General features: G+C 49.9%; 2 protein-coding genes and 1 pseudogene across 2 annotated transcripts; 2 read left to right on the forward strand and 1 right to left on the reverse strand.

Moving 5' to 3' along the window:
- Window positions 1-2,620: 2,620 nt before the first annotated feature.
- PLEKHO2 (pleckstrin homology domain containing O2) lies at window positions 2,621-26,572 on the reverse strand. The gene is given in 8 exon segments (XM_030317937.1): window positions 2,621-4,771; window positions 4,773-4,936; window positions 4,938-5,570; window positions 7,870-7,968; window positions 9,515-9,619; window positions 15,785-15,901; window positions 20,125-20,274; window positions 26,448-26,572. Coding segments are annotated over 8 exon segments (1,485 nt in total). The 5' UTR covers window positions 26,460-26,572; the 3' UTR covers window positions 2,621-4,566.
- A 3,519-nt stretch (window positions 26,573-30,091) lies between these two features.
- Window positions 30,092-44,601, forward strand: PIF1 (PIF1 5'-to-3' DNA helicase). The gene is made up of 13 exons (XM_032593619.1): window positions 30,092-31,769; window positions 37,263-37,839; window positions 38,784-38,916; window positions 39,002-39,127; window positions 39,254-39,407; window positions 39,499-39,613; window positions 39,690-39,796; window positions 41,151-41,290; window positions 41,643-41,749; window positions 42,429-42,516; window positions 42,653-42,798; window positions 43,473-43,664; window positions 43,876-44,601. Exons 2-13 carry the CDS (start codon window positions 37,282-37,284, stop codon window positions 43,933-43,935), a joined length of 1,926 nt encoding a protein of 641 aa, XP_032449510.1. The 5' UTR covers window positions 30,092-31,769; window positions 37,263-37,281; the 3' UTR covers window positions 43,936-44,601.
- A 7,913-nt stretch (window positions 44,602-52,514) lies between these two features.
- Window positions 52,515-58,686, forward strand: LOC115515973 (annotated as a pseudogene).
- Window positions 58,687-70,658: the final 11,972 nt, after the last annotated feature.

Genomic DNA, 70,658 nt, shown 5'->3' on the forward strand with positions numbered 1-70,658 from the left:
GCAGGAAGCCCATGGTGGCCCCAGGCCAGGGCCCCAGGGAATCAGATCCAGATCCTGGCACTAACTTGTTGTCTCCTAGGCAAGTTGTTTAAGCTTGAATTACTAACCTGTAAATGGAGTGAACATAAATACATCTTCCTCATGAGGCCACTGTGGTGACAATGGGAGGTGAGTATAGGCCTGCTAAATAGGATGTGTCCTGTGAGGCCAGGCCACCAGGGTTTGTTAAACATTTTTTATGAGGCAGGCCACAGGCTAAGTGTTTCACAGCAACTCTGTGAAAAAGGGAGAATTAGCCCATTTTATAGACAGGAAAAACTGAGGCAGTTTGCCTAAGGTCACTCATTCTAGATGTGTCTACCTCCAAATCTAAAGTCATGGTTTTCTACCTGCTGCTTCCTCCAGGATCTTTGTTCCTTTAATAAAATTATGACAACAGGGAGGAATGTTCACCATCATCTCTCTACCCCCATGTTCCCCCCCAGAGGCTCCTCATAACGACATAGAAACCTCCACCTGAGTGTGTGTGTGGCCTTTTCTGACAGCTATGTCTCATATGTCTCTGACATGTCTTGTGTCAGGGACATGAGAATAAAGGTCAGGAGGCAGGAAACAGGATATGGAGGAGGGACAAAACACAGTGGTACCAGAAAGACACAGGGAGCTTCCAGGGCCCAGGCTCAGGCAGGGCAGAGGTAGGGGCAATCCAATGCCACCCCCCCCAACATTCCCTTCCCCTCTGTCTGAATATGGCCACCTTGTGGTTTGCAAAACCCTGCATTGTAACTACCCACAGGACTTCAAGCCACTGAGATATTGCAGCCACTATTCAAATGAAAGGCCTCCCCTTTTCCACATAGGCCTTCAGCCTCCAGAACCAGAGGGAAAGTTCTCACCACATCCTTCCTCAGCCCTATAGCTGGCCACTAAGTCCTTCCCAGCAGCTGCTGTCTCCAAGGTGACCTTTCAGAGGGAACCTCATTCCTGGGCAAGGGGCAAGTGACACCCCTACCAATAAAGGGGTTCTTCTCCCTTACCTTGATTCCTCCTCAGAGATAAGGGACCTGTGAAGGTGAAATGATTCACCTAGGGTCTGCAGGCCACTCTCCAGCATGGCTATGACACATAGGCCAGTGGCAGGGGAATTCAGGCAGGACTCAAGGGTCATTGCCAGTCAATAGACCCTGAGTCAGGTGCTTCCTGTTATGTTGGCCACTGGACTTGTCTGGCAGCCCTCACAGAGGAGGAAGGGAGCCAGCCTTTGGGAAGCACAGCAGTGCTTTTTCACATCAGGGAGTAGGGACATTGTAAATCTTCCTTTCATAAGTGAAGAAACTGAGGCTCTTGAGGCTGAGGAGTCACCAAGGTCTCTGGGTGGGACTTGAACCTTGGCAGTTTGACCTGGAGCTCAGTACACTGGCCCAGGGGCTTCCAAAAGCACTCAGTGAAGCCCTGGGATCCTGCTGAGATGCATTAGGGGTTCCATGGGCACATGGCAAGGCCCAGGCTAACCCCTAATCAGAACCAGGCTCTGAGGTTAAAATAACAGCTGGAATCATTTTGAATCATTATAGGGAACACCTGTTCAGGCAAGACTCCTCAATGAACACTAAATCTAGGGGGAAATTGATGAGGTGTAACATACTTGTGCAGTCTTAAAATATCTCCCAGATTGTTAGTTACAAGAGAAAAAAAAATCGTAACTATACAATAGAAAAATCAGACACCTTGACCAGAAGATCAAAACTGACATCACCAATGAAGGATGAATGAAGGTCATATGTCTCCAGATGTGATGCCCTGAGAAGGACCTAGTATCCCCTATACAGTTTTCTGGCTAAGAATCCATAACCTCAATCTAATTCAGAGGAAACCTCACGATGAAAAATCCCAAGTGAGGAATGATCTATTAAAAACAGTGGGGAGGAAGAACTATATTCTTCAAACATGTCCACATCATGAAAGATAAAGGCTGTGGAAACACTTCAGATTAAAGGAGACTAGAGAGACATGTATACAATATTTGAGCCTCCACTGGAGGAAAAATATGAGATTATTGGGTCAAATGACAAAACTGAAATAAGAGCGATAATAAGTATGCCAGTGTTAAACTTACTGAAGTTGATAACTGTATTATGGTTACATGAGAGAATATACTTAAGAAATACTCACTGAAGTATCTATGGATAAGGGACCATGAAAACTAATTCCCCAATGATTCAGAAAAAATTATATATGTTAAAAGACACAAAGCACTCAAAGATAAACCAATGGGTCAATCTGATAAAGAATACGTGGGTGTTCTTTGTTCTGGTCTTATTATTGCAACTTTTCTATTCGAAATCATTTCCAAATTAAGTTTCTAAAAATTGAAAAGCATTGTGCCTTATGACACTTAGCTCCCAGCCTATAGAAACATGTAGGTAGGGGTGGGGAGGGGTAAAATTGGAGGGCCTGGCTGAGTTTAGCAAAGATGCAGCCAAGCCTATGGGAAGGAAGCACTAGAAGGAAGCTTAAAGGACCAGTGATGCCACTAACCAACCACTGCTTACCCTCTGCTTCCTTGAGGCCAGCCCTAGAGCTGGTCCCCACACCAACAAACAGGCTTGCAGCAGAGAAGTTCCATAAAAAGGGATTTATTGCCAAACTTCAAGAAAGGCGCTTCATAAACAGAAGACATGGAATGCTATCCTCCTCAAGGAGGCAGGCCAGGCAGACCCTGCATATTCCCAATTCTTCTACCCCTCCCCTTGGGGCCCAGGTCACCAAGGCACAGGAATCCCATAAGAACCCCCATAATGGCATTAGGTCACTGAGATGGTCCCAGAGCTACTTGCTCAATCTGGTCATTTATCCGAGGAGGAAACTGAGGCTCTAGTCCCTGGAAACAGGTGACTTGGCTAAAGCCCCAGCTGGTCCAGGCTGCTGGTGGGGGAAAGCTGTTCCCCAAAAGAAGAGTGCAGGGGGCCATGTGACTAGGCACCTGATGCCATTCTTGCTTTCATACTGAAGGCAGATGGAGGGACAGGCAGACCGTGGCATGGGAGCCTCGTTTGTCCAAAGAGTGTAGTTTGAGAAGGCCCGTGGGGGCTCATGGGTCAGGACATTGCTGTTCACCTCCACCTCTGCCCAGTATAGGCTGCAGAGTGGATATCTGCCCCTCTTGATCCCTGGCCACTACCCTCAAGAACAAAGTAGAAGTACAGTAAAGAAGGCATTGACCTGTACTGGCAGGTCTCAGTGGGCACGACTGGTGGTGGAGCAGTGGGCAGAAAGGCCAGGACATGCAGCTGTGACCCTCCCTGTCCTCTTCCAGTAAATAAAAGTGCACATGCTAAAAACCCCCTGAGCAGGCCTTTCAGAAGCTGCTCCTACTCCTATAGGTCCCAGGGAGTGGCTGTGCCTTCAGGGCCTCTGCACCTAGATGGAGATTGGGTGTGTTCCCAGAGTCAGGGACAAGTGCAGGGAGAATTGGGGTGGAGGGGAGGCGACAGATAGGGAGAGGCCCAGGCTGTGGGCTTGGACCAGGAAAGGGACAAAAGGAAATGCCCCTTCCACTAGGAAGTTCAGGAAGAGCAGTCCATCTACGGCCTGAGCCAGAGGGGAAGAGGGGAAAGGGAAGTGATTTCAGGCCCCAACATACCCCCATCAGCATCCAAAGAAATGATTGGGATGTTGGGCCTGTTTGGGTTCAGGAGGAAGCATAGAGAGCCAGATATAAATCCCATCTGGGGAGGCACAGAAGTTGAGGTGGCTTCTCCTCTGAAGGTTCATTTATAATGAAGTAGGTACAGGATTTTCTGATGTTGACCTCAGAGCCATTCTCGGGTTCACCTCTACAGGAAATGTGCAGGGCTGGACACAAGCTGGTCCAGGGGGAGAGACTAGACTAGGAGACCCTTCAAGTTCTTCCTCTACCCTGGAGTCCTCCAATCACAGTTCACCAGAGAGGAAGGCCTGCAGAATAGGAATCCCACACAGATGCCTTCCACCTGCCTTCACAGGCCCTGGCTGGATTCCAGGTCTCAGCTGACAGAAAAACCTATAACTTGGACCCAAGGCCTTGGCAGCTATTGCGAGTAGGTGGGTAGGGAGGGCTAGTTACGGCTCAAAGCTGCCTCTGCCATGACGCTCTCTGCCCGGGAACATCTGGATGTGGGAGCTGTGGCGGGGTGGGGAGGAGGGGGGGCTCAGCTGTGCTCTATTCAGAAGTCAGGAATGTAAACTACTGGGGGTGGGAAGCAGAGATGATGCCACCCCCAGAAACCCCAAGTGCCATGCTAAAGCCCTGGGGCAGTTCAGAACAACCATGCAAGCAACCAAGTGTGTGCTCCCTGCCCAAGCCCAGAAACTGGGCCAGATAGTCAGATAGTGGTCCTGGGTGGCTCCTGGCACCATTGGCCAGGGCAGGGCAGGAAGGATACCAGGAATCTCCATAGTTCCTGGCCATACCCCCAACATGCCTGATGGCCTTTCTACGGCCTGAGCAGAAGCATGTTTTTTGGCAGGGCTGGGCTTTGATGGACTGGGTTGGCTAGGAGGGACCACGCCCTGGCCTGGCAGGCCCTAGGGTGCACTTCTCCGGTAGAGGGTCACCAGCTCTTTCCGCTTTTCCTGTAGCCCAGGTGCTTCCTGGCTCATCTCTCCCAGATCTCTGATTTCCTGCAGGGCTTGGGTGGCCTGCCTCAGCTGCTCCACAGCCTGGCTGAGCAATGTCTCAGCGCTCACAGGGGCCGGCTCACTGCCCAGCACCTGGTTCAACAGTTTCTCCTCTGTTTGAGGCCACCTTCACCTCCAGCTGGGCCCGATACAGCCGTTCTCCAGGCTGCCGTGGACGCCGGGGGCCTTCCCCAAGCAGGTTCCCCAGGGAGGAACAGCGGGGATGGAAATGAGATGGCAGGTCCCAGCAGGGCAGTGCTGTGGACATCGTTGCATCCCTTTGGGGTTGTTTCTGGGATGCCCGAGGCCTGGGGTGGATTGACGGGCTCCAGACTGTCATCCACGCCATTCACTGACATCTGTGCTGGATCTGGGGCCGAGGTTTCAGAGGCCTCAGGACTCTGGGCTGGCCCAGAAGCCGCCATCCCACTCATGGAAGCTCTCAGTTTCTCTGATAAGATCTTGGGTGGGGGTGTAGGAGGCTTCCCACCCTCCTTGGGCACAGCCTCAGAAGCCTCAGAGCAGGGCACCTGGAGTTCTGTACTCTCAAAGTCAGGGGCGTCCTCGGGGCTGGGGTTCTCCCAGCTCACCTTCAGTTTGTCAGGCAGGACCATGCTGGGGGTCTGCTCAGGGCCACTGTCCTCCTGTACTGGAGTCTCTGAGTTTGCTTGGTGGGACTCAGAGCTTGCTGAGACAGGGGATGGGGCTCTCTCCCCGGCAGGAGTCTCCACTCTGTCACTGAGGCTGGTGGTCTCCGGCAGTGGGGAAGGCTTGGTAGGAGGCATAGGGGGCCTGAGTGTCTCTTGGGGCTGGGCTGCACTGACATCATTGCTGGGGCCAAACACTGGCGGCCCACTATCTGGCACGTCGAGGTCCAGGCGCGAAAGCCCATCAGAAGCTGCATTGGCTACCTGGTAAGGGACAGTATACAGGTGTCATCTTGGATGACTGGCATTTGGATCTGTGCCCACCCATAAGGTACTCAAGTCCTCCCATCCAGGCTGCCCAGGCCCCCAGCCTCCCACTCTCCACATCCTCTGCCCTGGCTTCCAAGGTCACATGATTAGATGCTGAAGTGATTCTCTGATGCAGCCTCTCCTCTCCCTCACTCCCACAGAACTCCCTGTTTTGGAATCACAAGCCAGGTCAGAGATAGGGTGTCGTCTTGGTGCCCCAGCCTGTGAAAAAGACTGCTTTTTAGTGGCAACTGTACTGGTCTGGGCAGCAAGAGACATGGCTCCAGCCCTGTTTTTGACCCCTTTCTGGCTCTATGGCCTTGAGAGAACTCCATCTGTGCAAGCACCCATCCAGGGGGGCAATGGGACCAGGACTCAAACACGGCCTCCCAAGTTGTCTCGAGCCCACTTACTTCTGCTTCCCCTCTCTGGAGACCGCTGTATGATCTGCCAGCCTCACGCCCAGCCCTCCAGCCCACATCTCTGCAGCCTTTGCCTGCCCAGCTGCTCAGCAGCCAGTGCCTACTCTCCTCATGCCGTCAGATGTGACCCCAGACACAGACAGCCCCATACCGCAGCTGATCGCCAGAGAAGAACAGCTGCACTGAGTTGGCAGCTGCCCCGCACCTGGCCCGAGGGACCTACAGAGACACCCAGCAGCCCCACGGTCATGGAGACCCTCCCAAGGAGCCTCAGAGGCCCTGGAGCAGGGCTGGGCAGGAGGCCTCTCTCAAGGTCCCTTACAGTGGGGGTCTTGGCTGAGAACCCCACTCCCATTTACCACAGGGGATCTGGCCAATACATATACTTGCTCAGTCACTGGGACAGGAGTGCCTCTCTGAATTCTTCTCAGGGGGTCCTTCTTCCCAAGACTGGCCCTTCCCCAACACGTAGCCCTCCCCCTCGGGCATTCCCTTTCTCTCTGGCTACTTCAGGCATTCCCTCTGTGGGCTTTATTCCCTCAGCTGACAGACGTGTCATTTCAAAAACAACCAAAAACATTTCAAAAACAATCTCCCCAGTGACCTCGGCCCTTCCCTTCTCCCTCTTCCCTACCACGGTCCCCTTCCCTCTGGCACCCCCAGCTCTGCACCCGTTGGGAAACCTAAGCTAAGCCCTTCTCTGATGGGGTCACTGCCTGCCGCTTTCCCTAGACCTGCCCCTGTGACTTGTGGATGCCAACCTGGCTGATAACACATCCTGTGCCTTTCTCTTTCTGGAGGTGCCATTCACCTCTCTGGCTTTCTCTTCCTTGGCTGTCTACTGCCTGCCCCACCCCCCCCACCACCAAATGTAGCATTTGCCGAGGTTCTTTCCTGGCCTCCAAAATCTTTCCCCTCACCATCCACCCGCCATCAGCAACATTGGTCAAAAAAGGGCTCTTCCCTTACCCTCACTGTGCCCATAACTTCTCCCAATTCCTGGTCCAGGGCCTCCATTCGCCCAGTCAGGCTTGGGGCACCTCTGACAACCCTCCCCTTCTGTCTGGCCCACCTCCCCTAGCCCTGTATTCAGTGGCAAGCCCAGATGTCTCTTGCTTCCCAGGGTCTCTCCCATTGGCCCCTCCTGAGCCCTGGAGGGCCCACTTCCTCCCTCTTCTTCCTGGCCCCCTGCCTCTCTCTCCCTTAACCCAACCCATGCTACCCTGGGCATCAAACTGACCTCTGGAATGTACCCTCCTATTCATCCCATCCCTAGCTCCTGCACACCCCAAAGGGATGTGTAGTCAAAAGGACTCAGCACGCCCTAAACCCTCCTGCCTCAGCTCAAGTCATTCCTGTGGCCAGAGAGCTCCCTCACATCAAGTCTGACAACTGAAGCCCTTCTTGTCCTTCATGGGTCAGCTCAAGTGCCAATGGGCCCTCTGTGGTCTCTCTTGCCTGGCTTCTGAGAGCCCTCCTCTGTATAGAAGTTAGTCATAACTCTGCTTGAAGCAGTCTGTGGACAGGTCTTTTCTCCATCTGGAAGCTGAGCTCTGAGAAGCAGGGACCAGCCTCAGGGTCTTAGTGTCCCTTAGGGACCAACTCTGAGTACGGGCAATGTGCAGACTCAATAAGCAAAGCAGGTACATGTACACCCCAAGCACATATAACACATGAGCCTCCACACACAGACACCCCATATACCACTCAGAAAGTCCCAGCTCCAAAAGTCTCCAGGAAAAAGGTGGCCCCAAGCTTGGCTACCACCCTAAGGAGCTGTGGTCCCAGGCTCACCTGACCTCCTACCTGTCTAAGCTGGGACAAAGTCTTACCTCCTTCAGGTGGACTCTTGTAGGTGGCCGGCGCCGCTGGCCCCCACGCACCCGGTCCCGTGTCACATGCTCCAGTGCACAGCTCTTGTCCACTTTTACCTGGGAAGAGGGAACAAGGTTAGTGCCCAGCAGGCCTTGGGGAGAGGAAGAAATGCCCAGACATTAACCTGACTCAGAGGCACGGTCTACACCCACATCTTCCCTTTATAGGGTCAGGGCCCTACCTCTGGCCCTCTCTTTAAGGCACCTCCCTGTGTCTGGACCTCTGCTTTGCTTCCTGTCCCTATATTGTCTTTGTCATCTCTCTGCCATCTGAGGCTCTCCCTTTCTCTGCAGCCACGCTCTCTGCCTCAGTCTTTCTGCCTGGATATGGGCTACCAGCCCTTGCCCTTCAGTATACTTGCGTATATATACAAACAGCCCTGAGGCTGTTTTTATGCTTAGCTGTGGGAGCAGAGAGAAGGCAGCCCATGATCCCCTGGTGCCTGCCTTCCAGAAAATGGACCCAGTCCTTCTCCCAGGTCCCTTGGGGATAGCCCAGGAGAGAGCAAGCCCTCTGCCCCTTTTGGGCCAGGGTGTCTAGAAGACAGAAAATCCTCTCTGATGGTAAGGAAAGACAGTCAGGAGTAGTTGGGAAGAGTAAATAAGATTTGCATGGGAAATCCAGACTCTGGACCTCGAAGTAGCTTGTCCTTGATGGGGAGTATGGCTCAGACTCTTCAGCCCTTAGGTCAGATTCAGAGTCAGGCCCACCTTGGGTGGGGATGAGGGTGAGGTTCAACTGTCTCTGTTCCTGACTGTTCCACCAAAACTGGGCTGACATCCAGCCCATGTTTCTGGGGCCTCTAATACCTACAATATGCTCTATCACCCCTCACCCATGAAACGGGGACAGTTTCTCTAGCTAGTGAAGGGCTGAGCAAGATACAGTCTCATAAAACATGACATAGAAACCACGGCTGTGAGTCAGGAGACCTGGGTGTTAAGAGGAACTTGCTTGGGAAGATTCCTCCCCTCAGGTCTTAGGCTTCTGCAATCCAAGGGGTCAGTTTAGGTGGACCCCAGGTCAATTTTAGCTCAAAGAGCTACAGATCCATGATGTCAGAGACAATCCACCCTAGGAGATCTGGCCCCATGGGATACCCTGCCTCCCTCAAACCTAATCACAGCCACTGGTGCTAGAGTCACACTACAGTAACAGGGGGCTAGGTAGTCATTGCAGACAGATGGGGAGGCCCAGGGCCAAAGCCAGCCCAGCCTGGACTTTACAGCCAAACTGAAAAGAGCTTTCAAGCTCTCAGACATCCCCCCCCAGACCCCTCTGGCCTGGGCCCACCTGCTGTTTTCAGCTGAGGCTGCGTTGGAAAGGATGGATGGCTGCCACCAGTTAAATTCTACTCTCCACCTATTCACTTTTTACTTTAAAACAAATTAATTTCCTGACATCTCAGTTTCTTCATCCTTAAAATGAGAACACTTTGAGGGGTGTTGTGATTAAATGAGGTAACAACAGTAGATATCCCAGTGTCTGTAGCATAATCTCAGGGTTGTCTGAAGTGGGGGGGGGGGTGCGGGGCAGGATCCTCTCTGAGATCACACATGGCGGGAAAGGAGACACAGAGCCATCCATAGGACTGCATCGCACCTCATCAAAAGCCTTGTTCTTGCCTCGGTTGATCCCTTCATTGAGGGCTTTGATCCAGGATTCCTTCTCCTCCCCACTGGTTGCTTGAAACTTGATGTCGCTGACCTGCAGGGGACATGGATGGGGTGGATGGCAGATGTTTAACAGAGTTCACATTTGGGGTCTTAAGGAAGTTTTCCCATCCCAGATCCCAAAGTCTGTGATGGCACAGCTGGTCAGGAGCAAACTGAAATGACCCCCCACAACAGGTCTGACAAGGGGCTTTGGGGGAGGGGAGGAGATAGATCAAGCAGAGAAGGGGCTGGCTCTCAGCATGATGCTGCCAGAGATTTGGATTCAAATCAGCCTTGCCCTGTGGAAAGAGCCAAGATCTGGTCTTATTCCATGTGACTTCCCCAGACCAGCTGCCTGTTTTTTCCATAAAGTAGGAGCTGTCCCAGTCTACATCCACACCAGGCTGAGTACAGTGACAGAGGTGACAGGTGTGAAGGGTGTCCATTGGTGAAGGCCCACTGGAACCAGGGCCACATGCAGCTCTCCAGAAGGCCCCACACTCAGCCCTGGCCAAGTGAAAAAGTCCCAGGGTATCCTTTCTGGCCTTGAATCATAGGTTGTATGAGAGAAAGGGCACTGAGGGTCAATTTCAACCCCCTCATCTTACAGATGAGGAAAACAGAGGCTCACAGATGGGATGAGACTTGCACAAGGTGACATAAAGTAATCCCATGACTCAGGACTCTACACCCCATCCCACCCCAGGCATCCCTTCTCATCTCATGCAGGAGCTCCCAGTTCTTACATTAGAATCAGAGAGGGGTACCTGGCCAGCTCAGTCGGTAGAACATGTGACTCTTGATCTTGGGGTTGTGAATTCAAGCTCTATGCTGGGTGTAGAGATTACTCAAAAATAAAAAAAGGGGCACCTGGGTGGCTCAGTCATTTAAGCATGCTGGGTGTAGAGATTACTCAAAAATAAAAAAAAAAGGGGCACCTGGGTGGCTCAGTCATTTAAGCATCCGACTTTGGCTCAGGTCATGATCTAGCAGTTTGTGAGTTTGAGCCCCACATTGGTCTCTGCTGACAGCTCAGAGCCTGGAGCCTGCTTTGGATTCTGTGTTTCCCTCTCTCTGCCCCTCCCCTGCTCACACTCTGTCTCTGTCTATCAATAATAAATAAATGTTAAAAAAGAAACTGCTTAAAAAATAAAAAAAATTGGGGGGCACATGGGTGGTGCAGTCGGTCAAGCATCCTACTCTTGATTTGAGCTCATCATGATCTCACCATTCGTGGGTTTGAGCCCTACATCGGGCTCTGTGCTGGTGGTGTGGAGCCTGCTTGGGACTCTGCTCTCTCCCTCTCTTTCTACCCTTACCCTCCTTGTGCGCTCGCTCTCTCTCTCTCTCTCTCTCTCTCTCAAAATAAATAAATAAACTTTAAAATAAAATAAGGAACACCTGGGTGGCTCAGTTGGTTAAGCATATTACTTCGGCTCAAGTCATGATTTCACAGTTTGTGAGTTGGAGCCCACGTCGGGCTCTGTGCCGGCAGCTCAGAGCCTGAAGCTTGTTTCAGATTCTGTGTCTCCCTGTCTCTCTGCCCCTCCCCTGCTTGCGCTCTCTCCGTCTCTCAAAATTAAACATTAAAAAAAATGTTTTTAATAAAATTAAATAAATAAAGTAAAATTAAATTAAATTTTAATTTTAAAGTGTTTTTGGGGTGCCTAGGTGTCTCAGTCAGTTAAGCATCCGACTTCAGCTCAGGTCATGATCTTACAGTCTGTGAGTTTGAGCCCCATGTTAGGCTCTGTGCTGACGGCTCAGAGCCTGGAGCCTGCTTTGGATTCTGTGTCTCCTCTCTCTGCCCCTCCCCCCTCATGCTCTGTCTCTGTCTCTCAAAAATGAATAAATGTTTAAAAAATTTAGGGGCGCCTGGGTGGCTCAGTCGATTAAGCGGCCGACTTCGGCTCAGGTCATGATCTCGTGGTCCATGAGTTCGAGCCCCGCGTTGGGCTCTGTGCTGACAGCTCAGAGCCTGGAGCCTGTTTCAGATTCTGTGTCTCCCTCTCTCTGACCCCCCCTTCATGCTCTGTCTCTCTCTGTCTCAAAAATAAATAAACGTTAAAAAAAAAATTTTTTTTTAATTAAAAAAAAAATGTTTTTAATCCTAAAAAAAAAAAAGAAGAAGAAGAAACAGAGAGCAGCTCAGAGAACCCCCTCCCTGCCAGGATCCAAGATCAGACAAGAAATGATAGAAGGAGCAAGACCACACAAACAGAGGGACCACTTTGCATGGCAGACACAATAGCAGTAGGGTCTCTGAGTTGGACAGAACACTGCTTACAGCTGGCTGACCTTGAGCCTTAGTTTCCTCATCTGTAAGGAACCTGTGAGGCACCACAACCTGCCTCATGGAGCTGTGAAGATCAAATATTTATCTGAAGTGTTGACTGTGGAGCTGGGCATAGAGTGAGTGCTCAGCAATAGGCATTATCACTGTTGGGGGCTCAGGTGGTTAAGTGTCCGACTCCTGATTTCAGCTCAGGTCATGATCTCACAGTCCCTGAATTCGAGCTCCGTGTCAGGCTCTGTGCTGAGAGTGCAGAGTCTGCTTGGGATTCTCTCTCTCTCCCTCTCTCTGTCTCTCTCCCGTTTGTGCACGCACTTGCTTTCTCTCTCTCAAAAGAATAAAGAAAAAAAAAGGAATTATCACTATTGCCTTCCTTCTGACAAAAGAGTCCCAGTTTCCTCATCTGGATAAAGGCATAATGCCTAACCCAAACAATGCTGAGGGAATTAAACAGGACTGATGCCAGGGTCCCCGCACACAGTAGGTATTCAGTAAATAGTTACTGAATGAATGAGCCAGTAAATGAATGAACTGGCCCAAAGTTCCTTCCCTTGCCCCGTTTTTGGGTCACTGCCCACTCTGACCTCAAGATGCCCTAGTTCTTTGTCGGGCGGGTCGCCAGCGTGCCCATCCCCCACCCTGGTGTTAGATAGCGCCTTCCCTCCGGACACCTTCTATGTTATGTAACACCACAGTCTGCCTGGCCCCCGCAGCATCCTCGTTATATAACTTCTTCCTGGCTGCTGCCGCCTCCTCCTCATACAGGGCCCTGGGTCCCACCCACCTCCCCATGCCAGGCACAGCCAAATGCTCATTTGCATGACCAGGGTAAATTCGATCCTGGCAGCAGATCTGCAGTTAAGTCAGAAACCCCAGGGCACCTTGGCAACTGCCTCTTAGCCCAGCCATCAGGGCTGCAGGGGGCTCAGGGAGGGACGGTGGCAACATCCAGGCTCTGCAAGGGCCTACCCAGCCCTGTGATGGGGACTGCCAGAAAGGCAGCCCAGGGCCAACCCCTTGGAGCCTAGCTGCTGCTCCTTCTTGCAGGCTCCGAGATGGTGGGGCCCCTGCTTAGTGGAGGATTCAGCATGCCGGAGAGCTGCAGAGGCATACCCTTGAAATCAGCCACAGATGGAGCAAGAGTAGGGCAGAGAAAGAGCACTGGCCTGGGAGTCAAGCTAAGAGTTCTAGTCCCACAAACCCACATTGCACAGGCTTATGCACTACTTGGGGCCTCAGTGGGACAAGATCAGAGGCCCAACCCAACCTGAAATCCTTCCCCAATGACCAGCCCACCTGAGGCAGGCCTGGGCATGGAAAAGGGGTCAGCCTGTGTTCTCTTATTTATTTATTTTTATTTATTTATTTATTTATTTATTTATTGAGACGAGTGGGGGAGGGGCAGAGAGAGAAGGAGATACAGAATCCGAAGCAGGCTCCAGGTTCCTGAAGCAGGCTCCAGGTTCTGTCAGCACAGAGCCTGACGTGGGCTCAAACTCACAAACTGTGAGATCATGACCTGAGCCAAAGTTGGACACTTAACCGACTGAGCCACCCAGGCGCCCCAGCCTGTGTTCTCTTCTGCTCCCTGTGAAGGAGGTGGCTTCAGGAAGACCTATTGTACTGGCCAAAGGAACCCCCTAGGAGAGGGAATGCAAGGTTAAATGGGACCCAGTCCCACTCTAAGGAACCTTGTTATCCTGGCTGAATGAGCCAGGCATCCCACAAGGGGGACCAGAATGGGGACAAGTGGAATACCAAGAAGTTGTTCCTCTGGCCCCGCCCCTGGCCCTATGTCCTAAAGAGCCACAGGCTACACAGGTCCCTCTCAAGCCCTTCCAAGAAGCCCTGGGGCACAGGCCCTGCTTGGAGTTTCAGAACCAACAGGACTGGCCACAGAATAGGCCCACATGGCCTGGGAAAGAGGGGAGGACAAAATGGCAGACAGGAAAAAAGTGGGAGGGGGAGAGAGGCAGCAGGAAAGAGGAACGGGCCAAGCTGGCCAAGACCAGCAGGGCAGCAAGGCCCAGCTAGGCCACCCTGCTTCCTGGCAGCGTCCGCCTGTGACCTCATGGCAGGGTGTGGGGATGGGAGGCAGGGGGAGAGGGGCATGCAAGACACTGGCGTCTTTGTTTATTTGATTAGAGGGGGGGAAAAGGCAGTCTCAGGACCAGACAGCCAGGGTCATGTGACCTCCTGGCCAGCGTGTGGCCTCACTGAGGATGGGGAACACCCAGGGCGATAGGAAAGGAGGGTGAGAAGACATGGGAGACCTGGTGCTCCGGGCGGTCCACCATCTGACCTCTGGGGAACCCTGCTGTCTGTATGAGTTCCTCGGGCGCCAAGAGTCAGGGAGAGCTGGAACTGGATGTGCTGTCCTCCCACCGCCCTGCAGCCCCACAACTTGCTCCACAGACTCATCTCCCTGACCTATCATCTTGTTCCCAGAGTCACCCAGAGCCAATCTGAACTCTTGGAAGGATTGGGGGGTGGAAGGCAGGGTGTTGGCCAAAGCAGCTAAGAATGCAGCTGCACAAATAGGCCTCTCTGAAGGTAAGTCCCACACTGAGCTAGGCCCCACCCACCTAAGCCCACCATCAGCTGATCGTCAGAGCTGGGGAGAGAAGAACAGCACTGGCAGAGGACAGAGAAGCATGACCCCATCTGCCTCCATCCATATAAGCTCACTCAGAGAGACAACACGAGACCCAGGCAAGACCCATGGTCAGGTGAACACTCACCTCTACATACTGTACTCTGCATGTCACTCACACACTACACAACTACAGTGCCTGCTCAGAGAGGAACAGGCAGGGGCTAACTGGCCTGAAAGACCAAAATATGGCTCTCCTCTTCTTAAGAGCCCTAAGCAGCAGATGTCAAGTGAAACCTGGGCTCAACCCCCAATTCCCAGAGCTCCACAGTTGTTTCTGTGCTCCACCCACTGCAGAGTAGGACAAAGGGTTAGTAAATAACGCACCACAGCCTCCTCCAGGGCCCCAAGCCCCGAGCCCCAGCACTCAGAGGACTTAGGCTCCTGGGCCTTAAAGCTGGGGGAGAACAGTAGCCTCCAGCAGGCCCAGACCAGATGCTCCCCAACCCCCAGCCTCTGACTCAGCCTGACTCTGTGAGGCTCCACATGATGTGCAGGGGTTGGGACGAGGCGTGGCCCAGCTGCAGATGGGCGCGAGCTGGAAAGAGGTGCTGTACATGCCTGCCTCAAATCTAAACTCTCTCCTGACATCTGTGAAACTATACCATGCATCAACACCCACCCAGACTCCCTGCCAGAGAAATGTGCAAGCAGCAAACATCATCTGCATACACAGCATGTCCCAGGGGGAGAACCTCCCAGGCAAGAGACTTTCTCCGGCTTCAGCCAAAAAGGAAAGTGCAAAGGGAAGAAAGCTGGGGGGCCACAGTCTCTGAGCACTGAGTCCAGGACAGAGGCAGGATGGGTGGCCCACCCAAGAAGGCCTGAGATGAAGTGGAGGCCATAGCCTCCCCTCTGCCCCAGACTGTATCAGTGCTGCAGGCCTGGTGGGCTGAAGGCCTCAGTCCCCAGCTTTCTTGTCTCAGCCCCTGTGCCTCATGTGTCCAGGATGTGGGAAAGGCCAAGGACCCCACCTCCAACTATAGCCTGGGAAGGAGGCCCCCAGTGCCTGGAAGGGAGAGGGGACCAGACCTCAAAGCAGTGCCCCGAATGCATCTCCTATCAACCAGACAGTGGGGAGACTCCAGGCCAAATGAGCAAAAGGTCTAACCTGTGGCAGCCTCTGGGTTTGAGCCTCAGCCACACTCCAGAGACCCTCCAGGGGCTACATCCAGGGCCTGGCCTGCATTAGAAAGCCTTCCAGGGGTGATCTTCCAAACCAACCCAGGTGGACCTGGAGGAAGGTCAGACAGCAGTGGGCATAGCCCTACCTTGTTCCCCGGGGATCGCTGCAGGATAAAGCGGTGTTTACGCTTGAGGAGGGCACGAAGGTCCTGGCACTTCTCATAGCTTCCCAGCTCCACTGTCTCCACACACTTCTGCTCATCCTGGGGAGGGAGACAGAGGGGCCATGAACTAGTGAGAGCCAGATGCACCCAGACCCTCCAACACCCAGGCCCACTGCAGACCCTGATCTCAGTCAGTGAGGGTATCAATCCATCAGAAGGCAACCTTGAGCTGCCAATTAATCACAAGATGTGGTATTCAAACCCCGGCAAGTAGACAGTGTTCAGTCCATGCTGGCTGGAGGGAGGCTCAAGGCTCAGCATCCGCATGAGAAATGGGGCAGCCAGCCTGGAGGTGGGTAGCGGGGCCGACTCAAATGTGCCTAAGGCCAAAGGAAGAAACAGGGGAAGCTAGAGAAGCCTGCCTGGCGGTCCATGTAGGCCCCGAGGCCAGGCAGAGATTTGTGGAAGAGGCAGCCTGGAAGAGGGAGTAAGATACCACAAAATGAGAGAAAAAAAAAAAAAAAAAGGCTTTCCAGGCAGAGCCACAGAGGGAAGTTTGGGGCTGCATGCCTGCCTTTACCACAATGATCCTGAAGTGACTTCCCCACTTGGCATCTTCCTCTGCTGACCCCTGGCTAGGTGAAGAGGCCACTCTCTGTGGCCTACACAATGAAGATGGCAAGGGTTCCTTCAAAAGCAATCCCCCCACTAGCCTGCCACTCTGAGGCCTCATCACTAAGAAGACCAGTGGCCAGGACAGTGGGCCAGCCTCTTCTAGGCCACCAAGGACACTGGCAGGGCTGCCTTCCTGCCCAACAGCCCTGGCACTTGAGTATTTTCTCCATTTGGGCTCCACCTACCAGGTGCCTCTCCAGCAAGCTGCCTGGACAAGCTCCCCAATGTTGGTCAGTTGCTTCCTCTTCCAGGGGAAGACCCAGATGAACAACTTCTCACTGTGCTGCATTCTCACCCTTGAGCATCCAGGGAAGAAGAAGCCAGCCCTGGGGGTGGGAGTTAGAGGGGAGAGCTGCCCTAGATGCTGGCCAACAAGTTAAGGACATGCTTGCTACTGGACATCACTCAGAGAGCCAGCAAAGCATCCCCAGGGACTGCGTTGGTGCTCTGCCATTTTGGGTGGAATATCTGGGAGGCAGTGACTCAACTGTTTGCAGAGGAAATGCCCTGATTTCCCTCCATGATCCTGATTTCCCTCCATGATAATCTGCATATTTTAAGAAACCTTGACACTTAGCAAGCACTTTTGCATCTCTGATTCTCCTGAACCTCTCAATCACCTGAAAGCCCAGAGCCCCAGAATTGACCTCACTGTATACAGAAAGAGAATGAGGCCTGGGGGCGAACTGATTTGCCCACGAAGCATGGACACAAATGCAAGGGGCAGAGCCAAACTCAGACCTATATCCTGATGCCCAGGCCGGAGCTCTTTCAAGCACACCACACTCCTCCCAGCCAGTCAGAGGCTTGGTGATCAATGCCTTAGCAACAGGTTGCTCTATAGTAGTGGTTCTCTACATGTAGTACCTGGGCCAGCGCAGTAGCACCACCTGAGAACTTGTTAGAAATACCAATTCTCAGGCCCCATCCCACTAAATCATAACCATAGGAGAATGGACCTAACAATCTGACTTTTAGCAAACACCTCAGGTGATTCTGATGTATACAAAAGTTTGAGAACCTCTGCTTTACACCGTAGAATCTCAACCTTGTTAGCACCTGGGAGCTTTAAAAACCCCAATGCCCAGGCAACATCCCAGACCAATTTCATCAGGACCTGGGCATGTGGAACCCAGGCATCAGTATTTTTCAAAGGAAAGCTAAGGGTGATAACCACTGACCTGCTCTCTGTTTGGCCCCTCAAGGGAAGGAGAACAGACAGATGGTCAGGGTGGCCTGATCTTTCCCATCCAGGTTCAGTTAAGTGTCTTTTCCCGTATTTGCCTCCAAGCATCTCTTTGCAGCCCCTAGTCTCCAATTTTTTAAGTTTCCACTCAACATGAAGACTAGTAAGATCCAGGAAACTCTCCCGCCATACCCACAAGCCTGAGCCCTGATGCTTTCTCTCCTCTGAGGTCCCCCATCCACAAAGCACCTGCCAGGAGCAGGCACCATACTAGGTTCTAGGGACACCGTGCCATGGGGAAGAACAGTCCTCTAACTCCCTGCTGGGCATCTCTCTCTACCCTGTGCTGCATGTGTCTGCTCTCTTTTCTGCCCTACAAAGGGCAGCCCTCAACAGGGGCACACATAGGACCGGTTTGCTGGACTGAATACCTGACTCAGAGTAAGACCCCAGGAAGTCCCCTCCCACCTGCATCCAGAGAAAGGAAGCTGCCTGGGGAAGGATGCCCAGTCCCAGAGAGAGTAGCTCCCCATGTGCAGAGGCCTCCTTCAACTGGACAACTAGTAGCCCAAATATATCCTCCTCTCTCTGAGAACAAAAAGTCAGTCCATCCCCACCACCCGGCTCCCCAGGGTTGCCTGACCTGGGTCTCCTCTCCACCCGAAACGCTGAATCATCTGGCCCTTCTGCAGCTCAGAAAAACGGATAAACCAGCAGGCACTGGGCGGGGGCAGCATTTTTGGAATGTCAGCCTCACTGACAGCAAAGAAACAGCCAAGAGTCATTTGCACTCGCCTAGTTCCTTACATCAGAAAGAGGAATTGAACTAATAAGCATTTCTCAATTCCTACTCCTGGGCCAACCTCCCCCACCCCTGAGTGCAAAGTTCTTGAAACTGCACTGAGGTTTTTAATAGTGATTTTTTTTTAAGCTTGATTTAGATGTTTCGTGTTTACGGGATGTAAATCCTTCCTGCTTCCCAGCTGTGGCCAGGTGCAGAGACACAGCCCAGGACAAGTCTAGCAGCGCCTGACAGGCTGACAGCTTGGGGGCTTGTCACTCAACTATTACGGCAGCTGGGACTGGAGGAAGGTGTGACAAATGACTTTATTTATAAAAATATCCCCCTGCTGCCGCCACAGCACATCCTAATTTGGTGACGGCAGCGGTTGAGAACATCTGGGGGGCTCCCTGCATAATTCATTCCCTTGCCCTCCTCCAGCTGCTTCTCTGACACCCCAACTCCATGAGCCTGGGGACTCAGGCAGGAAAGGCAAGGTGCTTCTCAAAGGCAGTTCCTCTAAACAGTAGATCTGGTTGCCCAACTTTTCTTGGCCTGGGTCAGTTATGAATTTGCCAAGATAACCTGAGGGATGCTCAGAAAGGATGAGAGGACAGGCAGAATCCCTCTTCTGCCCCCAGACCAGTTCTTCCCCATGTATTCCATCTGTCAGAGGCACACAGTGATAGCCCACTTTCAGTGGATGGGCCTTCTAACAGCCTCAGTCCCAGAACACAAACAGCATCCACAAGCAAAATTCATCTTTCCTCCTCAGATCTCACCCAGAGCTTCATCGACTCTTACTTAACACACAATTTTAACATCCTTGGTTGTCCAAGTTTCAAGCCTACTGAAATGAGTAGGGGCACAAGCCTGAGGGGGGAGCTGAGGTCTCTGAGAAGCACAAGGACAGCAGAAGTGGCGACTGGCACTTGATGTTAAAGGAAAGAGAAAAGCTGAGAAGTACAGTCAGGCAGTGTAGGATAATCTGATGATAGGGGACTCTGAGCCACGAAGGAAAGACTCACTTTAGTCCAACACCTTCTGTTGAATAAGGCAGAGGATATTCAACATATTTTAGAGGATTTCCACCAAAAATAAGTTTCAGAGTTTACTCGCCAGAATCTATGGGTAGAAAGAGCACTGGACTTGGTTTGGGTCCCAACTCCTTCATTCACAGAGATGCTGAACAATCATTTGGCCACCTTGGGCTTCAATATCTCCCTCTATAGAATGTGATGTGATGACACCCTCACGGGACTACTATGAGCCTCATATGAGAGGTATGCAAGAACTCCAAACAAGCAAAGTTTTGGTTGAATGGAAGAAGCTCTAGTTTTCTGGAACACTCACTCATGTTGAACCTAGCCCAATGACAAGGAGTTACAGTATAGAAGTACACTGAGGAGACACACACATTTCTAGGTACATACACTTCAAAGGGCCCCTCATGCACGAGCCCGAGACTTGCACCTGGAGATATTGTCCCCATACCATAGAGACCCAGAGAAGATCAGGCACTTGCCCAAGGACTCAGGTCTCAAACCAAGTCCAGTTGCACAGCATGTCAAAAGTGGAGCAGGTGTTCCAGTCCCAGTTCTGGGATCCTTCTGCTGGCTGCCATCATCCCTTTGCCTCCTGCCCCAGTAATCCCAACCTCAGGGCCAGGTGAGTCCTTACCTCATTCTCGTAGACCAGCAGCTGGGCCTGGCAGAGGAGCAGATATCGGTCTTTCCAAAGCCCCAGGAGGCCTCCACTGCTCTTCTTGATCCAGCCAGCCTTGTCGGCCATCCTCGCTCCCCGAGGCTTCTCGCCCCCTTCCTTCACACCCTGTAAGATAGCAACAGGACATGCTGTGAAAGCTGCTGACATGGGGTCACACAGTCCAATGGCCACACAAGGGATATGTCCCTCTGCTGGGTACCTACTCATATCATCCCACATGAGCTTCCCCACAACTCCCAAGGCAGGTATCCTTCCTTAATCAAGTATCAGAAATAACAGTAATAGAGGTGCCTGGGTGGCTCAGTTGGTTAAGTGTCCAATTCAGCTCAGGTCACAATCTCACAATTCATGGGTCCGAGCCCCACATCGGACTTTGTGCTGACAGCACAGAGCCTGCTTCAGATTCTGTTTCCCTCTCTTTCTCCCCCTCCCCCGCTCACATGCACTTTCTCTCTCAAAAATAAATAAACGTTAAAAACAGTTATTAAAAAAGAATTAACAGTAATGACAACAGCAACAACAATAATAATAGCAATAGCCACCTCAATACTGAGCCAAACATCATCCCATTTAAATGATATAACTACTCTGAGGTGGAAGCATCATTATTCACATGGTACAGCAAACTGAAGCTCAGAGAGGTACAGCAAACTGTGTGACTTCCCAAAGTCACACAGTGGGACAAACAAACCCAGAAGTCAAACCGGGTCTCTGACCCCAGGTTCTTCCAGCTCCACCATTCTGCCTCATGGATTCATTCAACCAGTTCACAAACGCTATACTGAGCACTGACAACGTCACTGGTGCTGGATTAAGCAGGAAACAATAAAAATTATGCATCTCTGTCCTCATAGAGCTGGCGATGCAGGGAAGGAGAAGCTGAACAAACACCAGACATAAATACATTAAGGAGCATGAAACGCTATGAAGGGAACAGTGAAAGGGGCATGAAGAAGGGAGTGAGAGTGGACAGTGGGGGACCTGGCTCAGGTCTGGGTGGCCCAGGAAGGCGTCCCAGAGAAGGACCATTCAAGCAGGAGAAGAAGGATGGAAGGAAGCAGGCAGGCAGTGGTAATCTGCCTCTCCATCCCTGCCCTTCAAGAGAATCCATTCTACGGCTTCCTGCCCCAAAGCAGGGGGTCCTCTGCTCTTAGTCCCACCACAGGCCAGGACTTGTGGGCGGCCATCCATCTGGTAAGGGCTCCAAGGACTCTGCCTTCGACCACAGGCTGGTACAGGAGGTAAACTCGAGTCCTCTTCTCAGACATGGGCAGCCACCCCGGAGCCTCCAGGCCAGCCCTCAATTATCTACTTAGATGGCTGGGTGTCAGGTACATGCCTTTCAGATGGGCTCATTTCACCTCTGGTCCCCAGCACCTAGCACTGTTCCTTTACACATAATGGGTGCTTGAGAAATACCTGTGAAATGAAAATAAAAATACACCGATTTGCTAACCACTTTGCTTCAGTGACTGGTGCCCACAGCAGTGCGTGTGAAGGAGAGGGTAAAAGAGAGGAGGTCAAGAGCGTGTCGAATCTAGAGGATGCTAGAAGGAAATTAGCACTGACTAATTTTGAGTACTTTATAATTTACATAAAGTTCAAAAAAGGGGCCCCAGTTAAAAGGAGCATGCCTCTCCCCAGGGATACCCTGTGGCCACAGCTGGCTTTGGAAAGACAAGCCCAGGCAGAAGCCTGTTGAGCTGTCAGGGGCTGGGCAAGGGGCTGGGCACCTCCCTGCTCAATATCATGGCAAGGGAGCCCCAGCTTGGCTCTCACTGTGGCCCCACCCCTCTGAACTGCACACTCCAGTGGTTGAGAGTGAGCTTTTGACACCCAAGTCACACAGACCATAGGCAAGTCACTTAACCTCTCTAAGCCTTAGTTTCTTCATCTGTGAAATGGTGATAATAACAGAAGTTGCAAGGATTTTAACTCCACGAGGGCAAGATTTTTGCTTTGTTTCAGCAATATCCCCAGTGCCTAGATAGCATCTGGCATACAGTAGGTACTCAATAAATGTTTGTTAAATAAAGATATGGCATATAAAGAGGTGCCTAGAATACCCTAAACTTGGGAAATGGTATCTGTCATTGTCACTGTTGTTGTCACTGGCATCCCTTCCTGGCTCTCAGGGATGTTTTCCCTGGGCCTGGTTCAGAATTCGGGAGAAGGCCTTTATGGGCTTAGCTGCTGGGTCTCAGTACCCTAGGAGCTTTAGGAATGTGGTGTGCCCCTCAGCATCTCTCCCTAACTTGTAGATGACTAGAGAAGTGGGAAGTCAGATGGTCCCAAAGTATCTTCCCAGATGGAGGAGTGTGGAAGTGGGAGGGTTGCCTATAGGCCCAGTTCTGAGCCACCCTGACCACGGAGAGAGGAGACTTCAGGGACCTTTGACAAGAAGGGGGAGGCTCTCACATCCTATCGTGCACCACTCCCAACACCAGAGACCCTGTATTCAGCCCCCATTAGCTACACGACCATGACTGGCAGGGGCCTCATCTCCTCAGTGAGCCCTACAGGCTGGCCCAGGCCCAGGGCTAGAAGGGAAGAATGGGAAACCCCCACCCCACATTTCACACATCACACCCCTCCATCAGCAACTACAGTGGCGCTGTTGGCCACCTCCTCGGCCTGCAGGACTCTCAGTGTCTCTTGCACAGAGCAGTAGGCACTGGTATCCCACTGCTGAGCTCCAAGCTTGCCTCCTGCTTTAGGGGCCCACCCACCACCCCATGGATCTCACACCCCCTTTGTAAACTCCTTCCCCTTGTGACCTCCTAGGCCTGCCTCACCCACTGTCTGACATGTGAAAACTTCCTGTCAGCTGGAAGCTCCCAGGGGGCAAGGCTGGAAGCTTGTGCCTTAACCACTGTCCTCTCAGGGTGTAGCAGAGCAGTGCCCAGTGAATACTGGGACTGAGTTAGTAAAGAAGCCTTTAGGCTGGGTGGGACAGGGTGGGACCTGAGGGGAGAAGGCACTTTGGGATGTGGGGGGAAGTGACAAGGGACTGGAGATGGCATGAACCAAAGCCCAGGAAGGGTCTCCTTGTCAGGAATTAGCCACAGCAACAGCACCAAAGGGAGGCCTGGCTAGAGGCCAGAGTCCTGCTTGCTGCTACCCTCCACCCTGCCCCTCTCCCTGCCCCTCAGACACTTCACCAGGGGGCCTGGCTATGCCCCAGTAAGTTTTAATAAGTGGCCCCTCCTCCTGGCAGGGCTCACAGGGGAGGTTTTGTCTTGCTCAGCCCAGTTTCACGGCCTTCTCTCCTCTCATTGACCAGCTGACCACTGTTCTTCCTGTTTCACCCTCTCTCTTCCCACCCATCCTCACTCAGACCCTCCCTTGCCCACTGTGAGCAGCTCCTGAGGCACCCCTGAGCACCAGACTGGCTCCCCTTTGCTTGAGGTGGGAGGATCTCTGTGTCATTCCTTTAGGACAAGAAAGAAAAGAAAAAAAGAAAAAGATGTCAGGTCACCCTAACACTATGCACAGAAGGGAAGGGAACAGGTGGAAAGCCACAACACAGGCCATGGTGGAAAGACAGAGACAAGCAGAAGAAACCTTGTTGGCACCTCACACCACAGGGAGCTTATGACAACCTTTGCCCTTTAAGTCCAATGATGTGCTGACCAAACTCTGCTAAGATCCCACCATGTCAGAGCCCTGGGATGGGGTTATCAGAGAGGAAGCATAGACTCTGCCCTGAGGGAACTTGCAGTCTGATGGGGGCAACAGAGACCCTACAAGGTAAGTCTTCAGTCTGAGGGTGGGGAGGGCATCCCCTGCTCTTGAGGGCCCCAGCCTTTTGGGAGAACATAGGACCTACCCGGAAGGAACATGAGTCCCAGCTCTCTGGTGCAGTAGGGGTTTGGGGTTAGTTAGGAAGTCCTTGCAGAACTAAGTAGGAGTGTGAGGCAGGCAAGAGACACACACCTTGGCCCAGAGGAGAAGGGAGGACACAAAGGGTATCAAGAGACCCTTCATTCAACCCCTTCATTATGGAATGAGAAAGTATAGCCAGAAAGGGCAAGAGATTAGCTCAAGGTCACAAAACCAGGGCTGGACAGGACACTGTCCTGCCTCTCTCTAGATGGACGTGGACAAATGAGTCGCCTGGAGCCACTAGAGGCCGAGGCAGGGAAAGGCATGACTGAGAGAGAGAAGGTGGGGGTGGAACCCCAGGGCAGAAACAGGAAAGAAACCCTAGGTTCTGGGTTTTCAACCTTACTCCAGTGGCTGCAACAATATCCCACATCTATATTCGTAGTTTTCAAAGCTTTTGCATGCATATCATCACATTTCTGGATTGCTCACCTCCCTCTTTTGTGGATGGGGAAACTGAGGGCCTGAGAACTCAAATGGACAAATGCCCAGTGTCTGGACCCCAAACTTCTTCACTAAGCCTCAGCCTCAGCCTGGTAGCCTCAGACTACCAAGCTATTGCACAGAGGAGGTCAGTGAAGCCTGAGGGGGGTTGGCACTAGGGTAGCTGGGGCCCCCAGAGAGAAATGTAAGCTAGGGGAAGGGCTGCAAACAGCCATGTGGGAGTGAGGTGAGGCCAGCCTGAGGTCATGGGGCAGAGCAGGTGACTATGATCTAAGAGGTGTTTTAGAGAAACAAAGATGGGCAAACACTGAGACCTAGAGAAACAAGAAGTGATTAGGAGAAGGAATGGGAGGACAAGAGTGAGGGATGCCTAAGACAAGGCAGGAGATAGGGAGCCCCTCTGTGTGGGGAGGAGGTGGGCAAGCCCTTAGATGGCTCAGGTATATGGGGAGCTCTTGGCATCTGGGAGTCAGTAAATGGCAATGTTAGAAACTCAGGACCTAGAGGGAGTGCAGGGCTGGGCTGAGCTGGCCAGGAGACAAACCATTGGCCCAGGAGGCCCCAGGAGAACTTCCCTTAATTGGGGGCCAGAGCAGATCTGGAGATGGAGTAATCCTGTCCCACATCCTCTGGGAGAAGGGGAGGGGCCACAACCAGACAGTCTAAACCCTCACAGCAGGGGCCTGGGGTGGGGAGGGCAGCCCTACCCCTGTCAGAAAGAAACCACAGCAAATCATAGTGGCCTGACTTTGCCCCCTCCTTCCACCCACTCTGAGAGAAGGGACACAATCACACAGGACCCAGGGAGGAGGCCAAGCCCTACATTTTATAGAAGAGGAAATGCAGGCTGAGAGGGGAAGTGACTTATCTACCATCCCACAGAAATGCAGGGCCTGGCCTGGAAGGAACCCTGACAGACAGTGGCCCCAGGAAATAGGGAGCTGGACACTGATGGGGACACGGGCAGCCTGATCCCCTCAGGGCTTTCCAGCTGGCCAGGGTTACCCCCAAGAGTGAAGCCTTCATTTTTTCCCTCCATCTATCCAGGCAAACACATCCCCATCCCTTGGGCTGGGAGGGACAAAAGCTGAGACCCCCTCAGAGGACAAGAAGCAAAGTCCTTGAGACTCAGCAGGTCCCGGCTCCAATTTATTCATTCCACATGTATACATTAAGTGCTCACTGTATGCTTCGGTGATGGGGCTGATGGGAGAACTGAGTTTGCAATTCAAGGGCAGGGGTCACTGAGTGCCAGAGCCGACTCCAGATCAAGAGGGTCCTGAGGGGGAAGAGGGAAGCTCAAGGCTGCCCAGCTCCTCCAGGGAGTTGGCCCTCCCAAGGATGTGGGGAAGGTAGGGGCCAGGATCAGCCCCTATGTGGGCCTGATTCTGGGGCAGGGGAGAAGATAGGAGAAAGAGGATCACAGGGACTTATACAGGGAGAAAAGGCAACTTCTCCAATCCTCACCACTAGACACGGTCCAGACTCAAGATTCTTGACACAGGGACTCCAGACCCCACAGACTCTCCAGGACACTCAATACTACCTCTTCAGGATCAGACCCGGCCGACACGGGGGTGTCAACGGTAACCAGGTTCGAGCCCAGTTCCAGGCCACTTTCAGCAAGTTATCAACTGACCAGAGCCTCATCTCCCCCTCAATCCAATGCGAACTATAACAACCGCGATGCCCACAGCTGGTGTGAGAAGCCAAAGAGATAACGTAGAAGATGTGTCTGCGAAGTGCGGGACACGGAAACACTACCCCCACCCCTGCTCTACTGCCTAGCCTCAGCCTGGAGAGATGGGGGTGGGGTAGGGGTTAGGTGTCGGAGTCGGAGAGAGAGAGCAGATCGGAACAAGGGCCTGAGCCTGCGACCCCAACAATGTAAGGGGCTCGAAGACCCCCAGCCCAGCCCCCCCCCACCCCCCGTCTGGCCTGGCCCTCACATCCTCCTCCATCGCGAGTCCGCAGAGTCCGGCCGCTCCGCCGCTCACTCCCCGCGCCGCGCGGGCTCCGCCACCTCCATCCACACCCGGCCGGGCGGCGGCTCTCAGCGTCTGTCCCGCGGGCCACCCGGGGCCCAAGAAACTTCGGGGGGGCGGGGTTGGGGGCGGGGAGAGGCTTCCGGGGGCGAGGGGGCGGGGCCCAGGGAAGGGACTAGCAGAGCTGGGAGGCCCAGGGCTGGGGCGGGAACGGGTGGGGCGGGGGCCGGGGCGGAGGGGTGGAGCCTGGACGGGGCCGGGTGGGGGTTTGGGACTGGATGGTGGAGCCAGAAGGAGGAAGCAGGAGGGGCAGGGCGGAGAGAGGTTTCCCGACCGCCGAGGGAGAGGGACTGGAAGGGGACAGAGGGTGCGGGGACCGGGCGGAGGGAGGGGGTGGGGGCTTCCGGCTAGAGGCCGAAGAGAGGGACGCGGGCGGGGGCCCAAGGGCGGGATCGGGGTGGGGTAGGACCAGCGTGCGCCCGAGGCGTTGGCTGCTTGCGCCTTTGAAGTCTCCAGGCCCCAGAGGGCTGGGGTTGCGGGACTGGGCCACGCCGCCCTGGGCGGCCCAGAGATGGGAGCATCAAGAGGCTCCTCCTCTTTCCTCCCCGACGCTGGGGCAGTGGCGACGACTTGGTCCTCTTCTCCCAGGAGCCTCCTGGCAGGGCTGGGCCTGGACCTCTAGTCAGGTCCGGAGAGTCCGGTAACGCGAAGACTTGGGGCTGGGAGGCTGGACTTCGGGGGAGGGAGTCTTCCCCTGTTTTTCAGGGATCCTCAAATGCAGTGTTCTCCTGCCTTCATTGGACATTGCTCAGAGCTGTTCTCTCTGGTTCCTATACCTGAGGGTCACCCTCCACCCACCCCCACCCTCATCCAGCGGTGATCTTGCAACCTCGACAGACTTGCTGGGTGGGAGTGGAGTGTTAGTTATACCGCGCGCCCTCATTTATACTTGGGAGAAAGAGGCCCAGAGAGAGAAAGTGACTGGCTACATCCCAGCCTCCAGCCACCCTTTCCGTCTCAGCTCTCATAGCCAACCCTGCCCAAGCATGCTTGTGCAGGAAGAATTAAGTATGTGTGAGATCAATGGTGACCTCCTTTGGCTCTAGCTGCTATAGCAGCAGCTGCACCAGTTGACCAAGCTCCCCTTTCGCTGCCTTCTGCTGGTCCTCAGGCCCCCAAGCCACTTACAGCCCTGCATGGAAGAAGGTAGCTTGGGGCCCAAGGGGGAGGAAGATGGGGGCATACATTTTCTTATGCCTGGGCCTGGGTTCCTTTATCTAAAAGGATGAGGAAAATCCAGGCTATGGATTTGAGAAAGTCAATGTATATGGCAACCACATGGTTTTATTCCCTCAGTATGGTTTATTCCCTCTCCAGAGCTGGGCACCTCATGCCTGAGGACTCAGAAGATCCTGTATCTGAAAACTCAGATTCCACCTGCAGGAGCCCAGAGACCCTGAGGAATTTGTGTTGTTGCACAGCTCATGGTTCGGTTGGGGTGAGGTCAGTTTTCATATCCAGTGAGCTCTGTCACTTTTGGGAGTGAGCCACTGATAACCACTTTGGCATCGGTTTTCCCATCCAGCGAGCCGTGCTGGCCCTCTGGTTGTTGCTCCCGCACCACATGCATTCATTCAACACAAATATTTTCTTTGCCTTGATCATCAGTCCTTACACTAATATCTGGAAGATAATGGCAAGACCCAAGTTCCTGTCCTCCATCAGGAGAGAAAGGTGTGTAAACAGATGAGAAAACCGTATGTTAAATGTGAGGGTAAATGCACATAGGAAGGGCACCAAAACCAGAACAAAGGGTCAACACAGGCATTCTAGACAGAGGGGAGAGTATAAGCAATGGCAAAGAAGCATGAAACAGTAGTGTGTTGGGGGCGGGGGGAGCGGCTAAGCTGGAGAAGCCGACAGAACTCAGTGTCTGAGAAAGGGCCTGAAGGCTGTATTGAGGGGACTATATTTTAACCTCAGGGTAATGGGAAATCATTGAAAGTTTTTGGCTGTGGAAGTGATGGAGTCTGTTTTGCATGTACACCATTTAATCAACAAAACTTATTGGGGGCCTTTAAGTAGGGTGCTTTCCAATACTTCATCCTGGCATTTATTCACTCAAAAGAATTTAGGGAGCCTCTGTCATCTGCTCACTGTACTAAACTCTTCACACATATCTCCTTTAATCTTCACACAAGTGGATAATGACCCGAGAGATAGATACAATTGTTATATTCATTTAACAGATCTTGAATCCAAGGCTTAGACCTGTTTAATGTCACTTGACTGGTGAGTGGTGGTTTCAAGGATTCAAACCTCCCTTGACTCCAGAGTATGTGCTGTCTACTAAATGTTTTGGCAGCATTGTATGACCAGGCCTCACAAGATCCAGGCCCTGCCTTGGAGAGATGAAGAGCCAGTAGGAGGGTAGACAAGTCCTTAGAAGGGCACTGATGAAAGAATACTCAGTGTATGGTGAAAGCTGCTTCCCAGAGGAAGGGCTGGAGTGATTGAGTTGTATTCCACTAGGGTGGACATCTTACAAAAGCAGTAACTTTTGTAGAACATTGTGACTTGTTAGGGGAACTCTAGGCAGATTTGTGCAGTCATGTGTGTGTGGTGGTGGCTGGCGGTGGTGGGAGATTTCAGAAAAGTACCATCGGGGAGGCATCAGGAGCTAGAGCATTAAGGGCCTTAAGTGCTGACCTAAGGTATTTGAAATTCTTTCTGCAAGTTGCAGGGGGCCACTGAAGCAGGGTGGACACGATTTTCATTTTAAAACCTCATTTTTGGGGTGCCTTAGTGAGCATCAGACTCCTGATTTCAGCTCAGGTCATGATCCCAGGGTTGTGGGATGGAGTCCTGTGTCCACCGGTTCTGTGCTCTGAAGGCTGCTTAAGATTCTATCTCCCTATGCCCCTCTCCTTGCTCATGCACACTCTTTCTGAAATAAAAAAAACAAACCAAACCAAACAAAGACAAAACTCATTTCATGGCTGCTATGTGAAGAATGGTGACAGAGCATGAGAGATGGGAGGCCCACTGCATAGGAAACTGTTACAGAAAATCCAGGTTCAAGGTGATGGAGCCTGAACCAGGCCAGTGTTTATGAGGATGGTAGGGACAGATAGAGATTCAAGAGACAGTAAGGTGGGGTGAGGAAGGGGGTGGAATTGGGGGAAAGTGGTTAAAAGATACAAACTTCCAGTTATAAGGTAAATGAGTGCTAGACTGTAATGTATAACATGATGACTATAGTTGATACCTTTGTATGATATATAGGGAAGATGTTAAGAGAGTAGATCCTAAGAGTTCTTATCACAAGGAGAAATTTGTTTTCTTTTGTTTTTATTGGATCTATGAGATGATGGATGTTAACTAAGCCTATTGTACTAATTTCACGATATATGTAAATACATGGATATTTCAGCTGAGACCTGAAAGATGAAGACAGAGACGGCCACAAAAAGAGTTGAGGGGGAATGTATTTTTTTTCTTCCTTTAAAACAAATATTTTAATTTTTTAAAGTAAACTCTACCCCCATCTCGGGGCTCAAACTCACGACCCCAACATCAAGAGATGTGTCCTCTACCAACTGAGCCAACCAGGCACCCTGGAGGAAGGTACTTCATGCAGAGAAAAAAAAAAAAAGTGCAAAGACTCAGGAATAGGAATGGGCTTTGGGTGTACAAGGAGCACGAAGGAGGCTATTGTGACAGAGGCATATTGAGTAAGGGAGAAAGTGGTAGACTTGAGGTCACAGTGGAAGGAAGGGAGGGAGTTGGCTGTGGTAAAGACTATGGATTTTATTCTAAGAGGAATTGCCTAGAAAGGCACGGAGGGTTTTCCCATGGAGGGAAAAGCAACATGTGTTTATATGTTTGAAAAGATCCCATCCGCTGCTGTTTGGAGAAAGGACTGGATTGTAGGGGGACAGAGTGGAAGCCCGGAATCCAGTGTCATTAGGAGACTACTACTGAGATCCAGGGAGAGACGATAGGCTGCTAGCTCTAGGGTGTGGGGTGGAGACGGAGAGAATAGATCCAAATTACGTTTTGTAGGCAGACAGAACAGGTTTTGATGGTGGGTTAGATGTGGTAAGTAAAGAAGGAATCAGGGTATGGTGGTGCATTTACTGAAATGAAGACAGGAGAAAAACAGGTGTATATGGTGTTGGAGAAGGAGATTAAAAGCTCTGTTTGGAGAAAGTAAGTTTGACATGCCTGCTAGGCATCTGTGTGTGATATCAGAAGAACAAACGGAGACAGTCTGGAGTTCAGGGGAGAAAGGCAGGCTAGAGATACAATATTGGGAATCAGCATATAGCTGATAATCAAGCCATGGGATTAGAAAAGATGGAAAAGAAAAAAAAAAAAAAAGATAAACTCCTCCCCACATTGAGAGGTCTGGTTGAGGAAAAGGGAGTTAGCAAAGGAGGAGCCGATAAGTATGAAGTAACGAGTATGAAGTAGAAGTATGAAGAAACGAGGGGAGTGTGTTGTGGAAAAAGAGGATTTCAAGGAAGGAGGGTTACCTGTATCAGAGGCTCAATAAATGAGTGTCAGCTGCCCCGTGATGAAGCATGCCAAGTGAAATAGTGCTCTGGCATCTCTACAGCATCTCTACAAATTGTCCCTGTAAGCTTAGAGTTGTTAATGCGAAAGAGAAAAGGACCATAAAGCTTCTTTTAAGTATCAAATGAGATTATGGCCGAAAACGCATTCTGTAAGCCGCCAGTCCTGTGATAACGTCACTGTTGGGTTTTTATTAATGAGCTGGCGATTAGAATTAAGACCACCGGTGAGGGAGAGCGCATAAGACGTACAGAAAGAGTTGTCAAGAAGGAAATTTCATAATGAAGAAAACTCCTGAGAGCTTGCGTCAAAACAGGCTTGGGGTTAGGCGAGAGATACGGGAGCAATGCTGCGCTTCATTTAGAATTTAACCCTGCGGCGATAGCAGTAAGAAAAACAGGGCGGATGGAAAACTCAAAGCTGAGAAGGAGGAAGTCCGGCCCCAAACGTGAGATTTCTCTGGCTCCGCCTCCCTCCTCCACGGGCCAATCAGGATCCAACTGACAGGACGGAGAAAGAGGGCGGAGCCTGAGGTCCGTTAATAACCGCTAAGCCCCGTTCAGTTATTCATTGCTTCCTTCCCTCCAAGGTTTACTGTTGCTGTCCCTACAAAACTTTGGGAGGGCATACCACTTTGGAAAAAGCTCTGGCAGTTTCATATAAAGTAAATGTGTACCTGTTGCGATGACTCAGCAGTTTCTCACCAAGGTATTTATTTTGTTATTTTTAATGTTTGTTTATTTTTTAGAGACAGAGTGTGCGCAGGGAAGGGGCAGAGAGAAAGGGAAACCAAGAATCTGAAGCAGCTGTCAGCACAGATCCCGACGCGGGACTGAAACTCACCTGGAGAGATCATGAGCTGAGCCAAAGTCTGAAGCTTAACCAACTGAGCCATTCAGGTGCCCCTCACTGAGGTATTTATTTTTAAAAATTAAAGCATAAACCCACAGAAAGCCCAGATATCCATCAACAGTAAAATGGAAAAACTAGTACAGTATATCCATACGGATGGAATACTACTTAGGAATAAAAAGGAACCAACTACTGATACAGCAACATGGATGAATCTCCAAATAATTACGCTGAGTGAAAGAAACCTGTACACAAACAATACATATTGTATAATTCCATTTACAAGAAGTTTTAGAACAAAAACTAAATTTATGGTGAAAACCATGTTAGAGCAGAGTTTGCCTGAGGATTGAGGGTGGAATGAGTGGTGCAAAGTGACCTGAGGAAACTTTCTAGGTGATGATAATGTTCTTAGAACTGCAATGAAGAAAATGTCCCATAGCTCTAGCCACATGCAACTACTGAGCATTTGAAGTGTGGCCAGTACGACTCAAAAACTGAATTTTAGGGCACCTGGATGACTCAGTCAATTGAGCATTGAACTTGGGCTCAGGTCATGATCCCACGGTTCTTAGGTTCAAGCCCCACCTCAGGCTATGGGCTGACAGCGTGAAGCATGTCTCCCTCTCTCTATCTCTGCCCCTCCTCCGCTCGTTCGCACGGGCGCACTCTCTCTCTCAAAAAAATAAATAAAAAAATAAAGAAAACCTTTAGAAAAACAAAACTGAAGCTTAAATTTCATTTAATTTTAATTCATTTGAATTTAAAATTAGCCACATGTTGGGGTGCCTGGGTGGCGCAGTCGGTTAAGCGTCCGACTTCAGCCAGGTCACGATCTCGCAGTCCGTGAGTTCGAGCCCCGCGTCAGGCTCTGGGCTGAGGGCTCGGAGCCTGGAGCCTGTTTCCGATTCTGTGTCTCCCTCTCTCTCTGCCCCTCCCCCGTTCATGCTCTGTCTCTCTCTGTCCCAAAAATAAATAAACGTTGAAAAAAAAATTTAAAAAAAAAATAAAATAAAATTAGCCACATGTGGCTGGTAACTACCATATACAGCATGGTTTATATCCTGATAAGGACTTGGCTGCACAGATATGTGTTGTCAAAACTCTTCTCATGATAAGCGTAAGAGTTGTGCATTTCATCATTTGTGAAGTTTACATTAAAAAGATAAGCATCAGGGCACCTGGGTTGCTCGTCCAACTTCAGCTCAGGTCATGATCTCACAGCTCCCGAGTTCGAGCCCCGCGTTGGACTCTGTGCTGACAGCTCAGAGCCTGGAGCCTCCTTCCGATTCTGTGTCTCCCTCTCTCTCTGACCCTCTCCTCGCTCATGCTGTGTCTCTCTCTGCCTCTCAAAAATGAATAAACATTTAAAAAAAATTTTTTTAAGACAAGCATTAGGGGGTGCCTAGGTGGCGCAGTCGGTTAAGCATTGCACTTTGGCTCAGGTCTTGACCTCAAGGTTCCTGAATTGGAGGCCCACATCAGGCTCTCTGTTGTCAACATAGAGCCTGCTTCAGATCCTTTGTCTTCCTGTTTCTCTGCCCCTGCCCGCCTCAAAAATAAATAAACTTAAAAGGGGGGAGGGGACTTGAAAAAAAAAGATAAGCTTTAGGGCAACTGGCTGGATCAGTCAGTAGAGCATACTTGACTCTTAATCGTGGGTCATGAGTTCAGTCCCCACATTGGGTGTGGAGCCTATTTAAGAAAAAAAAAAGCATAAACCCTAGTTAATGCTATGCATGTTAAAGTCTTAGACATGAAATGTACTGTTGTCTGCAACTTCAAAATGCATAATAGATGGATTCACGAATGTTGAGATGGACAGATGATCAGACATGATAAAACATTAATTGTAGCATCTTGGTGGTGGGTTTATGGGTGTTCACTGTACAATTCTTTCAACCTTTCTGTTTATGTTGGAATATGTTCAGAATAAAATGCTGGAGTTCTCAAGGGCTGAGAGGAGGAAAGGAGTGGGGAGTTATTTTCTCATGGGTACAAACTTTGTTTGGATGATGAAAATTTTCTAGAACTAGTGATGATGGTTATGCAATGCTTGAAAGTACTTAATGGCAATGAGTTGTACACTTAAAAATTGTTAAGGGGCACCTGGGTGGCTCAGTCAGTTAAACATCTGACTTCAGCTCAGGTCATGATCTCATTCATGAGCTCAAGCCCCATGTCGGGCTCTGTGCTGACAGCTCGGAGCTCGGAGCCTGCTTCAGATTCTGTGTCTCCATCCTATCTCTCTCTGCCCCTCCCCTGCTTGTTGCTCTCTCTCTCTCTCTCTCTCTCTCTCTCTCAAAATAAACATTAAAAAAAATTTTTTTTAAATGGTAAGATGCTGGGGCACCTGGGTGGTCGATCAGTTAAACATCAACTCGGCTCAGGTCATGGTCTCGCAGTTCCTGAGTTTGAGCCCGTCTGTGCTGCCATCTCAGAGCCTGGAGTCTGCTTCAGATTCTGTGTCTCCCTCTCTCTCTGCTCCTTCCCCATTCGTGCTCAGTGCCTCTCTGTCTCTCAAAATAAATAAACATTAAAAATGGTTAAGATGGTAAAATTTTGATGTTATTTACATTGTACAATTTTTTTTTTTTAAGTTTGAAAGCCAAAAGGAAAAAAAAAAACACTCGGGGAAAATCCATGTGGAAGTGTCTGTGCCTTCTCTAGAGGCAGTCAAGGGTACTGCACAGAAAGAAAGGGGAAGGAAGCAGGCTGTTTGTCGGTGTGCTGGGCCCATTTTGAGCAAAGGGTAGCGTGAAGAAAGAACAGAGGCTTTAGAAACAGACCTGGGTTCATAATCCTAGCTCTTTTCACGTTGTAGTTGTGTGACTGTACTTGTTTCTTAGTGCTGTTGCTGCTGTAACAAATTACCACAAATTTAGTGACTTAAGCGACACAAATCTATTATCTTGCAGTTCTAGAGGTCTGACATGTGTCTCACTGGGCTAAAATCAGGACCTGTGTTCATTCTGTAGATTCTAGGGAGGAAGAACCTACTTTCTTGCCATTTCCAGCTTCTAGAAGCCTCCTGTATTCTATGTCTTGATTCATGACCCTTTTCCTCTGTCAAAGCCAGCAGTAACCTCTTCAATCTTTCTCTGTTTCTCACACACACCTCTGCTTCTTTATCTCTTCTCCTCTTCTCTCTTGCTTTCCTGTTTGCTTTATAAGAATGCTTGTGATTCCATGGCCCACCCAAAAATCCAGGATAATCTTTCCATTTCAGGATCCTTAATTTATCACATCTGCAAAATCTCTTTTGCCATGTAAGGTAACATATTCATAACTTCGGGGGATTAGGATGGGGCATCTTAGGGAGACATTATTCTGCCTACCACAGTGATGTTGAAATTTTTCCCATGCCACTGGGGACTGATATGTCATGATAGAACTGAAGAGGAAAAATATTTCTCCTGATTTTTTTTCTAACAGTTTTATTGAGATATAATTCATATGCCAAAAAATTTGCCCATTAAAGCATCAGTTCAATGGTTTTTAGTATAGCCACAGAGTTCTACAATCAATGAAAATTTTCATCTTTGACCATTTTTATATATGAGGAAACAAAGTAAACTTGCTTAGAGTAACATCTAACTGGCAGGCTGGGTCATGGCAGCAGCTGTCAGGAGCTGAGCTTCCAGTCCAGGCCTGGATTCCCTTCATGAAATTAGACGAGTCACCTGGGAGCAGTGTGGCATAATAGTTAAACAGCAGGTGCTCATGCTGGGTTAGACTTGGGTTCAAGGCTTTGCTTTGCTATCTACAAGCTATGTGATCTTTGGTAAAATCTCCTGGAGCCTTGGTTTCCTATTTGAAAATGAGGACAAGCCAATAAAGGAGGGGGCTGACTCACCTGTAAGATCCCTTCCAGCTATGTAATTAGAAGCGTCAATGAGGGGGTTGAAAAGATAATTAAAAATACATTCTCTGAGCAGCCAGTGCATTGACAAAAGGGATACGAACTCCCTGAAGACAGAGGCTCACATGCTTCCTTTGTACTCCCTGAGCACCTGACACAGGTCTAGGAATTCCTGAACGATGGGCCTCAGCCTGCTTGGAGACAAATGCATAAAATGACCCTTACAGAGGCAGAGAAGGATGAAAAGAGGGGTGGGGGCGGGGGCAGAGGAAGCGACAGGTCTTTGGTGGTCGGCCCAGGGGTCCAGGAATCGGCAAGCGCCAGGTGAAGGTAAACACGGGTGGGAGGGATCAGAGGCAGCTCATCCCCCAAGGCCAAGTTCAGCCGCTGTGTGGGGGCTAAAGCAGAGAAAAAGTGTGTTGGAGGCACCGTTCTGAAAACAAATCTTAAAGCCGCGTTGTGTGACGCGACACCATGCATCGCCTTGCTGCAGCCCTCCGCCCCTTTCCACTTCCACTGGTCCACCGGCTTTGGTATGCTCGCCCACCACTATAAGCCTCCTTCCTCCAGCTTGCGATTGGTACAGCCCAAGCTCTGGGAGTTGGAACCCAATGAAAGACACGCCCGTTGTCACGCCCCTGCCTCTGATTGGCTGGAGAATTTAAAGATCCGGCCGGTGATAGGATGATTCTCTACTCCTAGATTTGAAAGTTCCTAGTGCCCAAGTTTAGTTAACTGGCCGGCTCTGTTCAGCGCGTTCCTCCGAGTGCCGGTGCAAGTGAGTGTCCACGCGATCCCGGAGGTGGGAGACAAAGTTCTGCTTTTTTCGAAAGGTCTCTGCCGGGAGGGTGCAGACGAGTGGGTCAGACGGAAGAAACAGGGATTCCTGGGCCCCAGGATCCCTCGCGATTTTCGCTGGCAAATATTCTCCACCCTATGCCCACCTTAGAGATTGGGAAGAAGAGTCAGAGCTGCGGAATCACACTAACTCTGACTCCTACCAGTCGTTGTAGTCCCTCAGTCTGTTTCCATTTCTGTACACGGGAAATAGATTGACCTGGCTGCATATAAACTAGTGAACATATCTGGAGGAAAGAAGGTGCTTATTACAAGTCAGCCCCCTGCTCATCCCTCCTCGTGCGCTTCCCCTTCTTTGGGAGAGGACTGAGGATTCCCTTGTCCGCCCTGGGCCTCTTGGAAACAGGTTTCTCTTTTGTTACGGAGCCTGCTGTCAGACAGCCGAGGCTCTCCAATCCTGGGTGCATTTGATGCTGCCCATCCACCATTCTGGAAATTACTGCGTAGGAGAGTAATGTCTCTGTGAATTCTGGTTGGCCCAGGTCTCTCACCGTCTCCATGACCTCTTTGTGTTACCAGTGACAGCCTCCGTGACCTTATTTGGCTTTGACCGGGCTCCCGTCAAAGTCTCTATACCACCTATTATGCCCCTGAGTCCTCGTGACCCCTGTGCTTCCGACCTCTTGCAGACCTCCGGAGGCGGTGGAGATGCTGTCGGGCACCCAGGCAGCGCCAGTGGAATTCGAGGACGCAGAGCTGCGGTGTCGCGTGGCTGTGGAGGAGCTGAGCCCCAGCGGGCAGCCGCGAAAGCGCCAGGCCCTACGCACCGCGGAGCTGAGCCTGGGACGAAATGAGCGCCGCGAGTTGCTGCTGCGGCTGCAAGCGCCTGGGCCCGCGGGGCGGCCGCGCTGCTTCCCTCTGAGGGCGGCGCGCCTCTTCACGCGCTTCGCCGCGGCCGGGCGCAGCACACTACGGCTCCCAGTCGACGGCGCTCCCCGCGCGGGCGCTGTGCAGCTGCTGCTCTCCGACTGCCCCCCCGACCGCCTGCGACGCTTCCTGCGCACGCTGCGTCTCAAGCTGGCCGCAGCCCCGGGCCCCGGACCGGCCTCCGCCCGCGCACAGCTGCTTGGCCCGCGGCCCCGAGACTTCGTCACCATCAGCCCAGTGCAGCCGGAGGAGTTGCGGCGCGCGGCGCCCACCGGCGTCCCTCACGCCACGCCCGTGAAGCGGCCGAGGGAACTCCAGGCGAGATCTGAGCCCAGCAACGTGAGGACCGGAAAGCGGGGACGCCTTAGGGGGAGTGGGTGTGCCACTGAGATGGAAGAGACCCAGGAGGTCCAAGTTTGGGGTTGGGGGGAGGATGTGGCAGTATTCGAGGAGGTTGCTGGTTATCTCAGAGGAGATGCCATCAGACGTAGGAGGATGACAGAGAGATGAGGGTTGTGCGTATTTCCCATAGTGCAATTCCTGAGTAAGCTAGAATGGGAAAAGAGGCCCAGGTCACGTTAAAAGGGAAAGAGAAGGAGGCCTAGAAAGAAAGGTGACTTTAGAAGAAAAAGTAGGAAGCTATTCAGCCTGGAGAAGGAGAGAAGCTTTTGAAAAAAGAATTGGTCAGCAGTGTCTGGGCAGCCAACGGGTCTGATCATATTGGGGGGGGGGGGGCGGTGTGCAAAGCCTGGTGGGTTTGTGAACTGGGGCAGATGGATGGTAGACTACAGGGGTTCAAGACTAAGCTGGTGAAAGGATGGAGATGGAACAAGAAAGAGGCCCTGTCCAGGCCGGGTTTTGCTGGGGTATTTTGTTTTGTTTACTTTTTTTTTTTTTTTTTTTTTTTTTAAGTAGGCCTCACATCCATTGTGGGGCTTGAACTCAGGACTCTGAGGTCAAGAGTCACATGCTCCACCAACTGAGCCAGCCAGGCACCCCATTGCTGGAGTATTTTGAAGTGAGAGAGACAGGTTTGTGACAGAAAGAGAAGTGAGAAGGAAGGACCTGTGAGAGAACCAGGAGATTTAGGGAAACCAGGGGAGGGAGCTGAGGGAGGTCTGGACCTCCCTTAGACCTACTTAATGCAGTAATCAGGGCACCAGGGATCAGTGGAGGGGCTTCAAGGAGTGAAACCAGCAGAGACCTAGCATTGTGTGCAAGCTAAGAAGGGAGGGGCAATGCCTAAGGGGTGGTAGGAAGCTCTGAGTCCTGTCCCCCTATAGGAAGCCCCAAAGTGGCCCTTGCCTGTGAAGAGGCTGAGCTTGCCCCCAAGCAAACCACAGCTTTCTGAAGAACAGGCTGCTGTGCTGAGGGTTGTCCTGAAAGGCCAGAGCATCTTCTTCACTGGGAGTGCAGGTAGTGGAGGGCAGAATAGGGGCTGGGGGAACGGAGGTGGGATACAGTGGAGGAGCAGGTGACCCTGACTTTACCCTCTGCCCAGGGACAGGGAAGTCTTATCTGCTGAAGCGTATCCTGGGCTTGCTGCCTCCCACAGGTACTGTGGCTACTGCCAGCACTGGGGTGGCAGCCTGCCACATCGGGGGTACCACTCTCCATGCCTTTGCAGGTAAGTAGGAACCTCTAGGGCTTGAGCTGGAAGCAAGCCAGGCCTCTGAGAAGGGAGGGAGAGGGGGTCAGGGTTGGGCCAGGGCCACGGTCTCAGGCTAAATACTCTCTCTCACATCACTCACAGGCATTGGCTCAGGCCAGGCTCCTCTGGCCCAATGTGTAGCCCTGGCTCAGCGGCCAGCTGTGCGGCAGGGCTGGCTGAACTGCCAGCGGCTAGTCATTGATGAGATCTCCATGGTGGAGGCTGACCTGTTTGACAAGCTGGAAGCCGTGGCCAGGTGAGTATATGCAGTAAGGGCTGTGTTCTGGTGGTTTTCCATATGGAACCTGTCCATCCCAGCTCCTAAAGTACCCCATGCTCCTCTCCAGAGCTATCCGGCAGCAGAACAAACCATTTGGAGGGATCCAGCTCATCATCTGTGGGGACTTCCTGCAGCTGCCACCTGTAACCAAGGGCTCCCAGCCCCCAAAGTTCTGCTTTCAGGTATCACTCACCCTCTAGCCCTGTCCTCCATAGATGTCTGCTCTTCTCCCTGATACCCCTACTCTCCCCGCACCAGGCCAAGAGCTGGAGAAGATGTGTCCCAGTGACCCTGGAGCTGACCGAGGTGTGGAGGCAGGCAGACCAGACCTTCATCTCTCTGCTGCAGGCTGTCAGGCTGGGAAGGTGAGCCCTGGTGAACAGAGAAGGGGCCACGGATGAGGATCCAAGTGTGGGTCACAGGGGAACACAGGGATCCAGAGAAGGGGGAAAAAATGCTTCATGGCCCCATAGAAGATGGTCACTATGTGAGGACTGGGACCCTGCCTCCTCCAAGGTTGGGTCCCCATCACCCAGCACAGGCCCTGGCACAGAGTAGGTGTCAGGGAAGTGTGGGCACATGGACACACAAGAGGAAATCAGAGATGTTAACACTCCTATTTCACAAATGCCGAAACAGGGGTTCAAAGAGGTGAAGTACCTTGCCCAGAGTCACAGCCAGTAAGTGCCTGGGCTGGGATTTGAACCTGGCCTGATTCTAAAGCCCAAGTTCCTTCCACTCTCAGAGCCTATGGGGTCACTTGATGAGGGAAGGAAGTTGCAGACATGATCCCACCCCAGCTAGGACAAAAGGCTGAAATGCCAGGACTAGTCTAATGTGAGAGTAGACAGGAGGACAGGAAAGTGGAAGACATGGCCCAGAGCTGGGCTTTGAAAACCAGACTGAAATGGGATGGGGAGCAAGTGGTTGTGGTGAGGGGCTTTCTATGCTTAGAGACCCCTGTCAGACAGAGGAGGCAGGTAGGAAGGTGCATAGCATACACCAGCATGTGTGGGGAACAAGAGGAAGGCTGAGTGGCAGAGCAGTGAGAGATGGTCCCGTTTTTCCCCCTTCTTCCACCTGATTTGCTGTTGTTCCCAGGCTTTCTCGTGTGGAGGAAAGCTTGAGATAGAAACACCGGCTAGGGGCACCTGGCCGGGTCAGTCGGAGAAGCATGTGGTTCTTAATCTTGAGGTCCCCAGTTCAAGCCCCACATTGGGTGTACAGATTTATTAAATAAACTTTAAACACACACACACACACACACACATATACATATATATATACATACGCACTAGATTTTTGTCCCCAAAGCAGCAAGCAAGAGGCTAGAAGATAGTAGCCTGGAGACTGATTTGATTATAGGCTACCAGTATGACAGGTTATCGACATCAGCACCTTGTCTAGGTCCTTTAAACTTCTGGCCTATACTCACTCATCATATCCAACTTCCTCTGGAGCACTGGGGTGGGAGGGTGGCTAGCTCCTACCTGGAGGCATTCACAGGGAAGGGAGCCTGCCCATGATCATTCTCCATGTCTGGGGTCTGAGTGGGGAAGGGCAACTTGGTCAGCCTGGGGGCCAGCACATTTTGCCCTGGTGACCCTTTCTAATCCCTAAGCCTGACCCATGGCCTATTGCTTGGGCCATATCAGCTCTGTGCCCTGCCTTCCCTGGTGTTCAGGGGGGTGCTCTGTCCTGACAGCCTAGCCTCTACAGGTGCTCAGATGAAGTGACCCACCAGCTCCAGGCCACAGCCTCCCATAAGGTGGGGCGAGATGGGATTGTGGCCACGAGGCTTTGCACTCACCAGGATGATGTGGCCCTCACCAATGAGAGGCGACTGCAGGAACTGCCAGGTGAGCAGGGAGCCAGGGCTGGGCAAGACCATCTGGGAGAAGCCGTCAGGCACATGTGGGCCCTCCTCCCCCAACAGCTTGGATATTTAGGCCCCTAACTTCTCTGGCCATAAAGGCATTTACATTTGTAGATGTAACTGTAAATTGGAGAGGCGGGACTTTGAATGGGTCAAGGTCACCGAACTAGTAAATTTTGGAAGTAAGACTTGAACCCAGGCTCCTGATTCAAAAGCCCTGGCTTGCCTGAACTGTCCCCACTCCCTCCTTCCATACCCTGGTCTAATATATGTTTTTGGAAACTGAACCACAAGTCAGTGACTTGTAATCTGTTTGCCCAACTCTTTTTTCCTAGGTGAGGTACACAGCTTTAAGGCCATGGACAGTGATCCCCAGCAAGCCCGAACCCTGGATGCCCATTGTCCTGTTAGCCAGATCCTTCAACTAAAGCTGGGGGCCCAGGTGAGTTGGGAAGCAGGGCCAAGACCCTGAAAGCCTGGGCCTCTCCTGTCCTTGCACCTCTCCCCAGGCTGCTTCACAGCCAGAAAGCCTAGCTGTGACCCCAGTGAACTCCCTCCCTCCCGCTTCTACCCACCTTCCCGTCTTCAGCCTCCCACTGCCCTCCTCTTGCTAGGCCTGGGAGCACCAGCAGCAATGCTTTGGACAAGTCCCTTTCTCTTGCTGAAGATCAGTTTCCACATCTGTGTAGTGTGAAAGAGCCCTGCTTCTTCCCATGGTGTTGGGGTGGGCCAAATGGGAGACTTGCCTTGGGTTCCGAAGGGCACTTAAGGGCTGGAGAGGGGTGGCAGGACCTGGGGCTGTCCCTCATGATTGCGGCCCATACACATATCGCATAACAGACATGATCATTTTCAGAGCCATGTGAGTTATTGCTCTTTCCTTCTTCCTGAGGCAAACAGCAAATGTCATTCCACTTTGACATTAGGTGCAACTGAGACCGGGGAAAATAAAGCAGCTTGCCATAGGGGTCACAGTCAGCAGATGGCAGAGTTAAGGATTAGGTCTTAGTGCCCCTCCATGAGTGCCCCCAGCCTCCTGGGACTGCTACAGCAAGTCTGGAACTGAGGCAGGGCATAGGAATGGGCTGTTCTCCATGGGTCAAGTCCTCTTTCTCTTGCAGGTGATGTTGGTGAAGAACTTAGCAGTGTCCCGAGGCCTGGTGAATGGTGCCCGTGGGGTGGTTGTTGGGTTCGAGACAGAGGGGAGAGGTAGGCAGTGGGGGAGCAGTCCTACAGCTTGGGTTTGTGGCAGGGCCCTGGGGTATGTGAGGAGGAGAAGGCCTGCTCCTCACCTCTGAGCCCTGAAGCAGGGCTGAAAGGTGGGATTTCTCCACACCTCCCTCAGGGCTGCCCCAGGTGCGGTTCCTGTGTGGAGTCACCGAGGTCATCCATGCTGACCGCTGGACGGTGCAGGCCACTGGTGGCCAACTCCTCAGTCGGCAGCAGCTGCCCCTCCAGCTGGCCTGGGCAATATCTATCCACAAGAGCCAGGTGGGCAGTCAGTACGGGGGACGGGGACAGGGCAGGGCAGACGGGGGGACTGAATAGACCTAAGGCATGTTGAAGGGGGTTCTTAAAAGCTTTATGGAGGTTGAGTTTGCTCTGGATAGAAAGTTCCAGACCATCGCTTCTCGGCCTTTTGGCTAAGATCAAGTGTAGTCAAAGTTCCACACCAGTGGCAGAATTAACCTTTCTTTAGTGCATTTCCCATCCTGCTTCCTCTCCCTTTCCCAAACACATAATCTCCTATTCTGCCATTTTGTGAGGCACTACCAGATGTTAAATTTAATCCTTACAACTGTGCGAGGTATAGATGTGATCATCATTCCTGTTCTACAGAAGAGAAAACTAAAGCTCAGAGCAGTTAAGTAACTTGCCCAAGGTTACACAGAGAGTGAGAGGCAGAGCCAGGATTCATTTCCATGCTTGTCTGACCCAGGCCTGTGCTCTTTCCTTTCGCCACCATCCCTCTACTGAATTTGTGTCTCTTGGACCTCCCACTCAGACACTCAGCTGCTGTCAATCTGTCCCTCTGCCTTGAGAATCTCTAGACTGGGTGAGGAGCTCCAGAGGCAGTAGCTGGACTGGTGTAGGTGGGGTCAGGCTCTTGGGCACAAGGGATTTCAGGGTGAGCTGGCTCCAGCTGTGTCTCCCCATTCCCCCAGGGCATGACCCTGGATTGCGTGGAGATCTCTCTGGGCCGAGTGTTTGCCAGTGGCCAGGCCTATGTGGCCCTTTCCCGGGCCCGCAGTCTGCAGGGCCTGCGTGTGCTGGACTTTGATCCCATGGTGGTTCGCTGTGACCCTCGTGTGCTGAGCTTCTATGCCACTCTGCAGAGGGGCAGGGGCCTCAAGATGGTAAGATGGAATCACCCGATGGTGGGCCATATAGCATGGGAAGCCTGGGAACTAGGACAGAGGGAAGGCCAAGGGATCCTGGGGCAGGGATGGCAGAGCCTTCTCTGGCTCTGTTGGGAACAGGGGCAAGAAGAAGGAGATGCTGGCTCCTGGGCTGTGGCCTTAGGGGACAGCATGAACCGATGACTGGCTTTCTTTGTCTCTGCTCCAGAAGTCTCCAAATGATGATGAGGCAGCCTCAGACCAAGAGAATGAGGACCCAAACCTTTGAGCCTCAAAGAGAAGACACATGATGGTCTCCCCTACTTCTTCCTCCCTAGTGGGCCAGGGCCTCTGAAGATAACTTGGGGAGGATAGTCAACCCTTTCTCCTTTGTTAGGGCTCTCAGCCTCCTGGTCTTTCCTGGTCCAGGTTCAAGGGAGACTACTTCTTACCCCTTTTCCAGCTCTGCCTCAGTTTCTCCCTTTGCCCTGGGTAAGCTACTTCCAGGGACAGGAGTAACCCTTTCTGTGCCAACTGGGAAAGGGCTTATGGTGGCACCTGGTGTTATAGGACAAAGCTCTCTGCAAGGGCTAGCCCAGGGCCACACGGTTGTGAATGCTGCCCTCTTTGGGCTGCAGAGAGGAGAGGCAGTGAAGACAGGTGCTTCAGGAGCAGGAACAGGCTGTAACAGTCCTGAACTGGGAGACTCAGGCCAAATACAGGCCCCACACAGAGAAAGGAACCTGGGGTTATCATCACAGCTAGGCCCAGGATAGCACAAGCCAGGACACACACTCTCCTGAGCTTAACCTGAGAACACGCAATGCAAACCATGTGCCTGTTATCTTAAGCTCCCTTTTTGGAGAAGAAATCATATTTAGGGGTATTGAGATGGATGTTCTCAGATCGTATTTATTTAGGACAAATAAACTTGTGAATTGTGTAAGGACTCTGAGTTGAGTCTTCTGCTCTCCTTAAGAAGGCATCCCATGGGGCTCAGTTTGTTAAGCGTCCAACTCTTGATTTCCACTGAGGTCATGATCATGGTCATGAGGTTGATCCCCACATTGGGCTTTGCACTGGGCATAGAGCCTGCTTAAGATTCTATCTCTCCCTCTCCCTCTGCCCATGTCTCACTCTCACATGCTCACTCTCTCTCAAAGGCACATCCCTGCCTGAGGCACTGGCTATAAGTGTTGCCATGGCCCTCTCCCCGTGGGTACACACAGAGGTGTTTGTTTACATCACGATGGCTGAGCTCACGGTACCCTTATATGAGCTTTTATTAGGATCACCGGTTATTTGGAAAGCTGAGTTACCCAAGATTGAGACTCACAGCGAAATGACAAGGTGAATCACCGTTGCCCAGTAGTCAGACAAAGGCACACAAGAGAATTCACATGGTAGGAAATGGGCCTGTCACAATGACTGAGTGCTGGGGATCTCAGTTGCAACTTTTTTATTTTGTGCCTTGCTGAGGCTCCAGCTTGAATGTTCCAATTGGGAAAGGATCATCAGCAAACTAACTTCAGTTGTTCAAAGAGTCAGGTGGAAATTGCTGAGGGGCCCTTACAGTTTGGCTAAAACTAAGGTTCCCTGCTTATGAGTAAATGTATTTTAAATATGAAGTTGACAACGGTAAGGAGTGAAACCATGCTGGTTGCAGGAAGACATGAATTCTGGGTACCTGAGAGCATTTATCCTTGTCTTCCAAGAGTCAGCAGAGGCCCCAGCACACAGAGCAGGTGCTCAAGGAGTGTCTAGTTAAATGGTGGAGACCATGGGTAGGGCAGCTCAGTGCTATGGTGCTTCGGAGGAGCTATGGATCCTCAGACCTTCCCCATGGGCTTCATGGAAGAGGCAGGGTTACAGCTTGTGGAGAATTAGACTGACGGGACAGACCTGGCTTTCCATCTGATTTTGCCACTCGCCAGCTGTGTAACTTTAGGCATGTTACACAGCCTCTCTGGGGGGGTTTCTTTATCTGTAAAGTGCAGGTGGTAACTGTGACTTTCATGTAGGGTTGTTAGGAGAAAGGCCAGCCACATGGCAGGAACTCGGTCAGGAGCTGTCATTAACATTTATGATCACTAACGATTATCACCATAATATCTGGTTCCTACACTCCTTTGGCAGACAAGATGTGGAGCCTCAGAGGGGTGCCAGCCTCACCCCTGTACAACCCCTGCCTGTCTCCCTCTTGTCACCACTTTTCCTAATCTTGAGGAGTTGATTGTTTTTCTGTAGCTTGAACCCTTTCCTTTGCCCCAAATAGAAAACACTCCTAGGAGGAACCAAGCCCATCAGGGTGACCCCCCCACTCACCCACAAGTGGGCAATCATGGTGGTCTTTAAATGTAGTGCCATTTGAAAGTCAGTGTTTCCCATCTGCCTATATGACATAGCCCGCCTTGCAGAACCAGCTCTGAGCTGATCTCACCATGCCCTGCCCTCAAGGGGCTTACTGGTCTGGCTGCACTTGCTTTTTTCACTCTTTCCACTTAACACAGTTTGGGGACCATCCAGTTCAGCACAGATAGCACTTGCTTGTGCTTCCTAGCAGCTCTGCACCTTGGGGGTTCTTGGATGGAAACAGAAGAACTTGACTCAAGATAATGAGCAGGAAAGGAAGGTAATGGAAGGCTAGCTCAAAGAACTGATAGGAAGCCCAGAAACCCAAGCTTGGATACAAGTGGGAACCAGAGAAGCTAGAACAAATGGCAAGAGTGGAGCTGGGGGCAGAGGGCTGGGGGAAGTTCTGTGTTCCCTGGACACAAGCACAGCCATCAGGGAAGGAATCCTGTACTTTCCTGCCTCCTTGCTTCACTCAGCCCACACCTAAAGGCAGGTGCAGGTATGTGGCTGGTGGGGCTTGGTCTCCAATGCAAGCCCTGCAGCTACTAGCAAGAGTACCTAGCAAGAGGTTGGATATACCATCAAGGTACGAGAGGGACCAGGGCTTCTGCCAAGAGATGAATGTCCCATCATCCCCCAGAGCCAGGCTGTTGAAGATGTTTGAGGATCCTGGCGATGCAGTCATTTCTTCTGCATCCTCTCCTGGGGCTCTCCTCTCTGACCGCTCCCCTACTACACACTAGTAGGCATGTCCCACTACCCCCAGATTTTTTCCCCTCCCCCAAGGACTGATTTTAGCTTTCCCTGGTCTCATATGGACTTGCCCTGCTTAAAGATGTCTTCCTCATGGGACTGCCTATATACCAGAAAGTCCCTTCTTGATGTTCTCTAGAAGGCTCCAGAGAAAGGCACACATGTCCCCCGTGAGGAGGAGCTGCCCTCAGGCCAGAGGGATATGTGTAAGGAACCTCACAGTCCTTTATGTTCTTGGCATCTAATTTAATCTAACTTCAAACCTATATCCCTGAGGGTGTAGGGAAACCCCATCTTAGAACTGAGGGCTCCCCATTCACCCCTGGCATCACACAGGCTGGGAGCAGGGCTTGCAAGAGCAGGTCTCTTGTGTCCATGGCCTCATGGTGGCTGCTGACACCCACAGTGACAAGCTCCATAGGCTTTGACTCTACCCAGGCCCTAGGGAAAGGTAAGGGTGGAGGAGAGGTCATAGCCTCTCCAGGGGCCTCACACTCTGCCCTCCAGAGCCCTGCCACCTCCTTGTGGTGCTCCCAGGGCACCTTCACTCACCCCTCACCCCTCCCTAGTTTTGGAAACCCTCCTCTCTCTGCCTCTCCTTCCCCCCAGCATAATCCCCTCAAGAAACTGGAAGCAAAAGCCAGGAGAGTGTGTTCTCAGGCAGCCTCTGGATTTGAGGCAAAGAAGCCCAAAGGCCTAGTGACCCTGCTTAGAATATGGGGGTGTGGTGGACAGGTAATTATGGTCAGAACAGAGAAAATATCTCCAGTAATCACTCTCATTCTGGGATAAAAGAGACTTCCCGCCCAGCCTGTGTGTTCATTCATGCATTGATTCCACAAATATTTACCTATTGAGCACCTATAATGTTCCAGGTGCTGGGCTAGACCCTGGAGACCCCAGTGAACCAGAAAGAAATGGCCCTGGGATGCTTAGGGTGAATACAGGGAGACAGATTTATAAACAAGCAAGCAACTAACTAAGTGATCAAATAAGGAGTACCTGTGGGTGAGGAGAGCTCACTTAGAGGATAGTTGGAGAAAGGGACTGGGAGGTGGGTGCCTTCCCCCTGCATACCTCCCTGACTTGGGCTAACCTGAGATGTCCAGATTAACCCCTCATGACTCACCTCAAACATCACCTCTGTTCCCAGGACCTAGCCCTGCCCCTTTCTAGAAAAAAGGCTCCAGTCTCAGCACATCCACTGTGTTGTCCTTGCCTGTGGGTCTGTCTCCTGCACCAGAAAGCTCCTCAGAACAGGATTGAGGCCCCTGCTTCCTGCAACCGGTGCACCCAGCCCAGCACAGGGACTGGGGCAGGCCAACAGCATGGAATGAACAAAGGATGAAAGAATGCAGAGATCCCGCAGTTAGGGGCCCAGGGGGCTTCCCACCTGCCTGAGCATGCTGTCCAGGTGATGGGGGTTCCTGTGCCACTGCTTGGGAGACCTTCTGTGTCCCCTCTAGTTGCCTAGTCATGGGCATTTCCCATCCTTCTCCCCTCCACTCTCCAGAGGAAGGCTGGAGAGAAGTTTATCAGGTGGACAAGTTGGAGAAAGCCATTTAGGAAAAGGGAACTGTGCAGTACAAAGGCATAGAAGTGTGAAAGATGGAGCTTGACATCCCACTTTATTACACAGGAAAGCAAGAGAAAATGGCTGTTGGGGGAGGCAGACATATTCCTGAGGGGGCTCAACACAGGGGTGAGAGCCCCTCCTGGGGCTAAGAGGGGCTCCTGTGAGTCCCACTTTCTGCCGCCCCACCCCCCTCTTCTGTGCCTGAAGATGGAGCACTCAGTAGTGACCTGCCTCCGATGGTAATTAGCAATTCACAAGTCTTTCTCCTCCTGGAATGAGGTGGAGCCTTTGGGAGCAAGAGACCTGGCTTCGATGTCTTTGCGTCCCCACAGCACTCAGCATGATGGACTTCAGAAAGGAGATACTTCATAAAATGTTTGATAAATGAAAGAAAAGGTCCCCTGAGAGGCAGGGATGTTTACTCTGATTTTGCAGACGAGGTAGCTGAGTCCTGGGGATCTAGGCAGTAGCTGGGCTGGAACTAGAACTCCGTGCCCTGCCCCCCACTGTCTTCCTGGAGCTGTCCAGAGGAAGTAAAATGTGGGGCTGAGTTGGCAGACGGATGGAGTGCCCAGCTGCACCCTACCCTCAGTGGGGCCGGGGGGGGGGGTGCCCAGGGGAGGGCTTAGCTCAACAGGATCACATCTTTCCTGAGGTCCTGGCATATTTTGCCCACCTCCACAGGGCCAATGGTCATGCTCAGACCCCCAATCCCAGAATAATAGGCCCTTCCGCTCCCCAAGCACTACACACTAAAGACCACTAGGTGGCACTAAGTGGTCATTTAGTCCCTTCCCAGAGACCTGGCACGTCCTTTGTCTGCTTGCTGTGCTAGGGAGGGGCTCGTGGACACCTCAGGAGCTGGGTGCCCCGTAGGTATAGGGAAGGGGAGGTTCCTTTGTTGAGAAACTTGCACTGGGTATGTGTGGAGTGCCTCGTGGTTTGTGTTCATTAGCCCTCTTGTTCATTTTTCCACAATAACCCTGAGAGGACGGTGGGACATTATCCCCACCGTATAGAGAGAAAACTGATTTCTTGAGAGGTTAGATGATTTAGCTACACTGCAAGCTGGGTCTAGAACCCAAGTCCCAGCTACAGGGTACTGGGGTTTTTGCAAAGTCAACAGAGAGCCCTAAAGCTCCAAATGGCTCCACCACTTCCCGTGTGACCTTGAATATGCTACCTAAATCCTCAAGCCTAATTTCATCTTCAGTGAAATGGGTCTAAGAGCCATCAATGGAGTTAGGACAAGTAAAGAACTGGGGTAGAGCCAGGCATGGGTAAACCCTCACAGTTAGCTCCTATTGTCTTCATTACACTTACTTTAAGTGACCACCCAGCACTGCCCCCCTCCCTTACCCTCCCAGCCTCTTGAGTGGCCCAGAGAATAACAAAGAGAATTAACAGGATCCAGAGTAAATGAATGTCCTCTTTCACAGTCTTCCCTCCTAGGGGACCCAGGCTGTGCCCACACACTATGGAGAAGGGGAGAATGAAGGCCCCCTACTTCCCCCAACAAACATAAAGTTCCAGCCCTAGTCAGTGAGTGCATTTATCAGAAATGGCCCTCTTCTTTCTTCTGTCTTTTTTTTTTTTTTTTTTTTAAGTAGGCTGCATGCCCAACATGGGGCTTGAACTCAAAACCCTTAACAAAACTTTGACAATTCTTTGACGGGATCTTTAGACGGCAATTATTGAGGAGGAGACAGGCTCACAGAAGGTGGGCAGCTCACAGTTGCTTAGCTGTAAATGGCAGAGCCAGGATGGGCATAAGGCCTCACCCTGGTATTGAGAGCCTTTGAAAAAAGGAGCAGGCATGAGTGCCTCTCAGCCCCCAGCTTTGTCCCAGAAACCCCACACTCAAGACTCCCTTTCTTGGGGGCTCCTGGCTGGCTCAGTCGGTAGAGCATGAGACTCTTGATCTCCAGGTTGTGAGTTTGAGCCCCACGTTGGGTGTGGAGATTAAAAATAAAATCTTTAAAAGGGGGGTGGGCAGCTGGGTGGCTCAGTAGGTTAAGTGACGGACTCTTGATCTCAGCTGAGGTCTTGATCTCAGGGTTAGGAGTTCCTTTGAGCCTGTGCTGGGCTCAAACCTAGTTTAAAAAGGGGGGAAAAAGACTCCATTCTTTATGATTCCAAGAGCATCACCTGCTAGGGCAGAAATGGCTAGGAGGGGCCAAGATGGAAGGGGAAGGGCTTGGACAGAGACCCTGAATAGGGAAGTGCCAGACAAGCCCCGGTGGGAGGGGGCTGACTGCTAGCCCACCTCCCACTCCTCCCACTCTTACTCCCTTGGCTCCAGCTTCCTCCTTGCCAGGAACGCCCCCTCACTTCCCTCCTGGCTGGCTGGTGTTGGGTTCAGTAAGCAGAGCCCCAGCTCCCCTGGAAGGTGTGGGGTGAGGAGGGCGTCCAATTACATGCTGGTGCTGGGGGGTCAGGCAGGGGCAACATGGGGGCAGGAGCCAAAGGCCTGGGAACTGATGGTGGGAGCAGATGTCAGGGGGAGTCCCAAGATGCCCCCACCCTGTGGGAGCCCCCCCATCCCCACCATGGGGGCCTTATCTTCTGGACACAATTCCTCTGTGAACTCCTGGGGACTATGTGTTGTGGAGAGACCATGGCATCTGGCATCTGGTAGCTCGTGCTTGTCAGTTCCCTGAGCTGGGTCTCAGTTTCCTTATCCTCAGAATGAGGTAGGGTGGGAGTAAGCCCTGTGTGACCGATGCCCTATAGCCTGGGATTGTGCTGGGTAAACTAGAAGGGCTATGCACACCCCAGAGAAGGTCTTCTCCTCTTTCTTTTTTTCCCTCTCCACTCAGGGTGGCCTCCTCCCCCGCCTCTCACCCTGGGCCCTGGCACAGCACTCCATGCCTATTTAAGGCAAATCTCCTGATCTCCTTTTAAATAACATTCACTTCTTGTTGTGGAGAAGACCAGCAAGGCCTGAGCTTAGAGAAAGGGGAGGGGAGCCCCAGACAGCCCATCAGAGAGTGGGGGGAGGGGGATGGGGGTGAAGCAGGTATAGGAAGGTCCTTGCCCCACCTCCCACTCCCAGCCTCCCCTTTGGTCCCCTTACTGAATAGGTCCTCTATTGGCTCAAACCCCTTTAGAGGGGCTAGGGCGCTCCCAGAATGCTTCATGCAGCCCCTTATAGGCAGTGGGGGTGGGGAGATGAGGACTAATGCCAGTCCCAGGGCCTAGGATGGGTGTATGTTTGGGTGAAGAAGTGGCATGACCAGGGTGACCCATAAAGGGAATGGGAGGGTCTAGGGTAGGATTGACATCTGATCTCCACATCTTGCCTATATGAAGGATGAAACACAACAGTTCTTTGGTTCTAGAATCTGACGTTCAGAGAGGCCAAGAGACCTTCCTAGGGCCACACAGCTAGTGAGCAGAAGGGTCTGAAATACAGGCCTGGCCTGGCTTAAATTTAATGCTCTCTCCCCTTCATACCAGGTCTCCTCATGCCTGGCATGCCTATATGTGATACCTGAGAGTGACCCTTATCAGGGACAAGGCATCCTTGAAAGCCCCCTGCACACACCCTTCCTCTGCCTGCAGAGCTCCCAGGTGGGGGTCCCTGACTCCTTCCCTTCTGCCTCCCTCCTCTTTCATCCAGGCTTACCATCCCTCTCCTTCCCCTTCTCCAGGGTTTCTGGCCCAGGCCCACTCCTTCCAGCCTGGCCCAGAACAGTTCACCTCGACTTGGTTCATACACAGAGAAAATTATAGGTGGCCGGTGGCATGTCCCACAACCCTCCAGAGGAGGCAGGCTGGGCACCTTCTCACTGCAAGACCCCTGCAGGGCCCTTCCCATAGCTCAGTTCTTACCCTTTGAGATCCCAGGCCACCCTCTCCTACTTCCTTCTCTCCCCTCTTCCTAGTCTTTCCCCCAGGTAGCCACCTCCCCAGCCTCCCATCTCTGCATGGCTAATGTCCCTGTGGTCCTCACTTGACTGAGATGCCCTCTCCAGGGTTCAAAAGGAGAGGGTCAGGGATCCTTTACAGATCATGTTGCCTCCTCAGGACCAGGTACTCCCTCCCTAGGCATGTGAGCCCCAGCAACAGGACCAGCCTCAACCCATGTTAGTGTCAGACTGGATTAGGCACTAGGGGAAGCCCTAGCCTGTTTTTCTTTGGGTACTCAGAGCAGAAAGGGACCATAGCAGTCCGCTGGTCCAATGGCCTCAACAAATGAGCCAGCTGTGGCCCAGGGAATGAGAGGGGAGGCTCTGGGGTCCCACAGTAAGACAGAAGCTGAACTGGATCATACTGGAACCCCTGATAACCCCAGGTAAGGGCTTGATCCCTGGAGGAGGGGAGTCTATTATAGGAGGAAACTTGGCTCCATATTTAATGGGAGTGTCATTGAGCTGCTAAGGTTTTGTTTTTGTTTTGTTTTGGTTTTTTTAACATGCCTCTACTATTTTATTTATTTATTTATTTATTATTTTAATGTTTACGTATTTATTTCGAGAGAGAAAGTGTGTATGCGTGAGCTGGGGAAGGACAGAGAGAGAAGGAGAGAGAGAATCACTAACAGGCTCCTGCTGTCAGCGCAGAGCCCGACACGGGGCTCTATCTCAATAACCGCAGGATCATGACCTGAGCCGAAATCAAGAGTCAGATACTTTTTTTTTCTTAATTAAAAAAAAATATTTACTTATTTTTGAGAGAGAGAGAGGCAGAGCATGAGCAGGGGAAGAGCAGAGAGAGAGGGAGACACAGAATCTGAAGCAGGGTCTAGGCTCCGAGCTGTCAGCACAGAGCCTAACGTGGGGCTCAAAGCCATGAACCGTGAGATCATGACCTGAACCAAAGTTGGAAGCTTAACCAACTCAGCCACCTAGGCACCCATACTTTTTTTTTTTTTTTAAGTAAACTCTATGCCAAACCTGGGACTGAAACTCATGGCCCCAAGATCAAGAGTCCCATGATCTACTGACTGAGCCAGCAACGCACCCCAGTGTGACTCTATTGTTAATCTCTTGTGTGTCCTTAGGTAAGCCCCCTTCCTTCCTTGGGCCTCAGTTTCCTTGTGTAAAACAGGTGGGTTGGGTGGATGATCTTTGAGATCCCTTCTGGCTCAGACCTCCTGCACCTTCCATCAGCCCCGCCCATCCCCAAAGGCCTCTATTTCTTGGCTCTTGCCCTGGCCCAGACCTCCCTCGTGGCTCACGAAGATTGCTCCAACAGTCTCTGCACTATCTCTGGTCTCCACTCTTTTCTCCTCCACCCCACACATCACCCAGGTAAAATGGCTTTAGGAACCTCCTGTGGTCTCCCATGGCCTCCCTTAGAATGATTCACTTCATCAGCTGGCATTCAGCACATCCTGCCTGTAGTCTTGGACCCTGGACTCAGTTTCCTCATGTGCCAAGTGGCACTAACAACCCCTGAGTTAGAGGGTTCTGTTATGGACACACTGGGGCACATGCAAAGAGCCTGGGGGAAACGCTGGAAGGCCTGACCAGCACTCTTGTCTTCCCTGTGCTGGAAAGGCTGCCCATCCAACCCCCACTCTCCTTCATCCAAATTGGGAAGGTCCTCAAGGCTGGTTCCAGTACTGCCCCCTCCTAGAGAGGCCAGGACCCCCAGCAGCCCCATCAGAGGTAACCTCGCCCATATGGAGCTGCTACAGGGCTGGACTGCCTCCATCTACAGCTCCCACCATCCTGTGGGGAATGCACAACTGGGAGCTCCTAGACAACCAGCTGGCAGGATGCTTGCTGAGAGAATGGCTGGGTCTGTGGGCTCCTGCCCATGCCCTGTTCCTTCCTACAGGGCTGTGTTTTTGACAGGGGATTATCTTTGACCCTCAGAGACAGCCTTACTGCCAACTCCACAAAAGCTCCTAGTGGGGACTCATGGCAGGCTTTTAGCTAGAAGCTTTAGACCCTCTCTTGCCCTGTTTCGATGACTGACCCAGTGGATTCTCAGAAACCTTCCCAAAGGCCCAGGAAGGAATAGCTGGCAGGAAATACAAGTTATTAGAAGAGACATCTAAGGGAAGAGAAGCCAGAACCTAAACACTAGGAGACTTCTGAGGTCTAAACACTGTCAGCCACTTACTAATTATAGGACCTTGAGGAGATTACCTAATGTCTCTGAGCCTCAGCTTCCTCACCAGTAAAATGGGGACAATAATACTATCTCATCCTATGACAAAATAATTAAATGATATATGTAGAGTGCTTATTACCTCATGGCTTGGCACCTCACAAATGCTCAGAAAATGGTAACTACGAGGGCACCTGGGTGGCTCAGTCGGTTAAGTGTCTGACTTCAGCTCAGGTCATGATCTCACAGTTCGTGAGTTCAAGCTCCACATCAGGCTCTCTGCTGTCAGTGCAGGGCCTGCTTCAGATCCTCTGTCCCCATCTCTCTCTCTGCCCCTCCCCCACTTGTGTTTCTCTCTCTCTCTCTCTCTCTCTCTCTCTCTCAAAAAATAAACATTAGAAAAAAAGAAAATGATAACTATAATCCTTGTTGAAGAAAGATGGATCAAGGCCCCCAGCTGAGGTAGGAAGGACTATGGGAAGGAGGGAGGCACTGAGGCACTGGTCGCTCAGCCAGGGGTAGGCAGGTGGCTAGTAGCTAGCATAAAAACACAAAGTTCCAAGCCCGGTGCCAAGCAGTCTACATACATTATTTCATTTAAACCTCAGGCTCTTCCTTTGTTAAAAGTAGGGGTTTGGAACAGAAGCTTCCTAAGGCTTTGCCAGTTCAGTGAGCACTTGTTTTCAGTTCACAGAGGTTTTCCACGTAGAAAGTACTTTTGACTTTATAGAGCCAACTCTGTGAGTGTTCTGATAGTTGTAGATGGTCATACAACCAGATCTGGGACTCGAACCAGGGAGGACAGCTCCATCTTTCCCCAGAATCTGGTGGCAGATAGCTCTAAGAGGGTTGGGTGAGATCTGAAGTCCCACCAAAAGCCTAGGGAGGAGCATGGCCCTTGAAGGCAATGACGTCATGGAAGCTTGGCTCTGGCTCCTGCCCAGTGTCCGGTTCTGTCGGCCTGTGCCGGGGCCCAGAGGCCTGGGTCTGGAACTCATCAGCCCCACCTGTCAAACCCTCCCCTGGCCGGTACCCAGGGGCCTTCAGTTATCACTAAGGAGTGCATGGCCTCAGTCCAGGGGCCCTGTATCCCTTCCCTGGTGGGGACTTAGGGCGAGGAGCTATGCCCCCATCAGACAAGCAGCCCCAGTTTGACTGAGCTCTGTTATATGACAGGTACCATGAAATATACAAAGACCTCAGTCATTTAATAAATATTTATTGCATACCTATAGTGTGCCTGGCCCTGAGCTGGCTCCAGGGAATCTGACAGAAACTCCTGTCTACACTCTAGTAAAAGAAATTGTAAAGGAAAGCAGAAGTGTGATGGGAAATAAAAAAAGAGAGCAATTCACTTTACACAGAGTAAGTAGTCAGAAAAGGCCTCTGAGCTGAGAGAGGAAGTACAGCTAGAAAGAGCAGTCCAGACAGAGGAGAGGGTCCATGCAAAGGCCCTGAGATAGGAAAATCTGGACTGTCTGGAGAGCCACAAGACCACTGTGAGGGGGACCCAGCAAGCTCTCCCCCAATAAGTGCCCACTGGACAAATGAACAAACCATCACGAGAATTTCTGCTTCCAGCTGAGTTGGAGTAACCGGGACTCGATTTATGTCCCCACCTGAGATGACTAAAATTCCCCACAGAATATGTGAAACAACAGTTCTCAAGGCATTGGACGTCAGACTAGGAAAAGCAGTGACTCCTGAGAGTAGGAACCAAATGGGGAGAGGCTTATGAATGCCCCACCTTACTGTCTAAAGAAAGTGTCCAGACCAGAGCACAGGGAGAGAAGGGCAGGTGAAGACCAGCAGTCTCCTGCACTGACAAGATGAAGTCAGGAGCCTGGGGACACAAGACAGAGAACCAAAAAGGAGAAAGTTGCACACAGAGAGAACTGTGGAGCTCTACAGAGGTAGTACCCCTTTGGTCATTCAGCATAGTGCCTGCATTTGAAGAAACTACTCGAAAGCACGGTTAGAATCAACCAGTAGGGTTAGAGAGAATAATCCTGGGAGCTCACACGAGGCTAGGAATACTGCTGGCTCCCAGGAACCAGAGTGGAAACCTCACAATTAATGGGGCATTGAGTAGAGCACTCACAAGACTTTTTGACTCAGAAGTGGGTGAAGACAAAACATCACTCTGGCCCCAACAAAAGCAAGATCTGAAAAAGGACCAAATTGTTTCCAAGTGCTTTTGCACCCCAGAGCAAAACTCAAGAATATTGATAAGATTACAGAAATATCCAGCACCCAACAAAATAAAATCCACAGTGTCTGCCAACCGATAAAAATTAGCACATATACAAAGAAACAGGAAAGTATGACCAATAATGAAAAGAAAAACCGATCAATTGAAACCTACCCAGAATTACCCAGATGGTGGGATTAAGAGACATAGACATTAAAACAGTTATTATAACCACATTCCACACTTGCAAGAAGATAAAACAAAGACTGACCATGTGAAGTAGAGAAATAGAAGATATTTTTAAAAGACCCAAATTAATTAAAATTCTAAGGACGAAAACTATAATGTCTGAGATAGAAAATACACTAGATGGATTAATGGAACATTAGACATGGCAAAGGACTAACGAACTTCGAATACATAGTACAGAAACTATCCCAAGTAAAATACACAGAGAAAAAAAGCTTCAAAATAATAATAACACGGCATTGGCGGGCTGTGACATGACTTCAAGTGATCTAATGTGTGTGTGTAATTAGAGTCCCCCAAAGAGGGAAGAGGATGAGAAAAAGAAATACTTGAAGGAAAAGGAAAGAAGAACTGAAAAACTTCTAACTTTGATGAAAACTGATGAAAATCTGATAAATCATTAGATCTAAAATATTTAATGAACCTGAAGCACAATACACAGAAACTATACCAAGCTCTCTGCTCCTCCCAGCTCAACACACTGCTGCATCTCCTTGTGCACTGCCAGTTGGTTCCCTGAGACACAATGGAAAAGCTTGGAGTAAACGGATTTGGCCATATTGGATACCTGGTCATCAGGGCCACTTTTCTTTTTACAGATTTTATTTTTGGGGCACTTGGGTGGCTCAGTCAGTCAAGCATCCGACTCTTGGTTTTGGCTCAGGTCATGATTTCACAGTTAATGAGTTCGAGCCCTGCATCGGGCTCTGTGCTAACAGAGCCTGTGTGGGATTCTCTCTCTCCCTCTCCCACTGCCCCTCCCATCTCTCTCTCTCTCTTTCTCTCTCTCAAAATAAATAAGAAAACTTTTTAAAAAAGTATTTGATTTTTAAGTAATCTCTACACACAATGATCAAGAGTCACATGCTCTACCAATTGAGTTACCCAGGCCAGGTACCCCAAGGGCTGTTTTTAATTCTAACAAAGTACTGTTGCCATCAGTGATCCCTTCATTGATCTCAACTACATCGTCTACATGTTCCAGTAAGATTCTACCCATGGCAAGTTCAATGGCCCAGTCAAGGCTGAGAATGGGCAGCTTGTCATCAGTGGAAAGCACATCTCCATCTTCTAAGAGTGAGATCCCACCAACCTCAAATAGTGTGATGCTGGTGCTGAGTATGTTGTAGAGTCCAATAATGTCTTTACTATCTTGGAGAAGACTGGGGCTCACATGAAGGGTAGAGCCAAAAGGGTCATCATCTCTGCCCCTTCCTTTGATGCCCCCATGTTTGTGATGGGCGTGAACCATGGGAGGTATGACAACTCCCTCAAGACCATCAAATGCTTCCTGCACCACCAACTGCTTGGTGCCCTCTGTCTAAAGTCATCCATGACAACTTTAGCATCATGGTGGGACTCATGACCACAGTCCATGCCATCACTGCCACCCAGAAGACTGTAGATGGCCCCTCTGGTAAGCTGTGTCATGACAGCCATACGCTGTGCAGAACATCACCCTTGCTTCTACTGGCAATGCCACAGCTATGGGCAAGGTAATTCCTGAGCTATATGGGGAGCTCACCAACATGGTCTGCCATGTCTCCACTCTCAATGTGTCAGCAGGATCTGACCTGCTGCCTGGAAAAAGCTGCCATATGTGATGACATCAAGAGGGTGGTGAAGCAGGTATCAGCCCCCTCACGGGCATCCTGATTTGCACTGAGAACCTGGTTTGTCCTGCAACTTTAATAGGGATACCCACACTTCCACCTTTGACGCTGGGGCTTATGTTACTCTCAATGAACACTTTGTCAAGCTCATTTCCTAGTATGACGATGAATTTGACTACAGCAAAATGGTGGTAGGCCTTACAATCCACATGACCTCCAAGGAGTAAGAGTCTCCCAGACCAAGAGCCCCAGCAAGAACACAAGAGGAAGACAGAGGCCCTCAGCTGCTTGGGTGTTTACCCCAACTCAATCTCCCAACACACTATATTTTCCAACTCAGACCCCCTAAATAGTGGGAGGAGCTTGGGGAGCCTTCCTGGTCTTGTACCACCAATAAAGTACACTGAACCCAGCCCACTCCCCTCCAAAAAACCTATACCAAGGTATATTGTAAGTTGTTTTTAAAATGTGATAAAGAGAAAATTTAAAAGCAGTCAGAGTAGGGGCACCTGGATGGCTCAGTCGGTTAAGCATCCAATTTCAGCTCAGGTCATGATCTTGCGGTTTGTGAATTTGAGCCCCATGTCCAGCCCTGTGCTGACAGCTCAGAGCCTGGACCCTGCTTCGGATTCTGTGTCTCCCTCTCTCTCTGCCCCTCCCCTGATCATGCTTAGTCTCTCCCTGTCTCTCAAAAATAAATAAACATTAAAAAATTTTTTTAAAAAGCAGCCAGAGTAAAAAGACATATTACATACAAATATAAATAAGGCTAATGGATTTATTATGGTCAGAAACTGTGCAAGCAAGAAAATAGTGGAGCCACATTTTTAAAATGCAGAAAGAAGGGCACCTGGCTGGCTCAGCCAGAAGAGCATGTGACTCTTGATCTCAGGGTCGTGAGTTCAATCCCCATGTTGGGTGTAGAGATTACTTAAAGAAATGAACAAATACAAACTTGAAAAAATAAAAATAACGGGCACCTGGGTGGCTCAGTTGGGTAAGCGTCCGACTTCAGCTCAGGTCATGATCTCAAGGTTTGTAAGTGCAAGCCCACATCAGGTTCTCTGCTATCAGCGGAGAGCCTGTCTCTGCCCCTCCCCAGCTCACATGTGTGTGTGTGTGTGCACGCTCTCTCTCTCAAAAATAAACAAAAAATAAAAATAAAATACAGAAATAAAAAATACAACATCAACCTAAAATGTTTACCTTCCACCTTAAGACACCATAAAAAGAAGAGCAAACTAAATCTACAGCAAGCAGAGATAAGGAAATAGTAAAAATTAGAGTGTAAATTAATGAAATAGAGAATAGGAAAATAGAGAAAAATCAATAAACCAAAAGTTGTTTTTTGAAAAGGTCAACAAAACTGACAAACCCTTAGAATGATCAAGAAAAGAGAAAAATCACTAGAATCAGAAATGAAAGAAGGAACATTACTGCCAACTTTACAGAAATAAAAAGGATTATAAAAGCATAAGGAATACTATCAACAACCTTCTGCCAATAAATTTAATAACTTAGATGAAATGGACAAGTTCCTAGAAAGAAACAAACTACTGAAACCAATTCAAGAAGAAATAGGCAATCTGTCTAGACCTATAACAAGTAAAGAGATTGAAGTATTAATTTAAGAAATCACCCACAACCTTAGATAGTTTCACTGAGGAATTCTACAAAATATTTAAAGAAGAATGAATACAATTCTCCACAAACTCTTCCAGGAAACAGAAGAGAGGGAAACAATTCTCAACTAATTTTATTATGTCTGATACCAAAACCAGACAAAGAGATCACAAGAAAACCACAGACCAATATCTCTTAAGAATACAGAGACAAGGGGCGCCTGGGTGGTTCAGTTGGTTAAGCGTCTGACTTCAGCTCAGGTCATGATCTCACAGTTCATGGGTTCAAGCCCAGCGTCAGGCTCTGTACCGACAGCTAAGAGCCTGGAGCCTGCTTTGGATTCTGTGTCTCCCTCTCTGCCCCTTCCCTGCTTGTGCTCTCTCTCTCTCAAAAATAAATAAATAAACATTAAAAATTAAAAAAAAAAATAATACAGAGACAAAAATCAACAAAATACTAGCAAGCTGAATCCAGCAATATATAAAAAGAATTATACCATGGTGAAGTGGAATTTATTCTGGGAATGCAAGGTTAGTTTAACTTCCAAAAATCTATTAATGTAATAAACTTTATCAATAGAATAAAAACCAAAAACCACATAATTGTCTCAAAAGGTAGAAAAAAAAACAAAAAGCAATTGACAGAATCCAATACCCATTCATTTAAAAAAAGGGGGGGGGAATAGAATGGAATTCCCTCCACATGATAAAGGGCAGCTATAAAAACTGCACAGTGGGGGGAGCCTGCGTGGCTCAGTCAGTTACACATCTGACCCTTGGTTTCAACTCAGGTCATGATCTTACAGTTCATGGGTTCAGGCCCCACATCAGGCTCTGCTGCTGGCAGCACAGAGCCTGTTCAGGATTCTCGGTCTCCTCTCTCTCTGCTGCTTGCCCATTCACACTATCTCTGTCTCTCTCAACATAAATAAATAAACTTAAAAAAAAAAACAAACTACACAGCTAACATCGTACTTAACAGTAAAAGACTGATGCTTTCCTCCTAAGATCAGGAACAAGACAAGGATGTCTGCTCCCACTAATTTTATTCAACATTATATTAGAAGTTCTAGTCAGGGTAACTAGGCAATAAATAGAAATTTTAAAAATCAAGATTGGTAAGGAAGAACATACAACTATATATGTAGATGACTTGATCTTGTATATAGAAAGTCCTAAGGAATCCACACGCACAAAAAAACACTATTAGAACTAATAAACAAGTTCAGCAAGTTTACATGATGAAAGATTAGTATATAAAAATTGATTGTATTTCTTTTTTTTTTTTTTCAATGTTTATTTATTTTTGGGACAGAGAGAGACAGAGCATGAACGGGGGAGGGGCAGAGAGAGAGGGAGACGCAGAATCGGAAACAGGCTCCAGGCTCTGAGCCATCAGCCCAGAGCCCGAAGCGGGGCTCGAACTCACAGACTGAGAGATCGTGACCTGGCTGAAGTCGGACGCTTAACCGACTGCGCCACCCAGGCGCCCCAAATTGATTGTATTTCTATATATAAATCAAGAATCTGAAAATAAAATTAAGGAAACAATTCCATTTATAATAGCATCAAAAAGAACAAAGTACTTAGGAATAGTACATATGCTGCAAAAGTGCATACCAAAATACTTAGGAATAGATTTAATAAAAGAAATGAAAAACTTATACTCAGAAAACATTATTGAAAGAAATTAAAGATCAAAATAAATGGAAAACATCCCATGTTCATGAATCAGGAGACTGAGTATTGTTAGGATAGCAATACGCCCCATTTATTCGATCTACAGATTCAGCACAATTCCTGTCAGAATTCCAGTTGCGTCTTTGTAGAAATTGACAAGCTGATGCTAAAATTCATATTCAAATTGCAAGGGGCCTAGAATAGCCAAAACAATCTTGAAAATTAAGAACAAAGTTGGGGGATCTATACTTCTTCACTTTAAAACTTACTGCAGGGGCACTTGGATGGTTTAGTCGGTTAAGTGGCTGACTCTTTTTCTTTCTTTTTTTAAATTTTTTTTGAGAGAGAAAGAGAGCACAATCAGGAGAGGGGAAGAGAGAGAGGGAGAGAGAGAGAATCCTAAGCAGGCTCCACACTGTCAGCATGGAGACTGATGCAGGGCTCAAACTCACGAATTATGAGATCATGACCTGAACTAAAATCAAAAGTCAGATGCTTAACTGACTGAGACACCTGGGGGCCCCAAACACCCCTGCTCTTTCTCTCTCAAAACAAATAAAATAAACTTTAAAGACATAAAATAAGACTTACTACAAAGCAGCCAACAATAATTTAAGATAGTGTGATACTAGCATAAGGATAGACATATAGGTCAGTGGAATAAAATTGAGAGTCCAGAAACAAACCCATGTGTCTATGGCCAATTGATTTTCAACAAGGGTGAAAAGACCAATTGTGAAAGAATAGTCTTTACAGCAAATAGTGCTGTGACAACTGGATAGTCAGTCACGTGCACAAAAGAAAAAAAAAAAGCAGTTGGAAACCTTACCTCATATCATATACAAAAAGTAACTCAAAACAGATCAAATACCTAAATGTATGAGCTAAAATTATAAAACTCTTATTTAGAAAACATAGGAGTAAATCCCAAATTAGGCAAAGGATTCCTAAATATGACGCCAAAAGCACAAGCAGCAAAAGAATAATCAGATAAAATAGACTTTATCAAAATTTAAAAGTTTTGTGCTTCAAAGGGCACTCTTAAGAAAGGGAAAAAACACACAGAGTGGGAGAAAATGTTTGCAAACTATATATCTGATAAGGGACTTGTATACAGTATAAAGAACTCTTACAATGAGATAGTAAAAAGGGGCGCCTGGGTGGCTCAGTCAGTTAAGTATCTGACTCTTGATTTCCGCTCAGGTCATGATCTCTCAGTTCATGTGGTAAAGCACCACCTCGGGCTCCCCGCTGACAGCATGGAGGCAGCTCAGGATTCTCTCCTCTCTCTTTGCTCCTCCTTGCACCTCCCCCTCCCCCGCCACTCACATGTGCACACGCTCTCTTTATCTCAAAATAAATAAACATAAAATAATAATAATAAAAAAACAAACCAATTAAAAATTGAGCAAAAGATCTGGATAGATGTTTCTCCAGAGAAGATACACAAATGGCCAATAAACACATGAAAAGTTGCTTGACATGATTCATAAAAACTTTATGACAATACATTCGATAACTTAGATGAAATGGACTAATTCTTTATGACACAAAGCGTGAAAGCTAACCCAAGAAGAGGTAAATAATCAAAATAGCCCTATATCTATTTTAAAAGTGGAAAAGGATAATATTTCAACAAATGACGCTGGGACAATTGGATTTTCATAGCTACACACAAAAAAAAGAGTTGACTGACACCTCATATATATGCCCAAACTAACTCAAAATAGATGACAGACCTAAGAGTTAAAATTACAGGCAATTATTAGAATTTCTAAAAAAAATTTAAACCCTTCTTGGCTACCACTTTATTTTTTTATTATTATTTTTAATGTTTATTTTTGAGAGAGAGAGAGACAGAGCGCAAGGGGGGAGGGGCAGAGAAGGAGGGAGACACAGAATCTGAAGCAGGCTCCAGGCTCTGAGCTGTTTCCACAGAGCCCCACGTGGGGCTCAAACTCATGAGCCATGAGATCATGACCCGAGCCAAAGTTGGACGCTTAACCTACTGAACCACCCAGGCACCCCAGAATTTCTAAAATTAAAATTGCTGAAACTAAAGGTTTAGTGAAGATGTGAAGCAACTAGAACTTTCATACACTGCTGGTGGGAATGTAAAATAGTATAGCCACTTTGAACAACAGCTCAGTAAAACTTAAGCATAGTATTCACCTACCAAATGACGAAGCCATTCCACTTCTAGGTATTTATCCAAAAGAAATAAAAGCACTTATCTCTGTATAAAGACTTACACATAAATGTTCGTAGTAGCTTTATTTGCAATAGTCAAAACCTGGAAATAACCCAAATGTACATCAACGGGTAAATAAAAAAAAATTGTTATATATCCATGTAATTGATTACTACTCTGCAACAGAAATGGATCTATTAAGATATACAACCACATGGACGACTCTCAAAACAATTAAGCTGACTGAAAGAAGACAGACAAAAAAGAGTACATGTTGTATGGCTCCATTTATATAAAATTCTATAAATGCAAACTAGTCTATAGTAACTGAAAGCAGCTGAGTGGTTGCCTGGGGTGACAGTCAGCAGGGAGCTGGAGGGATTAAGGAGGGACAGGAGGAAACTTTTGTGGGGGATGGTTATGTTCATTATCTTGAATGTGATGATGGTTTCACAAATGTATATCTACATGAAAGCTTACAAATGGGGCACCTGGGTGGCTCAGTTGGTTAAGCATCTGACTCTCGATTTTGGCTCAGGTCATGATCTCAGGGTCATGAGATTGAGCCTTGCATTGGGTTCTGCACTGACTGTGCAGAGCCTGCATGGGATTCTCTCTCCCTCCCTCCCTCTCTCTCTGTCAGTGCCCTCCTCTCACAAGTGCTCTCTCTCAAAAAAAGGGGGGAAAAAGCTTCCCAAACTGTACTTTACAATGTGCAATTTATTGTATGCCAATTACACCTTGATTAATGTTTAAAACACAATGTTTTTAATGTATATTTATTTTTGAGAGAGCACATGTGCAGCTTGTGGGGAGGGGGGGGGCGGTGGGGGGGGACAGGAGAGGAGCCAAGAGAAAAGGAGATAGAAAATCCCAAGCAGGCTCCCTGCTGTTCCTGTGATGTCTCTGCTGCTAAATTGCTATGTGACCCCAGGCATGGTGGTAAGCCTTTCTGAGGCTTTTTTTCTGTAAAGTTCAGGAAGTAATAGAAACTACAAGTGCTTGGGGCACCTGAGTGGTTCAGTCGGGTTAAGCGGGTTAAGTATCTGTCTGCTCAGGTCATGATCTCGCGGTCCATGAGTTTGAGCCCCGCATCATGCTCTGTGCTGACAGCTCAGAGCCTGGAGCCCGTTTCAGATTCTGGGCCTCCCTCTCTGTCTGTCCCTCCCCTGCTCATGCTCTATCTCTCTCTCTCAAAAATAAAGATTTTTTTTTTAATTTCAAAAAAAAAAAAAAAAAGAAAGAAAGAAAGAAAAAGAAACTATAAGTGCTAGTTTAAGCCAAAAAGGGAATTTACTAGAAGGAAGCCTCAGAAAGTCATGGAGCCCCATGGATCCCAGAGGACTTTTTCCTATCCCTTATCTTTGTTTCTCTGATCACAGCTTTCCCTGTTTCCCCATCTACATGGTAGAAAAGAAAAGCTACCAGCTTCTGAGTTTTGTATGTTACAGGCTTAATTACTCAGGATGCTGAATTAACTCCCTGTCAATCACAGATCCAAATGTAAATTCTCAGGGAAGGACTGTATTGATCCATTTGGGTTAAGGGCCCCAACATGCACCAAGGTATGGGGTCAGGTGGCAGAGCCACAAAGGATGAACCTGACTGGTCTTAAAATCTACAGATGAAGAACAGGACAAGTGCTAGGAAAGTGCTTGGTGGACAGACCACAAGAGGAGTGCCAAGAGAAACTACCAAGGTAGTAGCTGGAATTCAGGACACCTGGCTTGTTCTGTACTCAGAATTGTGTCTCTTGATAGGGGCAGCGTGTATATATGTAATGTTCCAGTGAGCAGCAGTGGGAGATCAGTGGAGGAAGAAATCACTTCCAACTGGGCTGTCTAGGAAGGTTTCCTGGAAGAGGTGCCAGTATCAGCTCTGTGAGGAAATTTATGCCCAGCATTTGCATGGCCTTTAAAGTTCACTAAGTGCTCGGGGCACCTGGGTGGCTCAGTCAGTTGAGCATCCAATTTCGGCTCAAGTCATGATATCTCAGTTTGTGAGTTCAAGCCCTACATCAAGCTGCTGCTGTCAGCACAGAGTCCACTTGGGTTCCTCTCTCCCCTCTCTCTGCCCCTCCCCTGCCTGCACACATGCTCTTGTGCTCTGTCTCTCTCAAAAATAAATAAACTTTTAAAAAAAAGTTTACTAAGTGCTTTCGTATCCTCTCTTTACAATGTAGACCCACCTTCTCAACCTCTCCCCTGGGATTAGTAGTATTATACATCCCATTGCACAGATGGGGAAACTACCAATGAGAGACATTGATTGAGTGATTTGCCCAAGTTCACACAGCTTGACAGAGCAAGATGTCACCTCTAGTGTTTTGACTGGAGAGCCCTGACTTGCTCCCTCTCTCCAAGGCTGACTTCAAATGGAGTGTAGGGAGGAGGGAGCTTGCTGGGTAAGTGCTTAGCAAGGATTAAAAAGGGAAAAAAGTTCAGGTAGCAGCATTTCTGAGCTCCTGTGCAGAAGCCCTCTACCCTGGCTCCAAATACCCAGAGACCACCTTTGAGCTTTGCTTCAGACTCCCAGGCTGGTTTCTACTCACTCTCCTTACCCTTTATCCAGCAGCTCCAACAGGTTGGGGGAATCTTAGATTCAAAATGCCAAGAATGCCAAAGAAAGTCCTGCAGAATGCCAAAGAAACCTCAAGAGACCCACCCCAACCACCTGAGGATCAACACTAAGGATCAAAGAATGCTGCTACGTACATACACAGACCTTGGGCTCAGTGTGTTACACACAGTACTGATTTTATTTCATATACATTGTGAGGTAGGTACGTCTACTATCCTCACTTTACAATCGTGGGAAGTATATTCATTGGCAGTTGATTCATTGTCTCAGGTCACTTAACTGGTAAGTAAGTGGTGGATCCAAGTCTCTCTGATTACAAATGAACTAAAATCATCCTGCTAAATTGTTTCCTCTTCTCAGTTTGCCCATTTCCACCAAGCTCCCAGGCCTGAGACCTTGCCATTTCTTTCAGCTTCAGTGTCTCAGGACAGCCAGCAGCTCTGAAAGAGCTGGGGGCTCAGGACAGGTGATAGGCCATCTGCACTGATGCGGTGGGAGGCAAAGGGGGACTTGACTGTTGTGTCAACCATGGGTTTAATGTGGCTACTAACTTCTCTTTTTAAGTAATCTCTACACCCACTGTGGGGCTCGAACTCAGGACCCCAAGATCAAGAGACGCATGCTCCACCAACTGAGCCACCCAGGTGTCCCTGTTGCTAACTAACTTTTAATCCTGACTTTTGAAGAGTTAATGTAATTGGTGGGTTGCATGTCCTGCAGGTTAAGAGCAAGGAATCAGAGATCAGAGATACTTGGGTTCCAGTCCTGTCCTGGCTTCCCTACTTTCCTGCTGTGTGATCTTGGAGCAGCTTCTAAACCTCTCTGAGCCACAGCTGCCTCATCTAGAACAGGGATAACAAACCCCGACCTCTTGGGTTAGAATGTTATGGGGAGATGGGTTCCAGTAGAGATGGGCAAGGCTCAGGTTGTTTTAAGCAGCACGCTTACTCTATCCATCCCTCTAACCAAAGCTATTTTACTTCAAAACATTTAAAAAATATATTCAGGGCCCTGGGCGGCTCAGTCAGTTAAGCATCCAATTCTTGGTTTCAGCTCAGGTCATGATCTCATGCTTTGTGGGTTTGAGCCCCACATCGGGCTCCGTGCTGACAGTGTGGAGCCTGCTTGAGATTCTTTCTCTCCCTCTCTCTGCTCCTCCCTTGCTCACTCTGTCTCTCCCTCAAAAATAAACTTAAAAAAAATTGTTTTAAATTAAAAATATACTCAACTTTGTCAGATGGTTAAATCCTTTTTTTTTTTTTTTTTTTTTAAGTAATCTGTATACCCAACGTTGGGCTCGAACTCAGGACCCTAAGGTCAAGAGTTGCATGCTCAGCCAACTGAGTCATCCAGATGCCCCCATGGTTAAATCTTTTTGATGCCTGCTTAGATTTAATATGTCTGGAATGTTCTTCCAGTAAGTCCACATGTGAGCCTCAATGAGCCCCTGTAGAATCAACTAAACCTGTATCTCAATGCCCCCTCTGAGCTTTTCTCATGCTAATGTGCATTGTGGGCCTCCCAGAATAGTGTTAAGGGGTGGAAGGGGAGTAATGGGACTTGCTTCCTGCAGCACCTACTAATACCTCTTCTCTGGGAAGGCAGCCACTGCCTGCCATTCATATTGGGTGGGCTTTTCCTTAATCTGTCCCCAGCTAGCCTCCCATTTCCAGCCTGAGAGACAAATGTCCTATCAAATCCCACTTTCTTCTCTGTCCTGCCCCTGGTGCCCTCCACCCAGGCCCCAAGTATCACTGTCCCTCCCTCCTACTCCCCTCCCACAAAGCTCTGCAAGGCTCAGTGCTGTCTCTTTCCCGACCCCTAAGGCCCTGCACTTGTCACCTCTTGATGACCCTTGATCTAGCTCCCACCAGGGTCCTAACAACCCGTGGACCCAATTCTACTTCTTGCCTTGCTCCTTAGAGCTCCTCTCTGTTCACCTGACACTCCAGCCAAACAAGGCTCTGCATGCTCTGAGTTTTTCTATGCCCATGTCCTTTCCTCTGCCTGGAATGCCCCAACTACCCATCTTCAGGGTCCAGCTCTAGTGCTGTGGCCTCCCATTCTGCTTGGGCATAGTTCTTTGTGCTTGAGGCTGCTTCACTGCTGGTGAGGTCCGATGTAGTCTTTGGCATACAGTAGGTACCCATAAATGCCTGTAGCTGTAAAGAATGAGTCTAAACCAACTCCTTCATTTTACAGTGGAGGCACAGAGTTGAAGAGATGTGCACCCTACTACTAGGAGACAGGACTGAGGGGGTTCCTGGAGGGTTACACCCCAGGCTAGGCTTTTTCTGCCATTCACTTGGAAAGGAAGCCCTCCAGGGGCTACATTTTCCTGGGAAGACAACTGTCTAGAGCTCACACACTACAGACCCTTCTCAGCTAGGTCCCCTGTCCCAGGGGAGCCATCCACTCTGGAAGTCTCTGGTTCATTCCCACTCTATCTCTCAGATCCTTCCCAATGTCATTCCACAATTCCTTGTACTACCACCTGGACAAAGTTTGAAGCAGAAAGGGCCTCCAGGATTATCCATCCAGAGGACCCACAAAAGCCTCAGAAGGTCCTTCACGTTGTCCTTACAGAACAACTTATCTGTTGAGCTCCTCATTATATAGGTGTTAATATACATAAGGCACTTAGGACTGTACCTGGTACATTTCTTTTAAGTTTGTTTGTTTGTTTATTGGGTGTGTGTGTCGGGGGGGTAACAGAGAGAGAAAGAGGGAGAAAGAGAAGCCCAAGCAGGTTCTGTGCTGTCAGTGCAGAGCCTGATGTGGGGCTTGAGCCCGCAAACCATGAGATTATGACCTGAGCTGAAATCAAGAGTCAGTTGCTTAGTTGACTGAGCCACCCAGGTACCCCAGTACCTGGTACATTTTAAGCACTCTCTAAGGTTTGAGTTGGCCCACAGCCTGTTTTTGCAAATGAAGTTTTATTGGAACACTGCTATGCCTTTGTTTTTGTATTGTCTATGGCTGCTTTTCCACTATGGCTACAAGGGCAGATTTGCATACAGATGTAACTGTATAGCTCACAATGTCCGTGAAGAATTGGCTGCCATTACAGGTAAACAACAGCAGGCCCTAAGGCACGCAGCTAGTAACCTGGGGCTTGAATCTGTCTGTTCAAGGATCCTGTAACACACCTCTGTGCTTCTTCACTCACCTTAACACACAGTACTCATTCATTCATTCAGCAAGGGTTCAAGGATCCCCTTCTGTGTCCTCTAGGCTGAGCTATTGGGAGGAATGGTTGGGACAGAGGTTTGAAGCTGACCTTACAGATTTGAAGAATGACCTCACTCTGCCTCCAGGGCCCTAAGTGACTAGTCCTGAGTGCCTTCTTTTTGTCTGTCGAATACAAAAATATTCTTCCTACCTCAGGACCTTTGCATGTGTTGGCTTAGCTGGCTCTTTCCTGTCGTTCAGGTTCTAGCTCAGATACCACCACCCTGGGTATTAAAACTCCTGGGCTCCAGTCACTCTTTATTCTCACGTGGCACTTACCACCATGTGAAATATTTTGTTTACTTGTTTTTTGTTGGTCTTCCTAAGCATAATGTGAGGTTTATCTCATTCATTGCTACAGCCTAGTGCCTAGAACAGTGCCTGACCCACTGGGCTTTCATGGTATTCAATAATTGTTTACTAAATTAGTGAAATGACTCCTGGACAGGGTGTCAGGCAATGTGGCTTCTCTTCCTGGCTCTGTAAACCCACTCACTGAGCCACATTTCCCTTCTCTGGGCCTCAGTTGCCTCCTATGTAAGGTGGAATGTGAGGGTTGGGTGAGAAGCCCCTAATCTTTTGGTTTGAACATTTTATGATTTAAAAACATTTGCCAGGGACCTGCTCTTGGTAGGTTTGGTGGTAAAGGCTGTATATGACTGTGAGCCTAAGTCCCAGCCCAGGCCCTGGGGACAGATGAGAAAGTCTCTACTGAGGGATAAGGGAAGGAGGAGGTGGGGGGAGGGGTGAGTAGGAGGAGGGGGAGACCCAGAATCAGTCAGGCAGGGAAGGCTCTGAGAGCTGCAGGCCAGAAGCCAAGGAGGAAGTGCACAGAAAAGGGAGGCAGACGAAGGAGAGGGAGGATATGGGTCGTGGGGAGAGCTTCTTTCACTTTTTAGCCCATGAGC

Source organism: Lynx canadensis, chromosome B3 (assembly GCF_007474595.2).
Source record: "Lynx canadensis isolate LIC74 chromosome B3, mLynCan4.pri.v2, whole genome shotgun sequence".
Taxonomy (NCBI): domain Eukaryota; kingdom Metazoa; phylum Chordata; class Mammalia; order Carnivora; family Felidae; genus Lynx; species Lynx canadensis.

Coding starts and splice junctions, on each gene's coding strand:
- PIF1 (XM_032593619.1), top strand. CDS start 37,282: ATGCTGTCGGGCACCCAGGCAGCGCCAGTGGAATTCGAGGACGCAGAG. Junction 38,917..39,001: donor CTTCTTCACTGGGAGTGCAG/GTAGTGGAGGGC, acceptor CCCTCTGCCCAG/GGACAGGGAAGTCTTATCTG. Junction 43,665..43,875: donor GGGGCAGGGGCCTCAAGATG/GTAAGATGGAAT, acceptor TCTCTGCTCCAG/AAGTCTCCAAATGATGATGA.